Below are 72089 nucleotides of genomic sequence, written 5' to 3' on the forward strand. Positions count from 1 at the left end.
CAATAAACAGCAACAGTTTTGTCTAGTTGACAAAAAAAAGAGACTTATGGTCAGATTTTCTAAAATTTACTCAAAACATGTCTACAACATTATTATTTTCGTGAACTGGAGAGAGTATTCCAGTTGCAAGAATATTTTGGAATATTGTTGTTGGGTTTGCTCACCTTCGTAGGGCAACAATACATGCTTCTCTCAAACTTACCACTTTTTTAAGCATAAAAACGGGAGCAGAAGTGAAAAACATCACCAGGAGACTAGCCCATAGACTATCGGTTTTATCCGGCATTGTACATCATTAAACCGTTATTTCATTTGCAGGTCATGGAAAGCCTCGAGCATGCAATGAGACGCGGCGCTCCGATTCTCGTGGAGTACTTGGGAGGCGCTGTAAATAGTGACGCTCACCACATGACTGATCCTAGACCAGATGGCCTTGGTGTTTCATCGTGCATAATGAGAAGCCTCGAAAATGCAGGTGTGGCGCCGGAGGAGGTGACCACCAAATGTTTTTACCTCCTACCAGTCGCAGAATAAACCGGGGCGATTAATCTGGTCATTGCGTTTTTGTTCCTGAACTGGCCAGAGAGTTTTGGCACATGTATAATTATTTTTTCATTCGCATTGCAGGTCAATTACATAAACGCACACGCTACCTCGACCCTTGCTGGAGACCTGGCAGAAGTGAAAGCTTTGAAGCAAGTCTTCAAGGACCCATCCAAGATTAAGATGAATGCAACGAAGGTTAATTGCTCTTCCATGCAGATATGTGTCATTCTAAGCACACATTTTACGTACCTTTGCAACTTCACTGGAGAGATACTCTAGTGAGATGGCTTTTCTAGGGTCTTGATGCATGCAAAACCTGTGTTTCCAGTCCATGATTGGCCATAGCCTTGGCGCGGCAGGTTCCTTCGAAGCCATTGCGACCATCAAAGCGATCACCACCGGATGGGTGCACCCAACTATAAACCAGTTTGTAAGTATATATGAAACTCTAAAAAAGTATTACTAGTGACCATATATATAATGATGCCCGAAGCTCAGCTATATGAGAACATTTGGTTTACATGCACGTAACTGAAATTTTCTTACGATCTATCAATCGCAGAATCCAGAACCGACAGTTGATCAATTTGACACGGTGCCTAATGTGAAACAACAACACAAAGTAAATGTTGGTGAGTATTGTATGCAAATGAAAAATGAAAACGGAATAGTGGATACCCTACAAACTCCTCTCACTAATTCATATATACCCTTTAAAATGCAGGCATCTCCAATTCATTTGGATTTGGCGGACATAATTCAGTGGTGGTATTTGCACCGTTTAAGTCATGATGTGTTGTTTGCACGATCTTCTGATGGACCAATTGTCTTGGATAGAACGGTGAAGTACTTTCCTAGAGGTGAAAAGAAAGAAATTACTAAATGCAAGCAGTTCAGAGGGCCACGACATATTGCAATGAAGGAAAACTTGCATATGTTTGGTTCCATCCAAATGAATTTGTGCAAAAGTATTCTCGACTGCTGGAACTAACAGGGTGACCCATGTATTTGCGTGAATATTTATACATAATATTGTAATTTGTATTTACATATTTATTATATTACTAAGGTGTTAGTGAAGTACAATATTATGTAGACATTTAAATTATGGGAACCTGATAGGAAAGTCCTATCATACGGAAACTTAGTTCGTATCATTATCTCTGTCAATAATTCCTCCCACCCCAAGAGTGGCAATTCAGAGCTGTGAGTGGTAATTCGGAAACTCATCATGCTTTGTATCCGTTTGATGCTACATTTTGAGTCAATATAAATGTCATTTGCAAAAAAAAGAAAATAGAAAACATAAGCAAAAAAATCTGAATTGTTTTGGCATGCAAGATGCTCGAGTGCGCTAGGTGCGTGGAAATTTTCGTGGCGAAAGGACATTCAAGGAGCTAGTGGCACAAAAACAAAATTCGGCGCTGAAAGAAACTTTGGGAAATGGCACCTTTTGGAGGCCGGATTTTGTTAGTTTTCCACGAGCTCCTCCAATATCCTTCCACCACGAAAAAATGCGTGCACATAGTGCACTCGCGCGTCTTAAGTGCCAAAAAAATTGAGATTTTTGGAATATTTTTTTCCTTTTTTGATGCTCATTATGAGCATTACCGCCCCGCCCCCTCCCGGCTTCTCGTTTTTATTTTCCATAGCATGACTTTGGTAAAAGAATACATCGAGTTTAGGTTACTTCAAGTGGTAAAATACTTTCATGCATGACAATGATCCAGTAAAATTTGAATTAATATCTTACACTCATCATTGTCCCTTTAGTGGCTTCTCACTTCAGCGTGGCACCAATTGCAAAACTGAATACGGCGATTGCAACAGAGATCATACATGATACATATATATAGCCCTTGAAATTTTAACACACTTACTCCAAATCAAAGGACTGAAATATATGTGTTTCAATTTAAATGAACTCATTGATGAAGGGGAGGAGTGAACTCCATGTGATTTGTACCCTATGTGAATCAATGTAAAATTAAACCCAACCAAACCATTGAACATGGTATATTAGGGGACCGACTACTGGTCAGGTGACTGGATTTTAATTTCGGGCCAGTCATTTTTTTACGTGTGCACGTACGATGCAAGAGACAATTAAGAATTAACAGACAATCGATCAAGCAAGCTAATGGTAAATGGACGATCAATCTATCCTCAACGGCACTAGCTAGCATGTTGCACCAAAGCATGTAGCACCTCATGCATGCGGACAGTGATCGATACACGCACATGGTAGCAGAACATACACATGCGTGGACGTCCCCTACAGCGCAATCACTAGTGCATGACATGCTTTGTTTTCTGCTAACCTCTTCCATTGTATGCTACTTGAATTAAGAAATGATATCTCTACTCCTATAAAAATGCGAGTTGGTGATGATGGTGTGCCTGCCTTTAGGCTATATGTATCGTCCGATCTGAAATCTAAGGTTGAGATTGAGATTGAGACGTATTGTGCCCAACTGCCAAAACACGAATAGTCTGAGGTTTCTCCTTCTCTGAGGAAACAGATTATTCTAGAACAACCCCTCCAAATTTCCTCGTCATCGGCCCCTCCCCTCTCTTTCCCCGCAAGGGCTAGAGTTGAGTTGGGCCAGTGTCACAGTCTCTTGTATAGCTGTAGCTAGGGTCTCAATAAATCGTACGTATTTGGCATTGAGATTTCCCTTGGAATTGAGTTGTTTTTTTTGTTTGCCTACATATACTACAGACCCTCTAAATTTTTCCTTTGTCTAAATAATTTACAGACGGTTATATACACTACATACAATTTTTAGGTAGAAGATGAAGGGAGAGCTCAGGGACTAATATTGTTGGCACAGATGTTTTGAGCGAACAACTAAAAGAAGGGTCTAAAATATTGATTCTCCTTATGGTGGCATTGTATGTAGATTCTTGTAGCGGTTAATGGGGTGCGGACTGGAGGTGGATCATGTGCTAACCAAAAGCTGGTTGTGTTCGTCGCAATTGCCAAATGTGTGTGGGCGGATTTTTTATTTGCCGCATGCTTTCTGTCCTCTCAATATGGATTATGGAACAACAATGAGAAAGTTGGGTAGGGAGAACAACAAGTCTTCTGCAAGGTGAGGCTTGAACGAGGGGGTTGATCGGTCGGAAACCATAGGTTTGATTTTTCTCAATGTGTCAACAATATGGCATCACTTTGATTGATGTCAATTCTCACCTGATCTTTTGGGATTCCGTAGCGTAGCACGGGCATCATACTAGTGTAACTTAAAAGCTTCGCAAACCTACAGGACATTCAAGATTCAATATCATACATGTAATTGCAGTGGCGGAGCCAGGAAACTTGGATTAGGGGGGTCAAGTGGTGTCAAAATAGCTTGGGGAGGGTCAAACAATAGGACAATAGGTTTTTGTGCCTTGATGTATGGAGGACTAACTTCCAAAACCTTGGTAAGGTAGCAAGCTGATGACGCATGTAGCCAACTAGACACGCGTGGGCACGTACTGTTGGATGGATATGATGATACATGCATCTTCCTCCCTTCCATCCTCAAGTCTTACTTTCCTTGATGCCTTAGTTTACTTGATGCCCGATTCATTCCTTCCTATATTCAATCTCTCGAGCCATATTCTAGATCAGGTTTTACTTTACTTGCTTTTCCTATCTATTTTGTTTAGAAAGTGGAAAGAATTAGTGGCATTGGAATTACCCTTAAATAAAAAAGAAACTGAAATAAAAACTATAAAAACCAAAATAATGAAGTTTCTAAGTAAGAATGAATTAGTGCGTTGGTATTTCCCATTAAAAATAAAGGATTAAAAGAATCAAACAAATAATGACATTTTTCACACAATTTACACATATATTACGCCTTTTTATAATATGCAAGAATAGGCATATAATAGCGGAATTATCACAAACAAAAGTTTCCTAAAAAAGAATGGATTACTGGCATTGGTAGCACTCTTAAAGAAGAAAATAAATTAAAATTAAATCAAAATAAAAACAATGAATTATTTTTTATAGAATGAATGAGTGTCATTGGTATTATCCTTTAATAAGAAATAAAATGAAAAATAAAACAAATATTGATAAAAATTACCAAAAATACATAGAAATTGCATTTTTATAATACGCCAGAATAAGCATAAAATAGTGGATTTTTTGCAAACACAATTGTAAGAAGGAATGCAGTAGTGGCACTGATATTACCATGGAAAAGAAAGAAAATATATAAAAAAATGAAATCAAATGATGAAAAAACTATACACAATTTACATAGAAATATAATTATTTTTATACACTTTCTCAGAAGAGAAGATTCTCAAGATAGACTGAATTAGTGGCACTAGTGTTACCCTTAAAAAAGAAAACAAATGAAATAAAAATAAAACAAAACCAAAATGATATAATATAATCTTCTAAGAAAGAATTAATTAGTGGTATTTATTACCTTTTAAAAATACAGAAATTTAAAATTTAGAACCAAATAATGAAAAATTTGCACACAGTTTACACAAAATTGTGCTTTATAATATACATAATAAGCATGTAATAGTGGAACGTTCATAAAAAATAGAAAGTTTCCTAAGAAGCAATGAGTTTTTTTTAAGATCGAAGGAATGAATTTATGGCATTGGTATTACCATTAAATAAGAAATAAAATAAAGTAAAGTAAAACCAACATAATCAAGTTTTCTAAGGAAAAAAATAAATTAGTGGTTTTGGTATTACTAGTTAAGAAGAAGAAAAATGAAGTAAAAAACTAATAATAAAAAATGAAATTTTCTAATTTTCAGATTTGTAAAGAGTAGCATCATACTTTTCAATATTTAAGTATGGCATAATTATCATAACACTATTTAAGTATGGAAAAATTTTCAGATTTGTAAAGAGTAACATCATACTTTTCAATCAAAGAAGCGATTTCATAAGCACCCTTAAAAGCAACAAATTCTTCAATTTGTTGAACATCACAGTAATTATAAACACCATTAGCATATGAAGATACGATTCCATTATTACTAAACTCACATTGGTAGGGAAGGTGTTTCTTAGGGTTTTCAGAACAACAACATCATATATTTCACATAAATTCCAAGCATAGCATTGCAAACGATGAATTTGATCCAGTAAAAATTTCCCTTTTTGAGATAAGCGATGTCGCACATAACAAGCATGTTCATCTAAAGATTTGCCCTCAACTAAGCTAGTTGGGGTTTCAGCACGAGCACATAGGGATCGAAGATGATCCAAGTAAAAAGCTTCAGGAGTGTGATAGATTTTGAGTGGTTCTTCAACCATTAGTGTAGTAGGTACAACTCATTTTTTTTGGTATTTTGCGTTTCCTACCCATAACTAAAGATAGAAAACAAGAGCACAAAATAAAAACTACTTAGTGATAAAGCAAACAAGCACACACGAGAATATTCACCCCACGCTATAACTCCCCGACAACGGCGCCAGAAAAAGGTCTTGATAACCCACAAGTATAGGGGATCAATCCACAAGTATAGGGGATCAATTGTAGCCTCTTTCGATAGTAAGAGTGTCGAACAACGAGGAGCTAGAGGTGCAAAATATTCCCTTCAAGTTCTATCGACCACCGATACAATCTACACACGCTTGACGTTCGCTTTAACCTAGAACAAGTAATGAAACTAAGAAGTACTTTGTAGGTGTTGTTGGATAGGTTTGCAAGATAATAAAGAGTGGTAAATAAAAAGTAGGGGGATTTAGATGAACACAACTAAGTTAGTTTTAGTAGAGAGCTTGTTGTCAACAAGAAAGTTATTTGTCCGGCAATCGATAACTAGACCGGTAATCGTTATTGCAATTTTATTTGAGGGAGAGGCATAAGCTACATACTTTCTCTACTTGGATCCATATGCACTTATGATTGGAACTCTAGAAGCGTCCGCAACTACTAAAGATCATTAAGGTAAACCACCATAGCATTAAGTATCAAAGTCTTTACTCCCATATGCAAACCTACTTACTCGGGTATGTGCTTCTGTCACTACACACCCACCTCTGTCACTCACGCCACCCACCATAAGCAAATCATGAACGTATTGCGACACCCTACATCGGGGATCCCTCACGTTTGCGCGACACGGAGAGTACCATAGGACAACACCAATAATAAAACATGCAACTCAAACCAATCACGATCATCAGTTAACCCATAGGACAAAACAGATCTACTCAAACATCATAGGATAGCCATACATTATTGAGAAATAATATATAGCGTTGAGCACCATGTTTAAGTAGAGATACAGCGGGTAAAAGAGGGGTTATACTTCTGCATAAAGGGGGGAAGAGTTGGTGATGACGGCGGTGAAGTTGTTGGTGAAGATTGCGGTGACGATGATGGCCCCGGCGGCACTCCGGTGCCACCGGAAGCGAGGGGGAGAGAGCCCCCCTCCTTCTTCTTCCTTGACCTTCTCCCTAGATGGGAGAAGGGTTTCCTCTCTGGTCCATGGTCTCCATGGCGTGGGAGGGGCGAGAGCCCCTCCGAGATTGGATCTTTCTCTTTGTCTCTCTCTGTTTTTGCGTTCCCAAATCTGACCTTTCACCGTTTCTTATATTCCCGGAGATCCGTAAATCTGATTGGGCTGAATTTTGGACACGATCTCTATCCGGATATTAGCTTTCTTGCGGTGAAAGAAGCACACCAACCGCCTTACGGGGTGACCACAAGGGCCCAGGGCGCGCCCCCTGCCTTGTGGCCCCCTCGGGCATCGTCTCGCGTTGATTCTTCTTCCCAAAAATCACATATATTCCAAAAAAATCTCCGTTAGTTTTTATCCCGTTTGGACTCTATTTGATATGGATTTTCTGCAAAACAAAAAACATGCAACAAACATGAACTGACACTGGGCACTGGATCAATATGTTAGTCCCAAAAATTGTATAAAACGTTGCCAAAAGTATATGAAAGTTGTATAATATTGGCATGGAACAATCAAAAATTATAGATACGACGAAGACGTATCAGCATCCCCAAGCTTAATTCATGCTCGTCCTCGAGTAGGTAAATGATAAAAAAGATAATTTTGATGTGGAATGCTACCTAGCATAATCTTGATCATGTAGTCTAATCATGGCATGAATATTAAGACACGAGTGATTCAAAGCAATAGTCTATCATTTGACATTAAGACAATAATACTTCAAGCATACTAACAAAGCAATTATATCCTCTCAAAATAACATAAACAAAGAAAGCTCATCCCTACAAAATCATATAATTTGGCCATGCTTCATTTCTGTCACACAAAATGCTCCCATCATGCACAACCCCGATGACAAGCCGAGCAATTGGTTCATACTTTTTAATGCGCTTCAGCTTTTCAACCCTCACACAATACATGAGCGCAAGCCATTGACATAGCACTATAGGTGGAATAGAATATGATGGTGGAGGTTGTGTGGAGAAGACAAAAAGAAGAAAGTCTCACATCGACGTGGCTAATCAACGGGCTATGGAGATGCCCATCAATTGATGTCAATGTGGGGAGTAGGGATTGCCATGCAACGGATGCACTAAGAGCTATAAGCATATGAAAGCTCAAACTGAAACTAAGTGGGTGTGCATCCAACTTGCTTGCTCATGAAGACCTCGGGCATTTGAGGAAGCCCACCATCGGAATATACAAGCCAAGTTCTATAATGAAAATTCCCACTAGTATATGAAAGTGATAATTCAATGAGACTCTCTATATGAAGAACATGTTGCTACTTTGAAGCACAAGTGTGGTAAAAGGATAGTAACATTGTCCCTTCTCTCTTTTTCTCTCATTTTTTTGCTTTTTTTTGCTTTTTTGGTGGGCTTCTTTGGCCTCTTTTTTTATTTGGGTTTCTTTGGCATCTTTTATTTTGATAACCTCACATGGGACAATGTTCTAATAATAATGATCATCACACTTTTATTTACTTACAACTCAATATTACAACTCGATACTAGAACAAAGATATGACTCTATATGAATGCCTTCGGCGGTGTACTGGGATGTGCAATGATCTAGCGTAGCAATGACATCAAAAAACGGACAAGCCATGAAAACATCATGCTAGCTATCTTACGATCATGCAAAGCAATATGACAATAAATTCTCAAGTCGTGTATATGATGATGATGGAAGTTGCATGTCAATATATCTCGGAATGGCTATGGAAATGCCATGATAGGCAGGTATGGTGGCTGTTTTGAGGAAGATATAAGGAGGTTTATGTGTGATAGAGCATATCGTATCACGGGGTTTGGATGCACCGGCAAAGTTTGCACCAACTCTCGAGGTGAGAAAGGGCAATGCACGGTACCAAAGAGGCTAGCAATGATGGAAGGATGAGAGTGCGTATAATCCATGGACTCACATTAGTCATAAAGAACTCATATACTTATGTAACACCCCGGATGTAATTTACCTTATCTGTACTCCAACTCTTGCCGTTTCCGGCCTAAGTTATTTTATTTCCTCGTTGTCGGGTTTTTGTCTCCGTGTGTTTTGTCTTTGTCATGCATCTCATATCATGTCATCATGTGCATTGCATTCGCATACATGTTCGTCTCATGCATCCGAGCATTTTCCCCGTTGTCCGTTTTGCATTCCGGCGCTCCTATGTCACCCGGTGCCCCTTTCTACCTCTTTTCATGTGTGGGGGTTAAACATTTCCGGATTGGACCGAGACTTTCCATGCGGCCTTGGTTTACTACCGGTAGACCGCCTGTCAAGTTTCGTGCCATTTGGACTTCGTTTGGTACTCCAACGGTTAACCGAGGGACCGAAAAGGCCTCGTGTGTGTTGCAGCCCAACACCTTTCCAAAGTGGCCCAAAACCCACCTAAACCGCCTCCATCATCTAGATCGTTCGATGACGATCGCGTGGCCGCAAACCATGCTCAATTTGGAGCCTCCTAGCTCCTCCTACCTATAAAAGGTCACTCCCTCAAAAATTCCGGATCCCATCTACCCCTAAACCCTAGCCTCGCCCATCTCCGCCGCCGGACATGTCCGGTTCCCACCGGACGAGTCGCCGCCGTCGCCCGTAGCCAGTAGCGTGCCGCCACGTGGCGCACCGCCACCCGCACCCGCTCCGGCCCGGGGAGAGCCCCCGAGGGCCCGAAGCCGCCCGTCGCCTCCTACGCGACCCCGCCGCCGTCCTCCTCCCGTCCGGCCGCCCGAGGCGCCCGGCACCGCCGCCCACCATCTCCGACCGCCGCCACCGGAGCTCCGCCGCCCCACCGTCAAGCTCGCCGAAGCTCTGCCGCCCGCGCCCGCCATCGACCTCCGCCGACCGCGCCTCTCCTCCACGCTCGCGCCGCCGCCCGGCCAGCTCCGGCCACCTCCGCCCAGTCCGGCGACGCCCCGGCCTCTCCGTCCTCTGGCGAACCCCATCTCCGGCCATCCTCGTCACGCGTGCGTGCTACAGTGCTGCCCGGATCTCAGATCTAGAAAACCCTAATCTCGGGGTTACCTTTTCCCTTCTTCCTAGTATTTTTTTTGCATTCTTTGACATGCCATAACTCTGCATCCGTAGCTCCGGTTCATGCGTGTAGCATATCAAAATGTTCGACTCGACGAGTACATCATTTCATCTCATTGCATCATTTTCTTTTGAGCTCATCTTGCTGCCCGAAATGCTGTTGGAAGAGGGCTATGTGATGAATTTGTCAGATCTGTTTCAGCAAATGGTATTTTGTCATTTTTGCCATGATTAATGTGTGCATGCTATGATACTGAGCTCTACATGTGTTTTGTTATATGCCATGCCATCTTTACCGGGGTGTATGCCATGTATTTTTGTGATATTTGTGGTGACTAGCACAAGCTTGCAAAGTAGCGTAATCGGTAATGCTGATTTCAGGGACTTAGAATTTCACTAAGTCCTTGTCCTGATTTTGTTGTTATGCCATATGTTCATGTTGTTTCCTAGTGATTCGTGCCTCTTTTAAGGATGATCAGTAAGGATGTTTTGTTAACATTGTGGTGCTCTATCTATCCATGTCTTTGTTTGCATTTATGGAGCACCCTAACTTGAGTCAATCGAGCTCTACTTTTGCTATAAAATAATCCTGGCAGATTGTTGACATGTTTAGCGATTTTGCCAAGGATGTGCTATTTGATCCGTGCATGCTATGATGTTGTTCTTGCCATGTCTAGATCCTATGCCATGTCTTATTGATGGATGTATTCTTAGCTTGTCATGCAATGCTTTGTAGTGAGTGCATCGAGCTCGTAAACATGCCTACTTGCTAATCTGTTTTGCATGCTCCAGTTTTTCACTAAGTCTGAATCTGTTTATGTTTTTGCTATGTTCACATGCTTGGAATTGTATTTTCTGATCCCTTTTGGCTCAAGGTCACTAAGGGACTTTTGTTAAATGCTTTGAGTAGCTTCATTTCATGCCTTGATTTGCCATGTTAAGTTCCTGTAGCTTGTAGTTTTCATGCTCTAAAGTATGCTTCCTGATGTTAAATTCCAGACTTGTGTTAATTTCACTAAGTCTGAAACCTGCTATCATTTGCACTTTTTCCATGCTTGTTTGAACCTGTTAATGGATGAATTAGCCGTAGCTCAGTGTTCATTTTTTGTCAAGCATCATGAGTGGATCCCTGACATGTATTTTGTTGCTATGTTTGAGTGCTATAGCATATTTAACTTGATGCATTTAGTTGGTCACTTGCTGATTATCGCAGACCGGTGCCATATTTGTTTTTGCTTGCCATTTCCAAACCATGCATCCGATTCCGGTGATGTTTATATCGTTTTCAACCGAAATCACCTCACCTTTCCAGTGGCACTCTTGGATTTCCAAGTTGAGGCTAGGTTCAATCATTCCTTGTCAAATCATGCATATGCATCCCATATCGCATCCCGCATATCATACCATGTCTGCATCATGTTGTTTGAGCATTGCACGTGGTTGATTGTGTTCTGTTTGCTTGTTTTTCTTGTTTGGGTAGAGCCGAGAGACGAGTTCGTGAATGTGGAGCCCGTTGAGTTCGCTTACGAGGATCAAGCCAACTCTGAGAACTTTGCAAGCAAGATGACCATACCCTCGAAACCACTTATATCTTTGATTGCTAGATGCTCGCTCTTTTGCTATGCCTATGCTACGATACCTACCACTTGCTTATCATGTCCTAGCAAACCGTTGTTTGGCTATGTTACCGGTTTTCTCAGCCCCTCTTATAGCGTTGCTAGTTGCAGGTGAAGATTGGATATCGTTCCTTGTTGGAACATTGTTTATTGTTGGGATATCATCATATTATCTTGTTTATCTTAATGCACCTATATACTTGGTAAAGGGTGGAAGGCTCGGCCTTTTGCCTAGTGTTTTGTTCCACTCTCGCCGCCCTAGTTTCCGTCATATCGGTGTTATGTTCCCGGATTTTGCGTTCCTTACGCGGTTGGGTTATAATGGGAACCCCTTGACAGTTCGCCTCGAATAAAGCTCCTCCAGCAATGCCCAACCTTGGTTTTACCATTTGCCACCTAGCCTCTTTTTCCCTTGGGTTTCCGGAGCCCAAGGGTCATCTTTATTAAACCCCCCTGGGCCAGTGCTCCTCTGAGTGTTGGTCCGAACTGGGCAGCCTGCGGGGCCACCTCGGGGAAACTCGAGGGTTGATTTTACTCGTAGCTTGACCTATCTGAGTGTGCCCTGAGAACGAGATATGTGCAGCTCCTATCGGGATTTGTCAGCACATTCGGGCGGTGTTGCTGGACTTGTTTTACCATTGTCGAGATGTCTTGTAACCTGGATGCCGAGTCTGATCGGACCGTCTTGGGAGAAGGAATATCCTTCGTTGACCGTGAGAGCTTGTGATGGGTTAAGTTGGGACTCCCCTGCAGGGATTTGAACTTTCGAAAGCCGTGCCCGCGGTTATGGGCAGATGGGAATTTGTTAATGTCCGGTTGTAGATAACATGAAACTTAATTTAATTAAAATGCACCAACCGCATGTGTTACCGTGATGGTCTCTTCTCGGCGGAGTCCGGGAAGTGAACACGGTGTTGGAGTAATGCTTGACGTAGGTTGTTCTAGGATCACTTCTTGATCATAGTTGTTCGACCGTGCTTTTGTCTTCTCTTCTCGCTCTCATTTGCGTATGTTAGCCACCATATATGCTAGTTGCTTGTTGCAGCTCCACATCATACCTTGCCTTACCTATAAGCTTAAATAGTCTTGATCGCGAGGGTGTGAGATTGCTGAGTCCCCGTGACTCACAGTTTACTTCCAAACCAGATGCAGGGACCGATGATACCGTTCCAGACGATGCAATTGAGCTCAAGTGGGAGTTCGATGAAGACTCTCGCTGTTACTACGTTTCTTTCCCAGATGATCAGTAGTGGTGCCCAGTTGGGGCGATCGGGGACCTTGTCGCATGTGGGGGTTGATCTTTATTTTGGTACCGTAGTCGGACCATGAGTGTATTGGATGATTGTAATGCTATTCATGTATTTGTGTGATGTGGCGAGTGTAAGTCAACTATGTATCTTTTCCCCTTTTATTTATTTACATGGGTTGTTGTGAAGATTACCTTACTTGTGACATTGCTTTCAGTGCGGTTATGCCTCTAAGTCGTGCTTCGACACGTAGGAGATATAGCCGCATCGAGGGCGTTACAAGTTAGTATCAGAGCCTTCCCCGACCTTAGGAGCCCCCTACTTGATTGAATCGCTAGCGTTATTGAGTCTAAAAAAATGTTTTGAGTCATTTAGGAATTATATATCGTAGAGATAGGAATTCTTTTTACTCCTCGGTCCCTTCATTGCTCTGGTAAGGCATCCTGACGTAGAGTTTTGACTCCTCTTCTCAAATTTCACTAAAAAAAATTAGGATCACGCGGGTATCTTGGATTCATTCCGATGGTTTTGTGACAAGAACATTGTTCTTGGTGCCTCCTGACATTTAGGGGTTGTGGCAGTGTCCCGGGGAGTTGAGCTCCGAGGTGTTGTCGTCACAATTTTATCATTGAGATTCTGGAATACCTGAGTTTCGCCGACATCAAAAATCTCTTTTATGCAGTTGTTGGTGAGATAACCTCGACGCCACCCAGTACTGGGGCGGGAGTTCGGGAGTATTGCCATAACTCGTATAACGGATGCTTTTTGAAGGTTGAGGTAAATGATTTCCGAAGGTTTCTTCGTTATGTGTTGAATGATGGATACAGCTGGATGTAGGATTTGCTAGATTTGGGTGAGATATTATGCTTCCCCTGTATCCCCAACACCTCATTGCATAACCGGAAAGGTTCGGGAGTTTCATAGGTGGGAATTCTTGTAGCTCTAGTTCTTCTTCCGCGAATATTTGGTTTGGGATTGGGCAATCCTCACCAAGTATTTGTTCTTGTCCGTACCTTGTTGGTTTTATTCTTCTACCTCAATTCTAAGTGGCTTCTCAATTTATGGAATGTGACCATTTCAATTGGAATGCATTCATTCATTTTTTCGGATGTGAAGACTATTTGTTGCAATTTCAATCCGTTTGATTCAGTTTAAATAATTGTCTATCAAGATGCTAATGGATGTCACCTCTTCAGGATGGCTCCTCCAACACGCACGACTCCGAATCCTGATCCGCCACCACCACCTCCACCTCCGGAGGCATGGCAAGCTGTGATGGCCGCTACCAATGCAAACACGCAGCTGATCATGCAACTTCTTCAAGAGCGCAGCCAAGGGAATCATGGCCATGGCAACAATTAGAATCAATTTGCTACACTCAACCAGTTCCTCGCTAACCAGCCAAAGACCTTCAGCAATTGTGTTGAGGCAACAGACGCTGATGATTGGCTCGTGGATATATGCAAGCATTTCGAGTGCAGCAACGTCAGGCCTGAGGACTTTGTCAAGTTTGCCTCCTTCCAACTCAAAGACCAAGCTGCAGAATGGTTTCAGCAGTACAAAGATTCCAGAGGAGGCCGTGTGATTACCTGGGATGAATTCCGTCAAGACTTCAAAGCTCATCATATTCCTCAGAGTGTGGCTGAGAGCAAGCGTGAGGAATTATGCAACCTGAAGCAAGGCACTATGTATGTTTACCAGTACAACATCATGTTCCAAAAGCTCGCCCGTTTTGCTAAGCAAGACGTCCCTGACGAGAAGAGCATGATATACCAGTTCAGGGGTGGTCTCAGAGAAGAACTCCAGGTAGCTCTTGTCCTTTTTGATCCCAAGAAGTACGATGAGTTTTACAATATGGCAATGAAACAAGAGGCTGCTCAACTAAAGTGCGATGCTTCCAAGAAGCGAGTCAGAGATGCAACTCCTTCTTCCTCAACTCAAGTGGCTAAGCAGCAAAAGTATTGGCTTCCTCCTCCTCCGTTTCGTCAGCCTTATCAGCAGAAGAGCAAAGGTGGCAGTGGATCTTCCCCCCCACCCAACCCTGGCTTTCAGAACAAGACTTCGTCTCAAGCTCCAAGATCAAGTGCTCCGTATCACCATCTGCTCTCGGAGGTCACATGCAACAAGTGCCAATAGAGGGGTTACTATGCCAACAAATGCTTCAATCAGAGGCGTCTCCCTCCTCCTCCTGTGAGATCGGCAAGTACCGCAGTGGTCAAGCATAACCCCAAGCACGCCAAGGTCAACTTGATGAATGCAGCTCAGGCAGAGGACTCGTCAGATGTCATCATGGGTAACCTTCCTGTTAACGATGTTCCTGCAAAAGTATTTTTTGATACTGGTGCATCACATTGTTTCATGTCAAAGCCATTTTTTGCCAAGAATGAATTCGTTTCTTATCATTTGGGCAAACAAATGGATATCGTTTCTCCAGGCAAATGTTTGAGTGCCAGTTTGGAGGTTCCAGATGTGACTATCACGTTGGGCGACTATAAGTCTCTTTCTTCTCCAATGGTCCTTGGTAACTCAGATATCGATCTTATTCTTGGAATGGACTGGCTTTCTAAGAACAAGGCTCAGCTTGATTGTGCAGCCAGGCAGATTCAATTGACTCATTCGTCTGAGGATGTAATTGTCTTTGCCGCTCGTGATGATACCATCCGTCTGTTTTCTCTCAATGAGAAGGGTGAACTGGATGCCATCTCTCAAATTCCAGTCGTTTGCAAATATCAAGACGTCTTTCCAGAAGAGCTTCCAGGAATGCCTCCGCACCGGCCAGTTGAATTTGTCATCGATCTTGAGCCTGGCACGGAACCTGTTTGCAAACGTCCTTACAAGCTTGGACCTGAAGAGTTGAAGGAGCTGAAGAAGCAACTCGATATTCAAGAGCGAATGGGTCTCATCCGACCTAGTTCTTCTCCGTGGGGTTGTGGAGTTCTTTTTGTGAAGAAGAAGTATGGAACGGACCGACTTTGTGTCGACTACCGTCCATTGAACAAGAAGACTATAAAGAACAAGTACCCACTTCCCAACATCAACGAGCTGTTTGAACAACTCAAAGGTGCTCAAGTATTCTCCAAGCTTGATCTCCATATGGGCTATCACAATATTCGAATTCGTGAGCAAGATATCCCTAAGACGGCATTCAGAACAAGCTATGGTTCATATGAATACACTGTCATGTCTTTTGGCCTCGTCAACGCTCCTTCGACTTTCTCTCGCATGATGAATTTCATCTTCAACCCCTACACAAATGACTTTGTCTTGGTCTACCTTGATGACATTTTGGTGTTTTCCAAGAACAAGGAGGATCATGCCAAGCACTTGCGTTTGGTGCTGGATAAGCTCATAGAACATCAGTTCTATGCCAAGTTTTCTAAGTGCGAGTTTTGGCTCGATGAGGTTCTCTACCTTGGACATATCATTTCTTCCAAGGGCATAGCGGTGAATCCTGAGAAGGTGTCTGCAATTGTGAATTGGGAACCACCTCAGAACGTGAAGCAACTCCGCAGCTTCCTTGGTCTCGCAAGCTACTGTCGAAGGTTCGTTGAGAACTTTTCAAAGATCGCGAAGCCTCTTTCCAACCTTCTCCAGAAGCACGTGAAGTACGTTTGGTCTCCTAAATGTGACATCGCTTTCAACACCTTGAAAGAGAAATTAGTCACTGCTCCAGTTCTGACTCCTCCTGATGAATCCAAACCGTTCGAGGTCTTCTGTGATGCCTCTCTTCAAGGTCTTGGTGCAGTGTTGATGGAAGAGAAGAAAGTTGTGGCTAATACTTCTCGCCAGTTGAATCCCCATGAAAAGAACTACCCCACTCATGACCTCGAGTTGGCGGCAGTTGTGCATGCTCTTTTGACTTGGAGACATCTTTTATTGGGAAGGAAAGTGGATATATTCACTGACCACAAGAGTCTCAAGTACATCTTCACTCAACCTAATCTCAACCTCAGGCATACTCATTGGGTCGAAATGATTCAAGAGTATAATCCGAGCATCGAATATACTCCAGGCAAGGCCAATGTAATTGCTGACGCATTGAGCAGGAAGGCTTACTGCAACAGTTTGATTCTCAAGCCTTACCAACCCGAGCTTTGTGAAGCTTTCCGCAAACTCAATCTGCAAGTTGTTCCTCAAGGTTTCCTCGCCAACCTTCAAGTCTCTCCTACTTTGGAAGATCAGATTCGCGAGGCTCAACTTCTTGATGCTATGGTGAAGAAGGTGAAGATTGGGATTGCCAAGAGTCAACCCAAGTACAGGTGCTATCGCCTTGATGACAAGGATACTCTATTCTTCGAGGATCACATTGTTGTGCCTAAAGGCGACCTTCGTAAAGTCATTATGAACGAGGCTCACAATTCACTCCTCTCTATCCACCCTGGGAGTACAAAGATGTACCATGACCTCAAGCGGTCGTTTTGGTGGACTCGAATGAAGCGCGAGATTGCTCAGTTCGTGAATGAATGTGATGTATGCAGAAGAGTGAAGGCGGAACACTAACGACCAGCTGGTCTCCTCCAACCTCTTGTCATTCCAGAACGGAAGTTTGACCACATTGAGATGGAATTCATGACGGGATTTCCAAAGTCCAAGCGTGGCAATGATGCTATATTCGTTGTCATCGACAAACTCACTAAAGTGGCTCATTTCCTTCCTATCAAAGAGTCTATCACATCAGCTCAATTGGCAGAGCTTTATACCTCTCGGATTGTCTCTCTGCACGACATTCCACAGTTGATATCTTCAGATCGTGGCAGCATTTTCACCTCGAAGTTTTTGGATTCTTTTCAGAAGGCCATGGGCACCAACATCCGTTTCAGCACAGCTTTTCATCCTCAAACTAGCGGCCAAATCGAGCGTGTCAATCAGATTCTTGAAGATATGCTCAGGTCTTGCGTTATATCTTTCGGTATGAAGTGGGAAGATTGTCTTCCATATGCCGAGTTTTCCTACAACAACAGCTTCCAAGCGAGTTCGGGCAAGGCCCCATTTGAAATTCTCTATGGCAGGAAGTGCCGTACTCCTCTTAACTGGTCAGAGACGGGTGGACGTCAACTTCTTGGAAATGACTTGATCACAGAGGCAGAAGAGATGTGCAAAGTCATTTGTGATAACCTCCAAGCACTATGATAGTAAGCATCGTGATTTGGCTTTCGAGATCGGAGACCATGTTTACCTCCGCGTCTCTCCAATGAACGGTACTCGTCGCTTCGGTATCAAAGGGAAGCTTGCCCCTAGATACGTGGGTCCTTTCAAGATCGTCAGCAAGAGAGGCGATCTCGCCTATCAACTCGAGCTTCCCTCCAACTTTGCAAATGTGCACGACGTGTTTCATGTCTCTCAGCTCCGCAAGTGCTTCAAGACCCCTGACCGCACCGTCAACTTTGAAGACATTGATCTCCAAGAAGACCTTTCTTATCGTGAGCACCCAGTTGCTATTCTTGAAGAAACTGAGCGCAAGACGCGCAACAAGTCAATCAAATTCCTCAAAGTCAAGTGGTCACACCATTCCGACCATGAAGCCACCTGGGAACGCGAGGATCACCTCCGTTCTGAGTACCCAGAGTTTTTCCAGTCCTAGATCTTGGGACGAGATCCTTTCGTAGTGGTGGAGTGTTGTAACACCTCGGATGTAATTTACCTTATCTATACTCCAACTCTTGCCGTTTCCGGCCTAAGTTATTTTATTTCCTCGTTGTCGGGTTTTTGTCTCCGTGTGTTTTGTCTTTGTCATGCATCTCATATCATGTCATCATGTGCATTGCATTCGCATACGTGTTCGTCTCATGCATCCGAGCATTTTCCCCGTTGTCCGTTTTGCATTCCGGCGCTCCTATGTCACCCGGTGCCCCTTTCTACCTCTTTTCGTGTGTGTGGGTTAAACATTTCCGGATTGGACCGAGACTTGCCATGCGGCCTTGGTTTACTACCAGTAGACCGCATGTCAAGTTTCGTGCCATTTGGACTTCGTTTGATACTCCAACGGTTAACCGAGGGACCGAAAAGGCCTCGTGTGTGTTGCAGCCCAACACCTCTCCAAAGTGACCCAAAACCCACCTAAACCTCCTCCATCATTTAGATCGTTCGATCATGATCGCGTGGACGAAAACTGTGCTTAATTTGGAGCCTCCTAGCTCCTCCTACCTATAAAAAGGTCACTCCCTCAAAAATTCCGGATCCCATCTACCCCTAAACCCTAGCCTCGCCCATCTCCGCCGCCGGACACGTCCGGTTCCCGCCGGACGAGTCGCCGCCGCCCGCAGCCAGTGGCGTGCCGCCACATGGCGCGCCACCCGCGCCCGCTCCGGCCCGCTCGGCCTGGGGAGAGCCCCCAAGGGCCCGAAGCCGCGCGTCGCCTCCTACGCGACCCCGCCACCGTCCTCCTCCCGTCCGGCCGCCCGAGGCGCCCGGCGCCGCCGCCCGCCACCGGAGCTCCGCCGCCCCACCGTCAAGCTCGCCGAAGCTCCGCCGCCCACGCCCGCCATCGACCTCCGCCGACCGCGCCTCTCCTCCGCGCTCGCCCGCCGCCCGGCCAGCTCCGGCCACCTCCGCCCAGTCCGGCGACGCCCCGGCCTCTCCGTCCTCTGGCGAACCCCATCTCCGGCCATCCTTGTCGTGCGTGCGTGCTACAGTGCTGCCCGGATCTCAGATCTGGAAAACCCTAATCTCGGGGTTACCTTTTCCCTTCTCCCTAGTATTTTTTTTGCATTCTTTGGCATGCCATAACTCTGCATCCGTAGCTCCGATTCATGCGTGTAGCATATCAAAATGTTCGTCTCGACGAGTACGTCATTTCATCTCATTGCATCATTTTCTTTTGAGCTCATCTTGCTGCCCGAAATGCTGTTGGAAGATGGCTATGTGATGAATTTGTCAGATCTGTTTCAGCAAATGGTATTTTGTTATTTTTGCCATGATTAATGTGTGCATGCTATGATAGTAAGCTCTACATGTGTTTTGTTACATGCCATGTCATCTTTACAGGGGTGTATGCCATGTATTTTTTTGATATTTGTGGTGACTAGCACAAGCTTGCAAAGTAGCGTAATCGGTAATGCTGATTTCAGGGACTTAGAATTTCACGAAGTTCTTGTCCTGATTTTGTTGTTATGCCGTATGTTCATGTTGTTTTCTAGTGATCCGTGCCTCTTTTAAGGATGATAAGTAAGGATGTTTTGTTAACATTGTGGTGCTCTATCCATCCATGTATTTGTTTGCATTTATGGAGCACCCTAACTTGAGTCAATCGAGCTCTACTTTTGCTATAAAATAATCCTGGCAGATTGTTGACATGTTTAGCGATTTTGCCGAGGATGTTGCTATTTGATCCGTGCATGCTATGATGTTGTTCTTGCCATGTCTAGATCCTATGCCATGTCTTCTTGATGGATGTATGCTTAGCTTGTCATGCAATGCTTTGTAGTGAGTGCATCGAGCTCGTAAACATGCCTACTTGCTAATCTGTTTTGCATGCTCCAGTTTTTCACTAAGTCTGAATCTGTTTATGTTTTTGCTATGTTCACATGCTTGCAATTGTATTTTCTGATCCCTTTTTGCTCAAGGTCACTATGGGACTTTTGTTAAGTGCTTTGAGTAGCTTAATTTCATGCCTTGATTTGCCATGTTAAGTTTCTGTAGCTTGTAGTTTTCATGCTCTAAAGTATGCTTCCTGATGTTAAATTCCAGACTTGTGTTAATTTCACTAAGTCTGAAACCTGCTATCATTTGCACTTTTGCCATGCTTGTTTGAACCTGTTAATGGATGAATTAGCCGTAGCTCAGTGTTCATTTTTTGTCAAGCATCATGAGTGGATCCCTGACATGTATTTTGTTGCTATGTTTGAGTGTTGTAGCATATTTAACTTGATGCATTTAGTTGGTCACTTGCTGATTATCGCATACCAGTGCCATATTTGTTTTTGCTTGCCATTTCCAAACCGTGCATCCGATTCCGGTGATGTTTATATCGTTTTCAACCAAAATCACCTCACCTTTCCAGTGGCACTCTTGGATTTCCAAGTTGAGGCCAGTGTCATTCATTCCTTGTCAAATCATGCATATCCATCCCATATCGCATCTCGCATATCATACCATGTCTGCATCATGTTGTTTGAGCATTGCACGTGGTTGATTGTGTTCCGTTTGCTTGTTGTTCTTGTTTGGGTAGAGCCGAGATACGAGTTCATGAACGATGAGCCCATTGAGTTCGCTTACGAGGATCAAGCCAACTCTGAGAACTTTGCAGGCAAGATGACCATACCCTCGAAATCACTTCTATCTTTGATTGCTAGATGCTCGCTCTTTTGCTATGCCTATACTACGGTACCTACCACTTGCTTATCATGCCTCCCATATTGCCATGTCAAGCCTCTAACCCACCATGTCCTAGCAAACCGTTGTTTGGCTATGTTACCGCTTTGCTTAGCCCCTCTTATAGCGTTGCTAGTTGCAGGTGAAGATTGGAGTGAAGGAAATATGCCCTAGAGGCAATAATAAAGTTATTATTTATTTCCTTATAATCATGATAAATGTTTATTATTCATGCTAGAATTGTATTAACCGGAAACATAATACATGTGTGAATACATACACAAACAGAGTGTCACTAGTATGCCTCTACTTGACTAGCTCGTTAATCAAAGATGGTTATGTTTCCTAACCATGGATAAAGAGTTGTTATTTGATTAATGAGGTCACATCATTAGTTGAATGATCTGATTGACATGACCCATTCCATTAGCTGAGCACCCGATCGTTTAGTATGTTGCTATAGCTTTCTTCATGACTTATACATGTTCCTATGACTATGAGATTATGCAACTCCCGTTTACCGGAGGAACACTTTGGGTGCTACCAAACGTCACAACATAACTGGGTGATTATAAAGGAGCATTATAGGTGTCTCCAAAGGTAGATGTTGGGTTGGCGTATTTCGAGATTAGGATTTGTCACTCCGATTGTCGGAGAGGTATCTCTGGGCCCTCTCGGTAATACACATCACATAAGCCTTGCAAGCATTACAACTAATATGATTAGTTGTGAGATGATGTATTACGGAATGAGTAAAGAGACTTGCCGGTAACGAGATTGAAATAGGTATTGGATACCGACGATCGAATCTCGGGCAAGTAACATACCGATGACAAAGGGAACAACGTATGTTGTTATGCGGTCTGACCGATAAAGATCTTCGTAGAATATGTAGGAGCCAATATGGGCATCCAGGTCCCGCTATTGGTTATTGACCGGAGACATGTCTCGGTCATGTCTACATTGTTCTCGAACCCGTAGGGTCCGCACGCTTAAGGTTACGATGACAGTTACATTATGAGTTTATGCATTTTGATGTACCGAAGGTTGTTTGGAGTCCCGGATGTGATCACGGACATGACGAGGAGTCTCGAAATGGTCGAGACGTAAAGATTGATATATTGGAAGCCTATGTTTGGACATCGGAAGTGTTCCGGGTGAAATCGGGATTTTACCGGGTTACCGGGAGGTTACCGGAACCCCCCGGGAGCCATATGGGCCTTCATGGGCCTTAGTGGAAAGGAGAAAGGGGCAGCCCAAGGGGGCTGCGCACCTCCCCCCTCCCCTAGTCCTATTAGGACTAGGAGAGGTGGCCGGCCACCCCTCTCCCTCTTTCCCCCTTGGGAATCCTAGTTGGAATAGGATTGGGGAGGGAGTCCTACTCCCGGAAGGAGTAGGACTCCTCCTGCGCCCTCTCCCTGGCCGGCGCCCCCCTCCCCCTTGGCTCCTTTATATACTGAGGCAGAGGCACCCCAGAAACACACAAGTTGATCCACGTGATCTATTCCTTAGCCGTGTGCGGTGCCCCCTGCCACCATATTCCTCGATAATACTGTAGCGGAGTTTAGGCGAAGCCCTGCTGTTGTAGTTCATCAAGATCGTCACCACGCCGTCGTGCTGACGGAACTCTTCCCCGACACTTTGCTGGATCGGAGTCCGGGGATCGTCATCGAGCTGAACGTGTGCTCGAACTCGGAGGTGTCGTAGTTTCGGTACTTGATCGGTTGGATCGTGAAGACGTACGACTACTTCCTCTACGTCGTGTCATCGCTTCCGCAGTCGGTCTGCATTGGGTACGTAGACAACACTCTCCCCCTCGTTGCTATGCATCACATGATCTTGCGTGTGCGTAGGAAATTTTTTTGAAATTACTACGAAACCCAACATGGAGATCGTTCCTTATTGGAACATTGTTTATTGTTGGGATATCACCATATTATCTTGTTTATCTTAATGCACCTATATACTTGGTAAAGGGTGGAAGGCTCGGCCTTTTGCCTAGTGTTTTGTTCCACTCTTGCCGCCCTAGTTTCCGTCATATCGGTGTTATGTTCCCAGATTTTGCGTTCCTTACGCGATTGGGTTATAATGGGAACCCCTTGACAGTTCGCCTCAAATAAAGCTCCTCCAGCAATGCCCAACCTTGGTTTTACCATTTGCCACATAGCCTCTTTTTCTCTTGGGTTTCCGGAGCCCAAGGGTCATCTTTATTAAACCCCCCTGGGCCAGTGCTCCTCTGAGTGTTGGTCCGAACTAGGCAGCCTGCGGGGCCACCTTGGGGAAACTCGAGGGTTGATTTTACTCGTAGCTTGACCTAACTGAGTATGCCCTGAGAACGAGATATGTGCAGCTCCTATCGGGATTTGTCAGCACATTCGGGCGGTGTTGCTAAACTTGTTTTACCATTGTCGAGATGTCTTGTAACCTGGATGTCGAGTCTGATCGGACCGTCTTGGGAGAAGGAATATCCTCTGTTGACCGTGAGAGCTTGTGATGGGATAAGTTGGGACTCCCCTGCAGGGATTTGAACTTTCGAAAGTCGTGCCCGCGGTTATGGGCAGATGGGAATTTGTTAATGTCCGGTTGTAGATAACATGAAACTTAATTTAATTAAAATGCACCAACCGCGTGTGTTACCGTGATGGTCTCTTCTCGGCGGAGTCCGGGAAGTGAACACGGTGTTGGAGTAATGCTTGACGTAGGTTGTTCTAGGATCACTTCTTGATCATAGTTTTTCGACCGTGCTTTTGCCTTCTCTTCTCGCTCTCATTTGCGTATGTTAGCCACCATATATGCTAGTCGCTTGCTGCAGCTCCACATCATACCTTGCCTTACCTATAAGCTTAAATAGTCTTGATCGCGAGGGTGTGAGATTGCTGAGTCCCCGTGACTCACAGTTTACTTCCAAACCAGATGCAGGGGCCGATGATACCGTTCCAGACGATGCGCTTGAGCTCAAGTGGGAGTTTGATGAAGACTCTCACCGTTACTACGTTTCTTTCCCAGATGATCAGTAGTGGTGCCCAGTTGGGGCGATCGGGGACCTTGTCGCATGTGGGGGTTGATCTTTATTTTGGTACCATAGTCAGACCATGAGTGTATTGGATGATTGTAATGCTATTCATGTATTTGTGTGATGTGGCGAGTGTAAGCCAACTATGTATCGTTTCCCCTTTTATTTATTTACATGGGTTGTTGTGAAGATTACCTTACTTGCGACATTGCTTTCAATGTGGTTATGCCTCTAAGTCGTGCTTCGACACGTAGGAGATATAGCCGCATCGAGGGCGTTACAACTTATTGCAAAAGTTTATTATCCCTCGAAGTAAAGTACTACTACGCATGCCCCTAGGGGGTAGATTGGTAGAAAAAGACCATCGCTCGTCCCCGGCCGCCACTCATAAGGAAAGCAATCAAAGAACACCCCATGTTTCAATTTGTCACACAACGTTTACCATACGTGCATGCTACGGGACTTGCAAACCTCAACACAAGTATTTATCAATTTCACAATTACTCAACTAGCACGACTCTAATATCACCACCTTTATATCGCAAAACTATCGCAAGGAATCAAACATATCATATTCAGTGATCTACAAGTTTTATGTAGGATTTTATGACTAACCATGTGAATGACCAATTCCTGTCATCTCTCTAAATAGATATAAGTGAAGCAAGAGAGTTTAATTCTTTATACAAAATATAGGACCATGCTCTAACAAATATAAGTGAAGCAAAAGAGCATTCTACAAATGGCGGTCTTCTATGTGAAGAGAAACAGACAATCCAAACTTCAAATGATATAAGTGAAGCACATGAAGCATTCTATGAATCAATACTCAAAAGATATAAGTGAAGTGCAAAGAGCATTCTATAAATCAACCATGGAATATCACATACCAGCATGGTGCATCAAATAAAAGTGAAAACTAAATGCAAAAGACGCTTCAAGATTTGCACATATCGCATGAACGAAACGAATCTGAAAACATACTGATACATGTTGAAGAAAGATGGGATGCCTTCCGAGGCATCCCCAAGCTTAAACGCTTGAGTCTCCTTGAATATTTACTTGGGGCGCCTTGGGCATCCCCAAGCTTGAGCTCTTGCCTCTCCTCCTTCTCCTCATATCGAGACCTCCTCGATCTTCGAACACTTCATCCACACAAAACTCAACAGAAAAGCTCGGTAAGATCCGTTAGTATAATAAAGCAAATCACTACTCTAATACTGTTGCAAACCAATTAATATTTTGTTTTTGCACTGTAGCTACTGTAATATAACTTTTCCATGCCTTAATCCACTGATAGAAATCGATAGTTTCATCAAAACAAGCAAACTATGCATCAAAAACAGAATCTGTCTTAAACATGATAGTCTGTAGTAATCTGAACATTCACTATACCTATGTTACTCCAAAAATTCTGAAAAAAATAGGAAAAATAAAAAAATTGTATAGAAAGACAGTGCAAAAAGTTTCAGAACCGTTTGACTTTCCAGTAAAAAATGTAAAATCACGCACTACAGACAAAGTTTATGTTCTGCACCGCACAAACCAACAAGCAATGTAAACATCCTAAAGGCAAATCTTGGCACATTATTTTTATAATACAATGGAATTGTACAAGGGGATAATTAGTTTTGTTGAAAAGTTTCTGTAATCAAGGGTCACAAAGTTCCCATGGGCATGAACAAAGTTCAAGGCTAGCTCCCATTTTAACAATGCTCGTCTTTCTCACTTTCGCTTTTCTTTTTAAAAAAGTTTTAGGTTCTCATCTTTATTATTTTTTGTTTTTAAACTTTATAAAAGCACACAACAGAAATAAATGACTCTAAAACTTCCGGGTTGTCTCCCTGGCAGCACTTTTAAACTAGGCATATAGTGCTCAAGTAATGGATTCACCCGGATCCCAAGGTATATCAAAGCCAATTTGAATTAACAATGATTTGTGATTTAGCAGTGAGCACAAAGTAACATATATCATGCAACAACGAAGTATAACTCTCTTTATATGCATCGGCATGTCATAAAAGAACAATTCACGCACATAAAGTAAAGGCCAATGCATAGTATAAATAGTTTTTGCAATTTTATCGTGTTGTAAACATAGAGAGGTGGAGATGTAGTTCCTATCTCATAATAATTGCAAGTAGGAGCAGCAAGCACATGCATATTACATTCATCAAAATCATCATGTGCAACAGTAAAATGCAACCCGTCAACATAATCCTTAATCAGAGCAAACTTCTCCGATATAGTGTAGTTTGGAGAATTCAAAAGGATAATAGGACTATTATGTGTGGGTGCAATAGCAACAATTTCGTGTTTAACATAAGAAACTATAGCAAGTTCATCTCCATAAGCATCATTCATATTGGCATCATGGCCACAAGCATAGCAAGCATCAAGTTCATCAAAAAGGGGTATTTCAAAAGAATCAACGGGATCATAACAATCATCATAGCAATCATCCTTCAGTAAGAACGAAGGGACATTAAATAATGTATGAGTTGGAGAGTTACTCTCATTAGAAGGTGGGCACGGTAGCTAATCCACTCTTCCTCCTTTTATTCTTCGCTCTTCTCATCATCTTTTTCATCCAATGAGCTCACAGTTTCATCAATTTCTTCTTCCATAGACTCCTGCAAAATATTAGTCTCTTCTTGGACAACGGAGAAGTCCTCAATATATGGTTTAACATAGACATTAGAAGCATAATTATCATAAAAATATTTAAGTATGGAAAAAATTTCAGATTTGTAAAGAGTAGCATCATACTTTTCAATCAAAGAAGCAATTTCATAAGCACCCTTAAAACAAAAAAATTCTTCAATTTGTTGAACATCATAGTAATTATAAACACCCTTAGCATATGAAGATACGATTCCATTATCACTAAACTCACATTGGTAGGGAAGGTGTTTCTTAGGGTTTTCAGAACAACAACATCATATATTTCACATAAATTCCAAGCATAGCATTGCAAACGATGAATTTGATTCAATAAAAGTTTCCCTTTTTGAGATAAGCAGTGTCGCACATAACAAGCATGTTCATCTAAAGATTTGCCCTCAACTAAGCTAGTTGAGGTTTCAGCATGAGCACATAGGGATCGAAGATGATCCAAGTAAAAGCTTCAGGAGTGTGATAGATTTTGAGTGGTTCTTCAACCATTGGTGTAGTAGGTACAACTCATTTTTTTGGTATTTTGCGTTTCCTACCCATAACTAAAGATAGAAAACAAGAGCACAAAATAAAAACTACTTAGTGATAAAGCAAACAAGCACACACGAGAATATTCACCCCACGCTATAACTCCCCGGCAACGGCGCCAGAAAAAGGTCTTGATAACCCACAAGTATAGGGGATCAATTGTAGCCTCTTTCGATAAGTAAGAGTGTCGAACCCAACGAGGAGCTAAATGTAGAACAAATATTCCCTCAAGTTCTATCGACCACCGATACAACTCTACGCACGCTTGACGTTCGCTTTACCTAGAACAAGTATGAAACTAGAAGTACTTTGTAGGTGTTGTTGGATAGGTTTGCAAGATAATAAAGAGTGCGTAAATAAAAAGTAGGGGCTGTTTAGATGAAGACACAACTAAATTAGTTTTAGTAGAGAGTTTGTTGTCACACAAGAAAGTTATTTGTCCCTAGGCAATCGATAACTAGACCGGTAATCGTTATTGCAATTTTATTTGAGGGAGAGGCATAAGCTAACATACTTTCTCTACTTGGATCATATGCACTTATGATTGGAACTCTAGCAAGCGTCCGCAACTACTAAAGATCATTAAGGTAAAACCCAACCATAACATTAAAGTATCAAGTCCTCTTTACTCCCATATGCAAACAACCTACTTACTCGGGTATGTGCTTCTGTCACTCACGCCACCCACCATAAGCAAATCATGAACGTATTGCAACACCCTACATCGGGGATCCCTCACGTTTGCGCGACACGGAGAGTACCATAGGACAACACCAATAATAAAACATGCAACTCAAACCAATCACGATCATCAGTTAACCCATAGGACAAAATGGATCTACTCAAACATCATAGGATAGCCATACATTATTGAGAAATAATATATAGCGTTGAGCACCATGTTTAAGTAGAGATGCAGCGGGTAAAAGAGGGGTTACACTTCTGCATAAAGGGGGGAAGAGTTGGTGATGACGGCGGTGAAGTTGTTGGTGAAGATTGCGGTGACGATGATGGCCCCGGCGGCACTCCGGTGCCACCGGAAGCGAGGGGGAGAGAGCCCCCCTCCTTCTTCTTCTTCCTTGACCTTCTCCCTAGATGGGAGAAGGGTTTCCTCTCTGGTCCATGGTCTCCATGGCGTGGGAGGGGGGAGAGCCCCTCCGAGATTGGATCTATCTCTCTATCTCTCTCTGTTTTTGCGTTCCCAGATCTGACCTTTCACCATTTCTTATATTCCCGGAGATCCGTAACTCTGATTGGGATGAATTTTGGACACGATCTCTATCCGAATATTAGCTTTATTGCAGCGAAAGAAGGGCACCAACCGCCCTACGAGGTGGCCACGAGGGCCCAGGGCGCGCTTGAGCCCCTAGGGCGCGCCCCCTGCCTCGTGGCCCCCTCGGGCATCGTCTCGCGTTGATTCTTCTTCCTAAAAATCACATATATTCCAAAAAAAATCTCCGTCAGTTTTTTATCCCGTTTGGACTCCGTTTGATATGGATTTTCTGCGAAACAAAAAAATATGCAACAAACAGGAACTGACACTGGGCACTGGATCAATATGTTAGTCCCAAAAATAGTATAAAAAGTTGCCAAAAGTATATGAAAGTTGTATAATATTGGCATGGAACAATAAAAAATTATAGATACGACGAAGACGTATCAATATTACCCTTAAAGAGGAAATAAAATACAATAATAAGCAAAACAAAATAGAAATAATGAAGTTTTGTAAGGAACAGCGAATTAGTGGCATTGATATTAACTTTAAGAAGAAAGAAAAGGCGAACTTATATTTAAAAAAACTTGCACATGACTTCGCAAAATTGCACTTTTCTGCAATTTTGGCATTTATGTTATTGTGTTTGTGTGTATACATTTGTAGTATGCAAAGAATGATTATAAAATATTGTAATTTTTGCATATATTTATAGTGTTTGTGTGTATACACTTATTCACCCACCTGACATTCAGATATATCCACACACAAAAAAAGAACCGACTAATAAAGAAAAATGATAAACAAAAGCAAAAACAGAAAAGAACAAAATGAGAGAAGGGACGGCTTGGTCACAAAGTAATGGGCTCCAGCCTGTTAACAAATTGACTGATCAAAATCTGTGGCGAGTCAAAAAAACTCAGCCCAATACAACTCACAAAACAAACTAAAAAAAAAAAGGAGCATGAACCAGAAAGCAGAAATCAACGGCTAAAAACACAGACTCACCCAAAAATTAATTCCCAGGCGACTTACATATTGTTAAAGTGATATATCTTTATTTTTATCTAATAATATAGCGCCCACTGCTTTTGGTCGTACGTCGTCGGTATTTTTGCAGAAACGTCCCTTTGTTTTTTGATATTCAACCCATAGTCCTATTTTAAGTGCCAAAACGAAATGTTTTTAGGATTTCACACAAAACCCCTACACTTTCAGGTAATCAAGTGACAAATTGAATCATTTTTTGCATTTTTCAGAAACTACCATGTCTTGTATGCTAATTAACCCGCAGTCTACGTTGAACAAATGTTTTTTTTAATATCCATATTTTTTAAACCATAACTCCAATTTTAACATGTTATATATGAAATTTGATTAGAAAAAAGTGTAGAATCCGAATATGATATTTTTTTTTACCTCTTAACCATTTTAGGAATGCTATTTAGAGTGCAACCTTAATCAATACCGCGCAAAAAAATTGGAGACGAAATAAATGTAGCAAGAGAAAAACCTCATCTTATGCTACGAGAGAGACGGTTTACAATTGACCACATTCAAGGGCATTGTGATTCTATAAGCACTATGATCATTGTATGTGAGAATGCGACGAGGGACAAATGGCAACAAGATGGGTGTCATGTTAAAATAAAGAACATGAATCTGTTGGTTTCTTGATTCATGATTATTTGCGTTACGGGCATTTTGTATCTTTTTCTCCCGTTGCAATGCATTGGCTCTTTTGCTAGTTAAATCCAAATACCTAAGAATCTTGACGTTAGTGGTTAACTGTATGAGTTTTTGTAATCACGGGGAGACAGTGAGGGTCGTTCCCTCACTAGTGGAACACACCAAAGCTAACCATGCCCACGTCCAAATCACGTGGTAATTAATTGGCTAATTGGGAGCTCGCCTAACCAATTACATTAGGGATATAGTACTTTTGTGTGTGAACCATTAGGGATATAGTTAGTAATAGCTGGAGCAGCGGTCAGGTTCAACAACCACGGCCAAAGTATGTTCAACTCGTTTCCGCTAACGACACCCCGTTTGATCTTTTTGTTGCACATATGTCAACACTTCTAGATGACAATGATCGGCCATTAGGATTTCTTTGAGGTTAACTAATTAAGAGTCGTCCATATACTGTTTTCAAGTCATCGCAGCCACCTTGTATTGCAACCAGATCCTTTGTCGAGAACGTGGAGGACAGCATGTTTCACAAAGCACAAGCATTTCCTGTATTCGAAAAAGAAAAAAGAAAAAAAACCACCAAAAAACCCTAGGCAGAAGCAACACTCCAGTAGACATCTTGGATCGTTCAGCATCCTGCCACCACTCACTTTAGTACCGGTTCGTGGCACGAACCGGTGCTAAAGGTTCGCCACGAACTGGTACTAATGAGAGCGGCCGGCTAGCCGTTGGAATCAGCACTAATGCACACATTAGTGCCGACTCAAAACCAAACCGGCACTAATGTGCTTCACATTTGACCATTTTTCTACTAGTGATACGGTCATCTAGTTGCTGAAATAAAAACAAATGATAGAAGACAGGGAGTTTATTTTTCAGAAAATTTGCCCTGAGCAAAATAGGGTAGCAATCGGTTGGTTATTTATAGTCGCACCGTGTGTTACTTAATTGTATGGCACATCGTTGTCCTTTTTGTATTGAGTCGTTTGTGCCACTTGACTGTAAGTCTATCAAATGGCACTTCGGCCTCCTTTGCTTTGGAGGAATTTCATAGTAAAGCCCCCTTCGAAGCATATGTGTAGAAAACAAAGGAACAAAAACCTTTATAGGAAAAGAATCGAGGTGCTAGTACAAACCTATGGGACAGAGAAACAAGGGAAGTAGAAAATCAAGATGTTTGCTCCACAGGAAAGGGAAAATGGAACATGCAATCGTTTGGGAACCATCAATTGCAGTACATGAGGCCATTTCCAATGCTTCACCTTGTATAGGTGCTAAGCATGCCATATAGACCAAAAATCTGATATGACAATACAACTAAGAGGAGAGAGATTAGTTTGATGACCCCAGTAAAAATCAATGCCAAGCGCGCGAACCTAGACAAAATATGTAAATAAAGCAAGCTCACCAATACATGAAAGAGTTTAGTAGCTAAGTAATTAAATGAAGGAAGCTTAGCTACAACAAATTAAGCACATATACATTAAGGACTATAGTTGCTAAACTATTTAATGCGTTTAGCCCCTCATCTAAGCAACTATGCATTGAATGCATTGAAAGAGGTCTCACTGAAGCATCGCATGTTGTGGGCCTCTACTAGTAGCTTTTCTTGTGTCTCGGCTCACGACTCCGCCAAAAAAAAAGCTCCAGGCAGATGTTTTATTTCTTGCGATATCAGAGGCTATAGAAACTTTCCCCCGGGATTATAGCAGTTCGTTCCTGTGAATCGAACGCTACTTTCATAAAACTTTCCCTTGTTTCTTCTTCCTGTACTTTTCCTCCACAATTCCTTCAAACCAAACGTAGCTTAATTCTATAGAATAGGATTTTTATACGAATATTTTCTTTAGATTCTTCTAGTTCATAGGAATGGATTCTTATTCCTAAGTGAGATTAGTTTCTATCCTCCACATTTCAAAAAAAACATTATCCTAGATTTAATGGATTTTTTTATGGTGTGAACCAAAGGACTTCTCTTTTTCTATGTATGTGGATCGGCTTGGGCTTCCGGCTTTTGATGTTGGGCTTAGGTGAGTGGTCTGGGTAGTGGCCCAGCTAGCACCCCTTCATCATTTTGATGTTAGGCTTAGATGAGTGGTCTGGGTAGTGGCCCAGCTAACACGCCTTCATCATTTGAATAGGAGTAGCGGCAAATGTTGCCAAGATGGCGGATTCAGGCATATTGTTGTAATACTTTGTAAGGTCCTCGAGAATAATCAATAAAGTGGCCGCATGCATCTCCAGATGCAGAGGCCGGGGGTCATCCTCCTTTTCTAAAAAAAAATCCATAGGATTTAAGATACATGTCATTTCATTTTCAACAAATTTCCTATTCCTATGATAATCATATCCTATGGACTAAATGAGGCCTTCGAATAGAAGATCTCCCTCTTGTTCTCGACTTTCGACGTTGGATCAAATCAAAATCCCACCGTCGGATGCCACTCACTTGCCAGCTTCCATCTGGACCGTTGCTTATCTTAATCCAGGACTGTCCCGTTTCTCCTTAACGATAGATGCAGAGCATTTAGGCCCTGACAGTGTGCCTAGTAGTGCCTAGTGAACTTTCGAAAGAGAAAAAGACAGTGTCACTACTACTGCCTAGTGGATAGCCCATCTATCTTGAAGGAAATTCTCCGACACCGAGCTTGGGTGTCGGGAAAATCCCCGCCCTATAAATATCACTACCAGACACGACTACACGAGCACCCAGCCGTCTCCGGTGTGCAGCCACCGGCCGATAGAACAGTGCCGGCAGAAGCTGAGAAACAGAGCACCATGAGGAGGGCCGTGCTGATGTTGGTTCTGGTGTTGGTGCAATGCCTCGCGCTGGGCTGCGGCACGGCAGCGGCGGCCAGGGCGCGGCAGGGCGACCTCCTGCGCCGGCTGCGCTGGTCGTCGTCGCTGGCGGCCGTGGAGGAGCCGACCAGGGCGACGGCCAGCAGAAGACCCAAGCCGGTGCCGGTGCCGGCGGCTGAGGTCGGGCGCAAGGAGGCCGACCGCGTGGATGCGCTCCCCGGGCAGCCGCGCGGCGTGGACTTTGCGCAGTACGCCGGGTACGTGACGGTGGACCCGGCGGCCGGGCGCGCGCTGTTCTACTACCTCGCCGAGGCCGTCGGCGGCAACGGCAACGACGACGGGTCGTCGTCCAAGGGCAAGCCCCTCCTCCTGTGGCTCAACGGGGGCCCCGGGTGCTCGTCGCTGGGGTACGGCGCCATGGAGGAGCTCGGCCCGTTCCGCGTCATGAGCGACGGCAAGACCCTCTACCGCAACCCCTACTCCTGGAACCACGGTACGCAGTCACCACGCTCTCGAGTTCACCGTGGCATGAGATGATACATTGGCGAGTGATCGGGTCATGATGCAGCGGCGAACGTGCTGTTCCTGGAGAGCCCGGCGGGGGTGGGGTACTCGTACTCGAACACGACGGCGGACTACGGCCGGGGCGGGGACAACCGGACGGCGGAGGACGCGTACCAGTTCCTGGCCAACTGGCTGGAGCGCTTCCCGGAGTACAAGGGCCGAGACTTCTACATCGCCGGCGAGAGCTACGCCGGCCACTTCGCGCCGCAGCTCGCCCACGCCGTCCTCCGCCACGCCTCCCCGGCCATCAACCTCAAAGGGGTCATGGTACTCGTCGTCAAGCTCTAGCTTACACATTAATGAATCATCGTCATCAGTTGTGTGTGCATGCATGCTAAGCGATGCGATGCGTGCCGTGTCTTAAGATTGGGAACGCGGTGATCAACGAGGGGACGGACAAGAAGGGCACGTTCGACTTCTACTGGACGCACGCGCTCATCTCCGACGAGACGGCCACCGGCGTCAACCAGAACTGCAACTTCACCAACGGCGCCCAGTCGAATGATCTCTGCGACCAAGCCAACGACGACGTCGTCGAGAACCTCCGGGACATCGACAACTACAACATCTACGCGCCGAACTGCCAGACGGAAGGGCTCGTCACGCCGCCTATCACCCCCTCGGTATGTCGCCGTCGTCGTCACAGCTCACCATATTGTGACGATGGACTAAGAAATGATACTCTACCATGCATGCACGAAATATCCCGTGTATATATCTACTCCCTCCGTTCCTAGTATAAGTCTTTCTAAAGATTTCAATACAGGCTACATACGGATGTATATAGACACATTTTAGAGTGTAGATTCATTCATTTTGCTTTATATGTAGTTCATATTATAGAATCTCTAAAAAAACTTATATTTAAAAACGGAAGAAGTACTATTCACCACTACTTCGTGATTCGTGTCATGTTTTAGCCAGTGATGAAAATTGATTTATTTCATAGTATTACGTCATGTTTCATGGGCACGTTTCTCTCGTTCCAGCGTGTATCATATTGTTTCGTGGTGTATCAACAAATAAGAGTACACTTATTCCAGAGTGGATTTGTCGATACAGTATACACAACTGCACTTTGAAACAAGAAAAACCTAAGAAAACATCATGTAATACTTTGAAATAAGATATATATATATATATATATATATATATATATATATATATCAGGAAACAAGGCACAGATCTTAAAGCAGTTGTTAACAGTGAATACACGCGTGGGATATCTCATGCGTAGTACATTAACCACTCTCACAACATGTTGCCCTTGATGCCTAGACTGGGTATGAGCTTGACATCATGGTCGATGTGGTTGCTTGCCATTGTTTGAGTGGATTTACGTCGATTCCCACAACAAAATGTGTACAATAAAATAAAGGAGAAAATAAGTTTGTTTTTCTTGAGGTACTGAGTAGTGAAGTTGACTTGGGTTGTACTTTACGTGCCTCCAGATTGAGAGCTTTGATACGTGCACAAGTAATTATGTGGAGGCCTACCTCAACAAGCCAGATGTTCAAAAGGCGCTCCACGCAAACGTCACCCGCCTCAACCACCCCTGGTTAGCCTGCAGGTATCATCCACCGCTTACCCATTCTATGGTGTTATTTTAGAAGCGCCGTGTATTTAGCATATTGAGGTGAACAAAAGAGAAAGCTAAAAACAAAGTTTGTCTTCTCAGCAACAATATCTCTCATCAAATATTTAAGGATATCTAGTTAGTAAAGAAAAAACTAGAAAATAATCCATTGTACTCCCTTCGTTTTTATTTAGTCCTTATTTTAGCTTTAGTCAAAGTCAAGCTTTGTAAACTTTGACAAAGTTTATAAACAAAAATATTAACATATACAATAACAAATCAATATCATTAGATTCATTATTGAATATACTTTCACATCATATAGATTTGTTATGATAAATATTTATATTTTTTCTATAAACTTGGTCAAACTTTACGAAGTTTGACTTCAATATACTAAGTAAATAAAAACGGAGAGTACATTATATTTTACTGTCACCTCTAAATTGCATGGCAGGTTTAAGACAAGACCATCTTAGCAATCACTATACATGTCCTCATTTGTGCTAATGTTAGTCTCAGGTGTCCAAATTAGCTCAGTTCTACACTTTCTACTCATAGAAAAGCAGACAATATGGTTCGTCAAAATGAAGGCTAAACAAATCAAATTCCATTGACAACAAATCAAACGGTTTATGAAAGAATGAAAGGTCGATGTTCCACTCAAAGAACACTATTTTTCTTGCCCATTTTCAGCGAGGTCTTGACACGCTGGGTCGACAGCACCACAACTGTTTTGCCCATTATCAGGGAGCTGATGAAAAACAACATCAGAGTCTGGGTGTACAGGTACGCGTGCATCATACTAGATCGTAGCACTCTACAGATACTCATGCATGAAACTAAAATCAACGATCTTCGCAGCGGAGACACCGACGGGAACGTGCCGGTCACGGCCACCAGGTACTCCATCAACCAGCTCCAGCTCCCCGTGGCTGCGAAATGGAGGCGGTGGTTCAGCAGCACCAAGGTGCAACCTGAAATCCCCCGCCTTAATGGAACTGAAACCCTAACTGTTGAGCCCGACAAAAAATCTGCAGAATTTGTAAATGACATGTTCTTCGATCTTGTGAACGAACTCAGGGTGCTGGAGAGGTGGGCGGATACGTGGTGCAGTACAAGGGCGGCCTCAGCTTGGTGACGGTGAGAGGAGCTGGCCACGAGGTCCCCAGCTACCAGCCGCGGCGAGCGCTTCAGCTTGTCCAGGCCTTCCTCGCCGGCACAACGCTCCCTGACTGCAAAAAATGCTAAGAGGGAGTCAGGGAGATGGCAGATGGTAGTAGTACAGCAGCACCACCACCTTGAGTGCTTCACTGGTTATTACAGTAGATTTTACAGTACAAAATAGTGCTACTCCTACAAGAAATAAGTAGATTTTACAGTACAAAATAGTGCTACTCCTACAAGAAATAAGCAAAACCCTGGGATCAGGCATGATGACGTACCTTACTTTGTACACTATCTATGGTTACCGACGATTTAGTTCTTTTGCGGGGTGAAAGGGAGTTTTATTTCAAAATGATAGGGTTACAATCTCGAGACAGCTGCTCCTCACAACATGAAGGACTCGAGTTTGACCATACTGCAGTACAACACTCGGTACGGCTAGTGTGCCAAAAGATGTGCTACCCTATTCTGCTCTCGACCAATTTTACAAGGAACAAACTCCCTAGCAACCATGTGAGCTTTAATCTCTGCGTCAAGATGACCATAGGCTAATCTGGAAAGTGTGACGTCTCCAATTGGACGATCACCGGCATGTCTGAATGTTGAATGGCCAAAGCCATATCATGCATGATTGCATGAATTTCCGCTTCAAGGGCGTCATTACAATGAAAAATATATCTATATGCCGCAAAGATCGTAGTCCCATCCCTGTTCCGCAGTACCATTCCAGCAGAAGCACGCCCATCATGGCTTGAAAAAGAACCATCAACAGATAGGGCTACCCAGCTCTGATGATGGCCGAGGCCATGGAACAGGGGTTGGTGTACATTTTCTGCTCACAACACATCCATCCTCCGAGATTGGCATCTTTCCTTTTATTATCTCTTCCATACTAAATTTCCTTGCCAAATGAAGCGACTTGTAATAGCTGTCCAAGTAATCAACAGTAGCTTGAACCGGGGTCTCACCCTTTCCATGAGTAATATCATTACGTAGCTGCCATATGCGCCAAATGGTCTTTAGTTATAACAGCAAGTAATAAGCCAAGTGTTTCTCAAGAAGCAAGATCAATTTCATGATTGCTACATCAAGCACGCTACTATATTCGCACAAGATCCCATCAGCTGCCTCGCGTCACGCCAGATGATGAATCACCCAAGGGCAGCTTGTTCGTAGAGTCGACGGTAATGATGACTTGTTCTTCTCCAGTGGATTCTTCCATGCTGGGCTGCAAGGCTTCAGCAGAGAAGCTACCACCCGGCTGGTTCCTCTGCCCATTGGCCTCCGTGAACAGCTACTTCGAAGATGATAACTCTAGCTGCTTGTGCTTCCACCTGAAAGCTGTTTGCTGCGGAGCAACTGTCCATGTTGTTCATTTCTGTAGGTAAACAGGAAAACATCAATGTCAACATCAATCAGTAGATATAACTTAAAAACGTACGAGTAGGCCTATAGATTTCCATTTTTCATGATTCACTTCTTGATGGATGATGTGCAGAACCTGAAGACTGCAGACCAAGTAACTCCAGGTCCATGCTTGATGGCAGCAGCACTCCTGGAGGTACGATGTTATTTTGGTTCTCCGCCTTCAAAGTTCCTTCTAGTATGATGCCGATGTAATTATGCTCGAGTATGATGTCTTCGCCCTTGGTGTACAAGTTCATAGTAGATCCTGTGCTGACGAGAAGCCGCGTCTCTTGCATTGTCATTCTCTCGAACACACGTGGGATCAAGAGCTTAGCAATGACTGCAGCACTTTCCTGCAATTTCCATGTGCCAGTGATTAAGGAGTGGCGGATTAGATTCTTTCAAAATGCCCCCCCCCCCCCCCCCAAGAAAAAGAGATATAGATAGATATACAGGAAACATTGTCACATCTTAAGTAACCAATTTGGGTGAACAGATGCATGAGTAGTTTCATAACAAAATGGGGACCGTGCTATAAACGAATTCTCGGCCACAAGAATGTTACAGAAAATACCTAAATCATTTGAGACAAGATGACACGACAAGGCATCTAGGGGCCATTTCCCTTAACTGTAATAATCAAGGGAAACCAGAAAAATCAAAGTACTATGTTGTACTCCCTCCGTCCCATAATATAAGAGTGGGATGGAGTAGTATCTAGTGTTTTTGTTTTTGGTTTGAGGGCAGAAACAGAAGAAATGCAACCTCGACATTTCTGTTTTTCTTGTGAACATGTTGAGGGGAAAATTAGCTCGGTTTCTCTTTTTAGAAATTTTGAACTCTTAAATTTGAGATTGGGTACAAACAAGAAATAATTCTACTCAAACTTGGTTCAAAAAGAAAAGAGGAAACGCCACTCATCTGCAAGGTTCTGGTTCTTCGACTGGTAGCCAGCAGTTTCGCTACGTGGTGAACTGGTGATATTAAGTAAAATCCAGAAAACATCTGCTTCTATGCCCTCGTAGAGTTCAGAAGAAAAAAAAAACTAATTGCGCAGTTGCAGTAGATGTACAATAATCACTGAATTTAGTAAGCACACAAGCAAACAGTAAATTTAAAGCACACCTGCCACAGAAAAGCCTCAACAGAAGGATCTGACCGACGCAATTGATCTATCTTTTCAGCTTCAATGAAGAAACAGCGGACGAGAGAATCTGTAATCATGTCACAGAGACAAGACTTTCCTGTTAGCACCTCGTATAGACCCAAAGTGCTTCCATGTGAGAAAATTGGGTGCAAAGAATGCCTGCTGCTTAGCCTCTGACTTCTCCACTGTCGAAAAAAGGGGGTAACTCAGGGGGCGGTGAAATGGCTACCGAGAGCACATGCTCCCAGTGTGAACAGTTAATTCGTCAAAAATGTTGAAGGTATATACTCCAACAAAATACAGTACTGTTTAGAGCAGTCTTAAGCAGAAACATACCTTTACTGCTCCAATCGAAACAATCCATATACCAGTTGCTCTTAAGCCTTCCATATAAAGGGCTGCCCCATGCCCTTTTACTTTTTCTTTTGTATTGCTTAACAAAGGAGCACGCACAGCAGCAGGCAGCATGCTGACTAATGGATGGGCGCCTAAAAGATCGCTAACTCTTGGCATTTTCACTAATTGTGGATTCCTCTTAAGCTTCTTCAGATCTGTCTGACAAGTGATTAACTTACATGAATTGTGAACTGAAACCACTTTGGCAATTAATTTTCGAAGCAAAAGACAAGTCAAACACTCCACTACCTGCCAAGCATCATCCAGATGTGCCATTTCTTTTTCTTCCAGTAACCCAGTCTTCCATAGGTTTTGAACATTCTCACTCAAGTGTGTCAATACAGCATATGTTACTTGTCGACTCTTTAGCACACAAAGAAGCTGAAAATGTGGAAACACCTTCAGAATCTAGGCAACAATGAACTCTCAGGTTCACCAATGGAGACTGCCTTGTTTATTCATATAGTGAGTTTTTTCATCACTACTGCAGAATTGTTGTATGACAATGAAATGAAGTATTCCAAAGTAATATAAAACTAGGGCCTGTCTCGAATGTAGAGAGTTCTGCAACAATTTCACATGAATTTTGCAGGAAACAAAATCTGAAAAACAAAACTAACAAAATCAATTCCAAACTCCGAAGCTAACCATTTCAACCACTCACCCTAGCGATGCCATACAAGCACATGGAAATTCTCTACAGATCAAACTAGAGTCCCAATTCAGTTGAGATGGTGCTTTCTCGAGTTTTGCAAAAGATAACTGGTTGTTGAGTGAACTGTCGAGCTATTGTGCTGGAGGCTGAAGGCTCCGTAATAGTCATTAAGTCAACAGATAAATGCACATTGTAAGCACAAACCTGAGGGAATGTACAGCGAACTTCTTCCAAGAACTTCCTAGCTTCCTCTCCCCCAGCATTACTTTCATCAATAACAATTTTTGCAATCTCACTATCACCTGACGAAAGAAGTATACGGAACACTGGTAAGTAACTAGGGTTATATGTGCAAGTTGAACTCCACATATCTTAAAAAATAGGGTCAGAGGAGAAAATAGAAGGATTTAAAACTGTTGAGGACGATGACTTTAGACAGGCCTTACATAGTTCAACCTTAATAAGCTAAATGGTTTGAGCCATGCGTCCATCTGCACCATACTACTTTCCACGTATCTTAAAAAATAGGGTCTGTAGCTGATTGATTCTACAGAAAGATAGACTGGCTCCGACAAGTAACAAAAATACTACTTTCTGTTCTGCTTATGGACTATAACGACGGACACCTACGCATAACATCTGGCATGTGCGCCACGTAGTGTGACTAATATTCATTTACTCACACCCATCCATGGATTGGATACTAAGTTCTGGAATTGGTAGCAAAGAAATGGTAAATAACAAGCACATAAAAGCATTCTAAAAGTTTTCCAAGATTTTACCAAGAAAATCTTGTAGTTGTCTCCTTGCAATTCTATGAGCACGAAGAAATGCAGCACAGATGTAACATCCTGACTCCAATCTTTGTACTGTGAAGTATGTGATAAAACTTTGTGGTAACATGCTTGCAGAAAGGAACCTATAGTAACTTGGGAAATGGACATTGGACTGCAAACTGTTCCAATCGCATAATGGTCGGCTAGAAACAAGATCCATAGCTTCATCAACTGATTGCATCAAAATATTGGCTGTAGCTTGAGTTATCCGTCCCTCGTCAAGCATTGCCCAGTAACTGGCTTGCACACCTGAAAACAATATTTACAAAAAGGAGAAATAATCTTTGTTAACTGATCGCATTTAATATGAAACTAAACATCTCCATAAAATACAGAGACAAGATAGAATTATGGACGTATCAAGCCAACTATTTAAGGGCAAAAAAGAAAAGCAAACAAAAGGCTGCCTACCATTCAAAAGACGCATTCGGCCATCCCTTAAATTCATGGTATGTATGTGATCATGATTGTCATCATGTGGATGTGCATGTTCATCTTCCAAGTTACTCAAGCCTGTGATGTATTTCTTAACTGTAACCCAGTCAGCAGGACCAAGCTCCTCATCATCTTTGAGATCACCAAAAGCTTCTAATGTCTTGTTTAGAATTTCATGTCTAGCATAATTCAACATGCGAAGCTGCAGCAGTAATCAGAATACAACTTTTATGCCAAACCATAAAGTACTGATATTTCTGGAAGCAACAAGGTATCAGTCACACAAAACCTACTCCTCGGAGTTGCTGGATGAAGAAGTTTAACTAAAAATAGTAGTAAGCAAGGCTCAGAACACCTTTGGGACTTACAAATAGGTTCAACTGAAAGAGAAATTAATCATTTTTATGCCATGGTTATATAAGATGCTAATCCACCAACCCTGAACTCATAGGCACAGAAATAAAATATGTGTAACAATCACACCATATAATCTTCCTATTTACTAATTAATCTAAGGGAAATGAAAGAGGAGATAGAGTTCAAAAGATTTCATAATAGCACACAGAAAAGTAAATTCTTCAACTCCAAGGTTAAAAAACCCACAGATGAAACCTGTAATTTGTAAAGCTAACCTTTGTTACTGACAGGTTGTCCATACCAAGTGCGTGCAACAAAAATTGTGTGGTAGAACCATTCAATATCAGTGTCAGAAACACGATGCCACCAGTGAAGAACACAAACTGCAAAAACATGGATAAAATAAGCCTTGCTCAAAATTAAATTTTCTGATTTTGTATTTTGTCAGGAAAAACTAACCTACCATTGTTCCGACTTCTGGTTTCAGAAAAGGTTGAGCTGTATCACTAGCATGCTGGTAGAAAGTAACCCAGTAACACCTCAAATTATTATCATAGACTAATTTTTTGAAGAACAAAAGTAGACTAATATAGTGATAATAAGAGACAAATGAGATGGTCAAGTGGTACATGAATATAACTTACTTTAACAGACAGTGCTAATGATAGGGAAACAGCACCTCGCAGCCCAGACCAAACAATGATTATGGCTTCTTTGAAGTCCAAACCATACCCAAAGTAGCGCAACAAAAGATATAGAGCACCGACAACTGCAGCCCGTGCCATTTGTACATAGAAATAGAGCAGAAGAAGAAACCCCCATGAAGTGCCTGAAAGAGCAAGAGATAAACGGAATTTATACACCATATGAGTAGGTTTACTGAATTCCCCGATGATTGTACAACATGCTACATATTGGAGGAAAAAAAGGGGGGTGGGAGGAGGGGGGGGGGGGGGGGGGGGGGGGGGGGGGGGGGGGGGGGGGGGGGGGGGGGGGGGCAGGATAGGCCCCAACCCCCAACCTAGAGACTAGGAGCAGTAGTTAGACATGTATGCATATTTCTGGTTCAACAGCATGAAGATGGATTAGAACAAGAAGTATCGTACACAGAAGTTGTTTTAAGCACTCGCAAATACGATCAAACTGCAATCTACTGACTAACATGATTCACTTTTTTAAAGGTCAAGAAAAGAAAAATGCAATGACAGCAAACACCAATTGTGCTGCCCCGAAGATAGGTGATTAAAACAACATATCTCAGCAGAACTATTGGCTAACTGAGATGCCAAGTGTTTATCCACATAATCAGTTGGCTGCAGTTGCGGCATTCATAATTGAGCTGATGATTCCCAGTAAATTGATAAGCATGACAAAGAAGTGTGTTATAAGAGGATTTAGTTCAGTAACTATGTCAACAACTCGTTACCATGATGTATAATAAAGCACTCACTGAACCAACACAGGCATGAAATGATGCTGCATGATGAAAACTACGAACAGCATGCTTTTATAATAAACCAAAGAAAGGTTCAGTTGGCAATGAACAAGGAGAATTTAAAATGAAGTACTGTTTTGCAGTTTTCATGAAAACAAACTGTAGACAAAGATAAATGAAGATATTACCGTGCCTCTCAAAATGGACATTATGTCTTAGCACACCATCTGCAATAATAACCCCACTGAGGGTAATACACACATGTAAGAAACATCGTAATGGTGTCAATATAAAGTGAACTATCAAACTAAATAAATGCAAGCACAGTCTGGTTTGGGCGTTTAGCTATGAAAAATAGAAGATCTGAAAAAAATCAAAAAATATGAAAGTTGGACAATATTGATACCTCAGTATGAAAATAATTGTGTTCGCAATGTAAGCAACTATTTCCCTGAATACAAATAAAACAGCAGTAAGATACAAATAGGCAATCTCAGAAAATATGAGAACATACATAAATTTTGAGTGTGTCATAGCGTCTGCTCAGGGTGTCGTGAGCGCGCAAGAGAAAGCGTACTTACATAAGATGACCTGTTCGTACACAAGGCCTAAGGGATCTTCTACAAGACCGTACCCAATACCCATTGTACTAGGGAAGGACTTACCCTGAAGGATCCAGCGTTTAAGCCGACTAAGAATGGTGCCATCTATGAGACCAACCCGGAGAGGATCAAGCCCTGACAAAAAGACGCATATATAGGAGGACAACTCAATTCAAACTCAAGCAACACAACCCTGTTCTTTTGAGGAGCCAAGCATGGAAATCGCCATCCGCCGAGGATAGACCCCATCCACTACACCTTCTTTGTTAAAATCCTCGAGATAATAGAGAAAAGTGGGACACTAGAGTATTGTCAAGTGTTATATAGTGCTGTGTATAGGCCTGTGTACTTTCTCCCTTATATAGGGGTTCATTTGCATATGTACCTTGTACTTCTCTGGCTGTTTGGCCCATAGCTATACAAGGGTTCAGTTCGTAACAAGTATTACCCATACAGGAGCCTGAACCTTGGGTAAGTCTGTGTCAACTGAGTCATCTATGGGGTGCCGGCGTGCATTGCTCGACACCCAAAGCGTATGAATATTACGATCGCAGGATCGAGAGCTCAGGGATGGAATATGACAAAACATTCCTACCACGTGCACATACTAGTTTGATAGTATAGTAAAATTTGGTGTAATCATTACTCTCACTTTGTTGCCAGTTACAAACTCTAAAATTCTACTAAGGCTACTTCAGGAATCAGGGCAATGATGACAATGATAATACATGGTCATTTAGAAGACAAAATATTAAATCGGGTGCGTTTGTGTTTTTGCGAGGGAAAAAATAGAAGTGGACAAGTAACTATATACTGGGCATGAACAAACTTGGCAACTGGTATCCTAATGCAAGGACATAAATTTATCAAAATCTCCTGAAAGTATAGGTTATGCTGACAGAAAAAAAGCATGACCAGGATTATGGAACTGACAGAATACATGAGGAACAGTGAACAAGTTAGCCTATGTGACCAGGAATACCATGATCACTGTTGAGAATCTTGATCTTGCTGATAATATAAAAATAATATGAAAGGACATATGTTGCTAGAACAATACCAGAAATCATGCAAACTTCGGCGATTGTCGCCCTTAAAAGTAGTTTTTGCAAAAGCTGCATAGAACCTGCCAGACATGGCAAAGTTAACACTGGAGGAACGAGATTAAAGGATATGCCAATCAGATGTGAAGACAAGTTTTACTAACATTCCCAAAGCTGTGACGGTCAAAATACCAGAGTACTTCAGTGCATCTTGCACCTGACATGAACAATATTAGCTAAAGAAAATAACCACCAAAATACTAAATAACTGGTGGCTTCTATATCAGAACTCATAGATGATTTTTTTTTTCCGGAGAAAACATGACAAAGAACCAGTAGAACCAAAAATCCGAACTGATGGAGAAGGTTGGGCAATCTTAAACATGGACAGAAAGAGGGCAAGCAAAATTTTAGTTTAAATTGGAAAGGCCGAGGCTTGAACCCAAGACCACTTGGTTCTGAATTCATATTAAGTTTAATGCACCCAACCAATAGAACCAAAAGTCCGAACTGATGAAGAAGGTTGGGCAATTCACATATACTTCAACATTGTACATGCATATCTGGAACTTGCATTAGATTACCAGTAAAACAACATCAAGACTCATGAGCAATTTGCAAAATGAGCTAGCACAAAAGATAATTCTAGGGCTGGTACTAAGACTCACAACTCATTCAGTTTGTTGTGAACTATTTCAAAAAACTGAACAAATTATAGCCTTACAAAAAGAGTATGAGAGCTTGAATATCTTCTTTGTCATTGGGATGAAAACAGTTCACTCTCTTCAGATTCTAGATATCTAAATCAGGTAGCTACTTTGCCATATGCATATCAAGAAGTTACCTCAGATTACTAGTAAAATAGCATCAAAATCAATATTGCAAAAGGAGAAACATGATTCTAGGACTGATGCTAAGACTCCTTCCATTTGCTCTGAACTATTTCAATAAACTGAACCAATTGTACCCTTCAAAAGAAAAGGCAGGAGTACGAGAGCTTGAATATGTTCATTATCTTACAGTATAGAAAGCAATATAGCTGACAGCAAGAGTTAGCGTCATCTCCAAGATTGTATCGTTGAAAGTAAAGCCAAGCCATAGTAATGATATGATTGCAAATGCAAGGCCCAGAGCAACACTGGTCAAAGAAGATGCCAGTTAGTATTAGAAGCATGGTAGCCATATTTGGCAATTTGATTGAAAAAAAAAAACATTCTACGTACGCTCCAAGTGAAACTTCCGATAAGAACATCAATATAGACCCTGTATTGAAGCTTCTTCCAAGCACCATTTGTAAGAATAACTGATAGACAACAACAGAAACCCTGTAGAAAGTGTATGTCCATTTAGTGGGAATTGCGGTTCAAACACAAAAGTATTATATTGGTGCACAATGAAATTTTACGACATCGAAAAGTTATTTTCATTTATTTAAGCTTTCCCTACCCCACACTTTAGTTGATACAGAAGTATCTGCAGATACAGAGATCAGATGTCAGGCCATAGTTAAGTTAAGTAAATCCTGTTTTAACCTTCATAATCCCTTAGATTGGAAAAGGAAAACAGCCTTGGATTTAGTATTGTCATGCGTGAAGTCTTCCCTCATTCAGATTAACTTGTACACTATATTCTCCAGAGCCTTTGCCATAAACATGTGTGTCAGGTCTCAGGAACAACTGTACTGCTACAACTAATACTTTGAATTTTAGTTTTAAGTACAAGTACTAATGAGCATTTTTCCAACCAGAGAGTGGACCAGTCGAACATTCGAAGAAGAAAAAACTTGTAACATATCTATTTGAGTCACAGGTTGTATCTTTCTTCTCATAATCGGAGTTCCTCCAACAAAATTGGCATGAAAACAGAAAAGCATGTTTAGATTGAAAAAAGGCATACCCATCGTTCATCAAGGATTCTCCCTCAATAATCGTACTGAGCTTTTTACTTGTTCCAAGCTCTTTTAGAACTGCAACCACGGCCACAGGATCAGTGGCACTAAGCAGACCACCAAGCAACAATGATGTTTCCCAGTTCTAATCATATGGAGAAGTAAGCTACAGATAATGGACTAGCTAGTATCAAAGTATTAAAGTCAGTGGTATATGTCCATTTTAAACTTAGGTACACACCTTGAGAGCAGTGCCAAGCAAAAATGTTGACATTAGCACACCAGGGCCAGCAAGTAAGAGCATCTGCGCCATGCATTTCTACAAAATAAACATTTTAATATTTTAGTACACACAGAACAAAGACATATGCACCCGCAGTGCTAATATCACAACAGAAAACTGGCAGGGGAGTAGATCAACATAAGCACCAATACTAGAGAAACCAAATATGTGTGCTAACAGAGAACAATAGGAACTTCATGGTAAAAAAAACAGAGAACAATAGGAACTAAAGGTGGTTTGCATTGAGACCATGGTTGTATCAAACATGAGCTTATGTGACTAACTGGATGGAAAAATATTATGGATAATCAATGATATTAACTGAGCAGAGAATTAGTATGGCCTGTGAAGTTTTCTTGATGTCGGTTTGGTCATTTCCTCTGTTCTAAAGAGCTGCCTTTTGTACGAAGACTCGATGCTGCTCTCGCTCTGGGAGGGATCGAAAGAAATAAACTGCCATGTGTTCAACCACAGAGGAACTCATGTTATCTGTGCTCACGTCATCCGGAGTAAAACTTCAGTTTGGACCAAGGTATGAGCAGCAGGCCTGGGATGCCTATCCTCCGGCCCTGATGATGTATATGGTGTTCCTTAGTTTTATTCTCTAATCGCCATCTAGTTTCCTTTCTTTTTTACTAGTACTAGTAAATGCGTACGTGCAACGCACGTTAATATGTAGGCAATATATTAATTACACGTGGATATTAGGTATGCTATTATTTGTGTGTTAATCCTGTGATTAGTGCAATATTTGGTATGATATTAATTGCACGTTAAACACGTTTAACGCTTGCCATTGGAGCAGTCTAGATCATTGGATTGACTTAGTTCGATGGTTGAGATCAGTTGGATCTGCCCCTTTGGGTCTTTTTATATTGGTATAGATATAGATTTACTGCTTGGCAAGAAATAGTAATCATAACTGAATAAAGATCAATCAGCTTTAAATTAAGCCACTCAGATTTCAGCATAGATAGGCAGACTTGGAAAGATACCTTTATCTGGTGTGCTTCCATCGAGAAGGCGCTCTCAAACAAAAGGGCCGGAAGGAAAGCAGCCAGGAGAAGATCAGGATTTATGTTAGCCCCTGCAATTTTTGAAGCACAATCAGCAAGCGGTTAATTCAGAAGTTGAATAAACTAATTCTCAAGTACTGTGTTGTTCCAGTCTTCAAAATAATACGTCCATGGTGAACTCACTCACAGATACGCATGCCAGCTCCAAGTTTGCCTAGACCGTCTTTCGTCCGGTACTCTGGATGTTGAACAGTATTTACAAACTGTCAGACTGAGTCCGTCGTGCAGCAAAGGAATGGAACCACTCCGACTTTCGCAGGGGGGGGGGGGGGGGGATAAACAACATACCTAGTGACCCTAGGGCGACACCGAGGACAAGGAGGGCGATGGTGTAGGGAACGCGCGTGCCGCGGAAGAGGTGGCGGCAGGCGGCGCCCAGCACGAGGGACACGCCGGCGAAGAGCACGGCGTCGTCGGGCTCGACGGCGGTCGCCATCAGAAGGGAGGAACCAGACTCGAGATACTGTCGGTACTGCTTCCTGAAGAAGTGGCGTATTCCTGGGAGCACAATTGCTCTGTATGACTGCAAATTGGATAAAAGATAAAATGAACTTATTAAATGTGTAGGCGTGAGGTTAATTTAGAAATACTGGATTGGCAGCAATTCAAGTATAAAATCGCCTCCAAAAAACACATGTGACAATGGTACCAACTTTCTGAGCAATCGGCATCATATAATATTACAAATACTTATAGATACATCCATTTATCCATTTCTAGGACAAGTATTTTCGGACGGAGGGCACAAAAAGGTAAATATTTACAGAAGTTCGTGAAAAAATCATCCTTACACAACCCAACCCCTGCATAATTCAATATGTAGACGGCTGAAGAAAGCTAGGACTGTTATAGTTTCTCCGGATTTGACCATCTATCTTCAAGTAGTAGTCCGAGAAATAGAAAGAGTGTCGCAATTCCGCATAACAAATTGGACAACTAGGTCACATCGGTATACACAAAATAACAAAAATATCCCAAGTGAACAATGATATGCACTGAAGGGCTACTCAAATATGTCCCAGTTAAGACTTCCTCAGAGATTCCAAACTTCGAAGCATGTCATAAATTTCAAATTATACCATTTTGTAATTATCTAACAAGATGGCATTTCAAAACATTGGTGTATAAATAATCTGATATGCTTGTTTCTTGTACATGGATGGATCTAATCTGATATGCCACTGCTTCAAGTATGATGGTGGGCTCTCCGTGGAAGTGCTAGGGTTACCATAGTCGGCATGATCACTCTGAGCGGCAGAGAGCATGAAACATAAAGGCGAGTCGAGCGGATCGGCTAAGGACCCGGCCGAAGAACTACTTGATTGGCTACATCTGCATGAAGAAGGTGTTGAGGAGTTCGTATGGGAAGATGAGATCACAGACCCGTCGAGAAAGCCAAGTGGATGGCAATTGCTAAGGTACATACTACGCGAGGGTTTAGCCCTAGCACGCTGTTCGCGGATATGAGATCGGCGTGGAACCCGACAAAGGAAGTGATCTGGAGACGTGTTCAGGAGAATTTATTCAGTCCAGTTTGATGCCTAGGCAATGATCATGGGACCATGGTTCTTCAGAAATCAGGCGTTCCTTATGGAAGAACTAGATCATTGATGGCGCGCGTTGCCGCGCCCGTCTATATAGAATTTCTTAATCTTAAATATAGAAAGACATGAATCATGAACTTTAATTAAATTTGCATCTAGTAATCTATTTGTTAGCAATAGTAGAGACGTGAACTTCAGTTGGCTTGCAAAAAGGTATTGGGTTAGTGTGGCAGGACATGGTGTTTCTTCGGTCTAATGGGCTTCAATCGGTGCGAGAACACGTGATGGTGTAGATGGTTAAACTAAGCAAAGGAAAGTGTGCTCGATCATATTTGGGACTGTAGATCCATACACAGCGTATACTGATGTTTCTAGAAAAGGATAAGATAAAACTGCACTTTGTTTTCTTTGGTAAAAAGGGAGAACACATACTACAATGCAACGTTTTGATATTTTGCAATGGGAACTTCTAGAAATTTTTAGTGTGGGGAGAAAATACATGATGCACTAAATATATTTATCTGATATGTTGCTAACTAATCGATCTTATCTTAAATAAAGTTGCACACCATTATTTTTTCTGTGTGTTGGCCAGACATAACATGCACATTTTTAGTATTTTGCTTTCATGAATCAAAGAATTAAGAGAATGCACACATGGACATCCAAGAAGAAATCTGATTTGTGCATTTCATCGAACAAAGGACCGACCAAATCTGAAGCTAATAAAGGGGGCAAAGATAGTAGTATGAAGGAAAGGCACATACGATTGAAGATTTGTAGTGTCCTTTGAGCTACAGCAGTGATTCAGTGGTACACATGCACGGGAGTGAGAGGGCGCCCGTGACGCTGAGGATTAGCCAGATATTGCTTCTCACCACGCAAGCACCGGCCACCATGGCACCTGCCCTGTACCGCGTCCGCTCGAGTTGCAGAACAGCCAAAGCACTCCATGCCCCCGTTCATCCTAGAAACTGTGAGATGAGTGAAAAACAGTCCTACCTTCAGATTCTTTAATCATTCTGATATGTATAATGAATATGCGATGCAAATTTGAAAAAAGGGTAAAATAAAAATCATACATTAGGGTGCCCAAACCAATTTCATCTCCAACTTAAAATGAGCAATCAACATGCCCACTCACCGATTCCACACAGATCAAACTTCTAGAGTTCCTTTTCCATGGCCGGACCGCCATGGGGATGGACTGATTACACAGCAAGCAGACACGAACAAGTGACCTGATGACTTGAGTTCGCTTGTTTGTCCGGTGGTCTTGTAGCAAGCAGGTACGAACAACAGCTGTGATGTCCTGAAACTCTGAAGCTAGGTGTTATATAGAAGATTGTAAGCCCCAAGAATGTTACAGTATTGACAGACAGCGGCACTTTTGCGTTATCTGACTAATGTAGCGGCACGGATAATGTTTCTAACTGACTGCAACATGGCCAAAATGAGTGGTTGTCATTTTCATAAGAGAAAATATGGGCTTGTCCTGTTAGTGTAAGACCTACAGTTTGTATTGGCTAATAACCTGATTTGGAAAACAAATGTGTTAGGCAAAGAAGCGTATGCAGGAGCATATTCTTCAGAGCAGCAGTTCGGTAACAGCCAAAGCACTCCGTGCTCCCGCTCGTCCCAGAAACTGCGAGATACTGAAAAACAGTCCTACATTCAGATTCTTATAATTATTTTGATATATATATAACGAATATGTGGTGCAAATTTGACAAAAGGGTAAAAAAATAAAAATCATAGATTAGGGTGCCCAAACCAATTTCATCTCAAACTCGGGATGACCGATCAGCATGCCCAAATAAAGGTGTACATGCAAAATCCTTGCCTAAGCGCCCACTCACCAACCCACGCAGATCAGACTTCTAGGGCTCCATACGAATCAAAGAGAGGGGGCGTGGTGAGTGCTTACGGAATGCACGAGGAGTACCTCTCCCTTGCGAGGGCAGCGCCGCGAGCGACCTGGGCGGAGGCGTGCGGCGACGGGGGCGGAGGCGTGCGGCGACTGGGGCGGCGGCGGGCGTGTCCAGTCCGGGTTCGAGCCGTCCACTGGACCTCCTCCTTGCATCGATACCGCACCTCTCGTCGATCCAAATCCAATAGAGGGAAAATCCTATTGCCCGCTCACTGCGGCAAACTGCCGGCGCTTCGCACAGGGGCGAGCGACCGAGCGATGCTTTGGGCCGGCCCACTTAGGTACATAGCTTACGAACTGCCAACTTCGGTTTTCTGAACCTTCTAGAAGGTTCTATGAACCGGTTTTTTTCCTTTTATTGGCTTTCCACTTTTGTGTTTCTTTATCTTTTCTCTTTTGTTTCTGTTTCTTTTTCATTTTTCGTTTTTTGTTTCCTTTTCTTTTTCAAGTTTGTTTTCCTTTTTCAGAACATGTTTGCAGTTTTATTCATTTATGAACCTTCTAGAAGGATTTTTTATTCATTTTTCTTTTCTTCTCTTTTTTCAGAAAATATCGAAAAAAATAAATTTTCCTCGTGTTTCCAAAAAATGTTCAGTTTTTGAAAAAATGTTCTCAAAATTCAAAAATTGTTCTCGTTACACAAAAAAGTTTAAAACTTTCGAAACTCAGAAAATGTACCAGATTTCAATTTTTCCTCACATATTCAAAAAATGTTCGCGCTTCCAAAAATATTGGGGATTTTTCAAAATTGTTCTGCGTTTCAAAATTTGTTCTCAAGACTCAAAAAATGTTCGTGCTTTAAAAAATTGTTCACGCTTCCAAATTTGTTCTGGATTTTTCAAAAGTGTTCTCTGTTTCAAAATTTGTTCTCAAGATTCAAAAAAACGTTTATGCTTTAAAAAGTAGTTCACACTTCCAAATTTGTTCTCAAGATTTAAAAATCATTCGTGCTTTAAAAAATTGTTCACAAATTCCAAAAATGTTCATGTTTTTGAAAAATGTTTGGGAAATACAAAATTTGTTCGTTTTCATAAAATTTGTTCACATATTCAAAAAAAATCATGTTTCAAAATTTGTTCACAAAATAAAAAAAATTCCCGCATGTTTAATTTTTTCACTAATTAAAAATTTTTGTTCCTATTTCCGAAAATTGTTCACATATTCCAAAAAGTACTGCAGTTTTTTTTAAAATAATCATGATTTCGAAATTCATACCCAAATTCAAAAAATGCTCGATTTTTGTAAAAATAGTTTAATTTTGAAAAATATTCAGTTTTCCAATTTTGTTATTGTTTTCAAAATATGCTTTGCGTTTATGAAAAGTAGTTCATAATTTACATATATTCACGTATTCAATTTTTTGTTCCTGTTTGTTTTTAAAAAATTTGAGTCCCCTAATAATGTTTGTGTGTTCAAAAAGTGTTTCTTTTTAAAAAATTACGCTTCAAATTTTAAAATAAGTTCTAATGTGCAACGGGTTATAGTTCATATACTGCGGGTTGCCACTGTACTCACTAAATATTAGATAGTATAGTGTCTACTAACATGCTTCCCTGCCCGGAGGACTCGAGTTGGATCCCTCGCCCACAAGTTTTAATTTTATGGAATTGGGTGAATTGGTTTTTATTTTTTGCCGCCGCGACAGTTTATTTAATCTTCTGCTGCTATTCTTTCAAAGTAGCTAGCCTGGTGCAGTGCCTAGAGCATCGCGCACAACTATAGAAGGTCGTGGGTTTGAATCCTATTGGTGCAGCATGCTCTTTTTTTGCAAATTTGTCATTCTTGAAGGACAGCGAATGGGCCGGCCCAGTTGCACGACCCCCTGTTTGGCTGCAAAAAGCGGCATATAAGAGGTCCCCCAATAGAGCTCCTCACGTTGGGGGGACTGGATGAACTCTTCCGAACCGCACCACTGGACCCCCTTCACCGAAGCGCATGGGCCAGAATGAGCTGGGTGACGGCCCAGTGAACCAGAGGCCTCCATTTTGGCCTCTGGAGCAGCAGGCCGTAGGACAGTTGGCCCACTGTTAATCAAACGCGGGACAGATGGTTTAACACAGAGATCTGATGGACAAAAATGTTGAGATCGCGAAAACGAATGGCCGAACACCCAAATCGTTGTGAGGGCAAGGATTAGGTGCATATTGTCCTTAAATACGATGGCTTCATTAACCTTAGAACGGTGGTTCTTGATAAGACGGCGGTCTAGGCACATGTGCCCAAATTGCCAGACAGCTTTTGAAGTGAGCCAATCATCAGAGGTACGTGTAACCCATGGGAGAAATCTTGGAAGTCCATATCAAATTACCGATAGGATTTGTTGGTGAGTTTGTGCACATCAAATTACACACAAGGAGGGCGATGGTGTAGGGGACACGCATGCCACGAAAGAGTTGGCGGCAAGCGGCACCCAGCACGAGGGACACGCCGGCGAAGAGCACGGCATCGTCGGGCTCGACGGTGGTCGCCATCGGAAGGGAGGAACCAGACTTGAGATATTGTCGGTACTGCTTCCTGAAGAAGTGGCGTATTCCTGAGAGCACAATTGCTCTGTGTGACTGCAAATTGAACAAAAGATAAAATGAACTTTTTAAATGTGTAGGCGTGAGGTTAATTTAGAAATACTGGATTGGCAGCAATTCAAGTACAAAATCGCCTCCAAAAAACACATGTGACGATGCTACCAACTTTCTGAGCAATCGGCATCATATAATATTACAAATACACAAAAGGCAAATATTTATAGAACTTCATGAAAAAATCATCCTTACACATGTTGAGGAACGCGGTAATTTCAAAAAAATTCTTACACACACGCAAGATCATGGTGATGCATAGCAACGAGAGGGGAGAGTGTCATCCACGTACCCTCGTAGACCGTAAGCGGAAGCGTTATGAGAACGCGGTTGATGTAGTCGTACGTCTTCATGATCCGACCGATCCAAGTACCGAACGTACGACACCTTCGAGTGCAGCACACGTTCAGTTCAGTGACGTCCCACGAACTCCGATCCAACAGAGCTTCGAGGGAGAGTTCCGTCAGCACGACGGTAATGATGATGCTACCAACGCAGGGCTTCGCCTAAGCACCGCTACGATATGACCGAGGTGGATTATGATGGAGGGGGGCACCGCACACGGCTAAAAAATTAACCGATCAACTTGTGTGTTATAGGGTGCCCCCCTCCCCACATATATAAAGGAGGGAGGGGAGGCCAGCCGGCCTCTCTAGGCGCGCCAAGGGGAGAGGAATCCTCCTCCTAGTAGAAGTAGAATTCCTACTTTCCTAGTCCTACTAGGAGGGGGAGGAAGGAGAAGGGGAGGAGAAGGAAAGAGGGGGAGCAGCCCCTCCCCTAGTCCAATTCGGACTAGGCCCATGGGGGGCGCGCGGCCAGGCCTCGTGGCTTCTCCTCTTTTTCCCTTAAAGCCCACTAAGGCCCGTATATACTCTCGTATTCCCGTAACTCCCCGGGTACTCCGAAAAATACCGGGATCACTCGAAACCTTTCCGATGTCTGAATATAGTCTTTTAATATATCGACTTTTACGGCTCGATCATTTCGAGACTCCTCGTCATGTCCGTGATCTCATCCGGGACTCCGAACAACCTTCGGTACATCAAATCATATAAACTCATAATACCAATCGTCACCGAACGTTAAGCGTGCGGACCCTACGGGTTCGAGAACTATGTAGACATGACTGAGACATGTCTCCGGTCAATAACCAATAGCGGAACCTGGATGCTCATATTGGCTCTTACATATTCTACGAAGATCTTTATCGGTCAAACCGCATAACAACATACGTTGTTCCCTTTGTCATCGATATGTTACTTGCCCGAGATTCGATCGTCGGTATCTCAATACCTAGTTCAATCTCGTTACCGGCAAGTCTTTTTACTCGTTCTGTAATGCATCATCCCACAACTAACTCATTAGTCACAACGCTTGCAAGGCTTATAGTGATGTGCATTACCGAGAGGGCCCAGAGATACCTCTCCGTTACTCGGAGTGACAAATCCTAATCTCGATCTATGCCAACTCAACAAACACCATTGGAGACACCTATAGAGCACCTTTATAATCACCCAGTTACTTTGTGACGTTTGGTAGCACACAAAGTGTTCCTCCGGTATTCGGGAGTTGCATAATCTCATAGTCATAGGAACATGTATAAGTTATGAAGAAAGCAATAGCAACAAACTAAACGATCATCGTGCTAAGCTAACGGATGGGTCAAGTCAATCCATCATCCTCTAATGATGTGATCCCGTTCATCAAATGACAACTCTTGTCCATGGCTAGGAAACTTAACCATCTTTGATTAACGAGCTAGTCAAGTAGAGGCATACTAGTGACACTTAGTGTGTCTATGTGTTCACACATATACTAAGTTTCTGGTTAATACAATTCTAGCATGAATAATAAACATTTATCATGATATAAGGAAATAAATAATAACTTTATTATTGCCTCTAGGGCATATTTCCTTCAGTCTCCCACTTGCACCAAAGTTAATAATCTAGTTCACATCGTCATGTGATTTAACATCAATAGTTCACATCTTTATGTGATCAGTTCATATCTCCATGTGACTAACACCCAAAGGGTTTACTAGAATCAATAATCTAGTTCACATCGCTATGTGATTAACACCCAAAGAGTGATCATGTTTTGCTCGTGAGAGAAATTTAGTCAACGGGTCTGCCACATTCAGAGTCATATGTATTTTGCAAATTTTCTATGTCTACAATGCTTTGCTCGGAGCTACTCTAGCTAATTGCTCCCACTTTCAATATGTATCTAGATCGAGACTTAGAGTCTTCTAGATCGGTGTCAAAAGCTTGCATCAACGTAACTCTTTACGACGAACTCTTTTATCACCTCCATAACCGATAAACATTTCGTTAGTCCTCTAAGGATAATTTTGACCGCCGTCTAGTGATCTACTCCTAGATCACTGATACGTCCATTTTGCATCATGCTTTTATATCGATATTTATTGCATTATGGGTTGTTATTACACATTATGTCACAATACTTATTGTTGAGGCATATCTCTCTCGAGGTAGTTTTGGTGATTGATGACAACATGTTTGCGGACTAATCATGTGCTTTGAGTAGTTCACAGATTCATCCTTGGCACGAGACGTTTTCTTCCCTTCGGAGTGTCATTCAAGATGGTGTAGCTCTTTCATTTCTCTCTCGGTGGACTAGTTGCGTAGAGGGCACCATACTATCAAGAGGGGGTCTGGTGGGGTATTGCATGGGGGGAATCAACACATACACATCAGCTTCTCACCCTCCGAGCTCTTCCACTTCATTGGAGAGATCTCTTCTCTTTTCTGTGTCCTGTCTGGGTTCCAGCGGTAGTACCGCTGAGGAGTCACAAGCGGCAGTACCGCTCCATAGTGGTAGTACCACCTGTGACTCCACAGCAGTACTATCGCTGGGCTGCCTGGCACCACCGCCTCTCCCTCAGCCTCGATGGAGAGATCTTCTCTCTCTCTCCTGTGTCCCAGCGGTAGTACCGCCGAAGGGTCACAAGTGGCAGTACCGCTCCGCAGTGGTAGTACCGCCCGTGACCCCGCAGCTGTACTACCGCTGGGTTGTCTGGCTCCTACCGCCTCGACTCGAGGGCTCTTTTTATCGTGTCGGGTTTTGCGGCGCTAGTTGCGGTTGTAGTGGCGGTAGTACTGTTTCAGGAGCGGTAGTACCGCCCTTACCACCGCGGTAGTACCGCACTGGGTCCAGACCCCTGCTGGTCTTCTCTGCGCGGCAGTACCGCTGGCTGGAGCGGCAGTACCGCTGGCTCAGCGGTAGTACCGCCCCCTTTTAGCGGTACTACCGCCCTATGCGGGGCTGGTTGGTGGGGCAACGGTTGGATTGTTGCCCCCACTATAAAAGGGGCCCCCTTCTTCTCCTTTGACTTAACTCTTCCCCCTCAAGCTCCATTAATGCTCAGGCTCCATTAAATGCTCCAAGCTCCATTTTCGCCCGATCTATCTCTCTAGCCAATCAAACTTGTTGATTTGCTCGGGAGTGGTTGAGAAGGCCCCGATCTACACTTCCACCAAGGGATTTTTGATTCCCCCACTCATCCCTAGCGGATCTTGTTACTCTTGGGTGTTTGAGCACCCTAGACGGTTGAGGTCACCACGGAGCCACAGTCCATTGTGGTGAAGCTTCATGGTTTTGTTGGGAGCCTCCGATTAAGTTGTGGAGATTGCCCCAACCTTGTTTGTAAAGGTTCGGTTGCCGCCTTCAAGGGCACCAATAGTGGAATCACGGCATCTTGCATTGTGTGAGGGCGTGAGGAGAATACGGTGGCCCTAGTGGCTTCTTGGGGAGCATTGTGCCTCCACACCGCTCTAACGGAGACGTACTTCCCTTCAAAAGGAAGGAACTTCGGTAACACATCCTCGTCTTCACTGGATCCACTCTTGGTTATCTCTTACCTTTACTTGTGCAAGCTCTTTAGTGTTACTTCTCTTGCTTGCTTGTATGCTCGTGGTTATTGCATCATATAGGTTGCTCACCTAGTTGCACATCTAGACAACCTACTTTGATGCAAAGTTTAATTTGGTAAAGAAAAGTTAAAAATTGGTAGTTGCCTATTCACCCCCCCTCTAGTCAACCATATCGATCCTTTCACTTATCCTATTCTCTCTTATTTTACAAGGTTTACATGAAGAGGGGGAATGCCGGCAGTTAGAATTCTGGGCTGGAAAAGGAGAAAATATTAGAGACCTATTCTGCACATCTCCAAAAGTCCTGAAACTCCATGGAGCACTTTTCAGAATATATAAAAAATATTGGGCGCAAGAAGTACCAGAGGGGGGCCACCCACCAACCACGAGGGTGGGGGCGCGCCCTACCCCCTGGGCGCGCCCCCTGCCTCGTGGGCCCCCTGGTGGCCCTCCGATGCCCATCTTTGGCTATATGGAGTCTTTCGTCCGAGAAAAAAAATCATAAGCAAGCTCACGGGACAAAACTCCACCGCCACGAGGCGGAACCTTGGCGGAACCAATCTAGGGCTCCGGCAGAGCTGTTCTGCCAGGGAAACCTCCCTCTGGGAGGGGGAAATCATCACCAACGACCCTCTCATCGGGAGGGGGTCAATCTCCATCAACATCTTCACCAGCACCATCTCATCTCAAACCCTAGTTCATCTCTTGTATCCAATCTTTGTATCCAAACCTCAGATTGGTACCTGTGGGTTGCTAGTAGTGTTGATTACCCCTTGTAGTTGATGCTAGTTGGTTTACTTGGTGGAAGATCATATGTTCAGATCCATTATGCATAGTAATACCCCTCTGGTTATGAACATGAATATTCTTTGTGAGTAGTTACGTTTGTTCCTGAGGACATGGGAGAAGTCTTTCTATTAGTAGTCATGTGAATTTGGTATTCGTTCGATATTTTGGTGGGATGTATGTTGTCATCCCTCTAGTGGTGTCATGTGAACATCGACTACATGACACTTCACCATTGCTTGGGCCTAGAGGGAGGCATTGGGAAGTAATAAGTAGATGATGAGTTGCTAGAGTGACAGAAGCTTAAACCCTAGTTTATGCGTTGCTTCGTAAGGGGCTGATTTGGATCCATATGTTTCATGCTATGGTTAGGTTTACCTTAATACTTCTGTTGTAGTTGCAGATGCTTGCAATGGGGGTTAATCATAAGTGGGATGCTTGTCCAAGTAAGGACAGTACCCAAGCACCAGTCCACCCACATATCAAATTATCAAAGTACCGAACGCGAATCATATGAACGTGATGAAAACTAGCTTGACGGTAATTCCCATGTGTCCTCGGGAGCGCTTTCCTTCATATAAGAGTTTGTCCAGGCTTGTCCTTTGCTACAAAAAGGATTGGGCCATCTTGCTGCACCTTATTTACTTTTATTACTTGCTACTCGTTACAAATTACCTTATCACAAAACTATCTGTTACCGATAATTTCAGTGCTTGCGGAGAATACCTTACTGAAAACTGCTTATCATTTCCTTCTGCTCCTCGTTGGGTTCGACACTCTTACTTATCGAAAAGCTACGATAGATCCCCAACACTTGTGGGTCATCAAGACTCTTTTCTAGCACCGTTGCCGGGGAGTGAAGCGCCTTTGGTAGGTGGAATTTGGTAAGGAAAAATTTATGTAGTGTGCTAAAATTTACTGTCACTTGTTACTATGGAACATAATCCTTTGAGGGGCTTGTTCGGGGTATCTTCACCCCGACCAGTAGAAGAAAGAGCTGCTCCTCAACCTACTGAACCTACTGAAAATGTTTACTTTGAAATTCCTTCGGGTATGATAGAGAAACTGCTAGCTAATCCTTTTGCAGGAGATGGAACATTGCATCCCGATTTACACTTAATCTATGTGGATGAAGTTTGTGGATTATTTAAGCTTGCAGGTATGCCCGAGGATGTTATCAAGAAGAAGGTCTTCCCTTTATCTTTGAAGGGAGATGCATTGACATGGTATAGGCTATGTGATGATATGGGATCATGGGACTACAAGCGATTGAAATTGGAATTTCATCAGAAGTTTTATCCTATGCATCTTGTTCATCATGATTGTAATTATATATATAATTTTTGGCCTCGCGAAGGAGAAAGCATCGCTCAATCTTGGGGGAGGCTTAAGTCAATGTTATATTCATGCACCAATCATGAGCTCTCAAGAGAAATGATTATTCAAAAAATTTATGCTCGGCTTTCTCTCAGTAATCGCTCCATGCTCGATACTTCTTGTACTGGATCTTTTATGATGAAGACTATTGAATTCAAATGGGATTTATTGGAAAGAATTAAACGCAACTCTGAAGATTGGGACCTCGACGAAGGTAAGGAGTCAGGTATAACACCTAAGTTTGATTGTGTTAAATCTTTTATGGATACCGATGCTTTCCGTGAATTTAGCACTAAATATGGACTTGACTCTGAGATAGTAGCTTCTTTTTGTGAATCCTTTGCTAGTCATGTTGATCTCCCTAAGAAGGAGTGGTTTAAATATAATCCTCCCATTGAAGTAAAAGCAGTTGCACCTATTAAAGTTGAAGAAAATACTATCACTTATAATGACCCTGTTGTTCCTACTGCTTATGTTGAGAAACCACCGTTCCCTGTTAGAATAAAGGATCATGCTAAAGTTTCAACTATAGTCAACAAAAGTAATATTAGGACACACAAACCCCCTGAGCAAGTTAAAGTTGAACCTAATATTGCTATGGTTAAAGATCTCTTGGCCGATAATATTGATGGGCATGTTATTTACTTCTGTGATGAGACTGCTAGAGTTGCTAGACCTGATACTAAAAATAAACATAGACCTGTTGTAGGCATGCCTGTTATTTCTGTTAAAATAGGAGATCATTGCTATAATGGCTTATGTGATATGGGTGCTAGTGCAAGTGCAATACCTCATTCCTTATACAAAGAAATTATGCATGATATTGCACCTGCTGAGATAGAAGATATCGATGTTACCATTAAGCTTGCCAATAGAGATACTATTTCACCAATTGGGATTGTTAGAGATGTTGAAGTCTTGTGTGGGAAGGTTAAATATCCTGCTGACTTGTTCTTGGTTCCCCACAAGATAGCTTTTGTCCCATTATATTTGGTAGACCCTTCTTGAATACTGTTAATGCTAAGATAGACTGCAATAAGGGTTTCTGTTGGTTTAGGGGATGTGTCTCATGAGTTTAATTTTGCTAAGTTTCGTAGACAACCCCGTGTTGAGGAATTGCCTAGTAAAGATGAAATTATTGGTCTTGCTTCTATTGTCGTGCCTCCTACTGATCCTTTAGAACAATATTTGCTAGACCATGAAAATGATATGTTCATGAATGAAAGAAGGGAAATAGATGAAGTATTCTTTAAACAGGGACCTATTCTGAAACACAACTTGCTTGTTGAAATCCTAGGGGATCCTCCTCCACCCAAGGGTGATCCCGTGTTTGAGCTTAAACCATTACCTCATACTCTTAAATATGCTTATCTTGATGAAAAGAAGATATATCTTGTTATTATTAGTGCTAACCTTTCAGAGAAGGAGGAAGAAAAATTATTGAAAACTCTGAAGAAGCACCGCACTGCTATTGGATATACTCTTGATGATCTTAAAGGCATTAGTCCCACTCTATGTCAACACAAAATAAATTTGGAGAAAGACGCCAAACCAGTTATTGATCACCAATGACGGCTAAATCCTAAGATGAAAGAAGTGGTAAGAAAGGAAATATTAAAGCTCCTTGAGGCAGGTATAATTTATCTCGTTGATGATAGTCAGTCGGTAAGTCCTGTCCATTGTGTCCCTAAGAAGGGAGGTATTACTGTCGTTCCTAATGATAAAGATGAATTGATTCCACAAAGAATTATTACAGGTTATAGGATGGTAATTGATTTTCGCAAATTAAATAAACCTACTAAAAATATCATTACCCTTTGCCTTTCATTGATCAAATGCTAGAAAGATTATCCAAACATACACATTTTTTCTTTCTAGATGGGTACTCTGGCTTCTCTCAAATACCTGCTTCAGCTGATAATCAAGCAAAGACCACTTTTACTTGCCCTTTCGGTACTTTTGCTTATAGACGTATGCCTTTTGGTTTATGTAATGCACCTGCTACATTTCAAAGATGCATGATGGCTATATTCTCTGACTTTTGTGAAAAGATTTGTGAGGTTTTCATGGACGATTTCTCCGTTTATGGATCCTCTTTTGATGATTGCTTGAGCAACCTTGATCGAGTTTTGCAGAGATGTGAAGAAACTAATCTTGTCTTGAACTGGGAGAAGTGCCACTTTATGGTTAATGAAGGTATTGTCTTGGGGCATAAAATTTCTGAAAGAGGTATTGAAGTTAATAAAGCTAAAGTTGATGCTATTGAAAAGATGTCGTGTCCCAAGGACATCAAAGGTATAAGAAGTTTCCTTGGTCATGCTGTTTTTTATAGGAGGTTCATTAAGGACTTCTCAAAAATTTCTCGGCCTCTAACTAACCTATTACAAAAAGATATTCCTTTTATCTTTGATGATGATTGTGTAAAAGCATTTGAAATACTTAAGAAAGCTTTGATTTCTGCACCTATTGTTCAGCCACCTGATTGGAATTTACCCTTTGAAATTATGTGTGATGCTAGTGATTATGCTGTAGGGGCTGTTCTAGGACAAAGAGTTGATAATAAGCTGAATGTTATCCAATATGCTAGTAAAACTCTAGATAGTCCCCAGAGAAATTATGCTACTACTGAAAAAGAATTTTTAGCAGTTGTATTTGCTTGTGATAAGTTCAGACCTTATATTGTTGATTCTAAAGTAACTATTCACACTAATCATGCCGCTATTAAATATCTTATGGAAAAGAAAGATGCTAATCCTAGACTTATTAGATGGGTTCTCCTACTACAAGAATTTGATTTGCATATTATTGATAGAAAGGGAGCTGAGAACCCCGTTGGAGACAACTTGTCTAGGTTAGAGAATGTTCTTGATGACCCACTACCTATTGATGATAGCTTTCTTGATGAACAATTAAATGTCATAAATGCTTCTTGCACTGCTCCATGGTATGCTGATTATGCTAATTACATTGTTGCTAAATTTATACCACCTAGTTTCACATACCAGCAAAAGAAAAAGTTTTCCTATGATTGAGACATTACTTTTGGGATGACCCACATCTTTATAAAGAAGGAGTAGATGGTATTATTAGACGTTGTGTACCTGAGCATGAACAGGAATAGATCCTACGCAAGTGTCACTCCGAGGCTTATGGAGGGCACCACGCTGGAGATAGAGCTGCGCATAAGGTATTGCAATCCGATTTTTATTGGCCTACTCTCTTCAAGGATGCCTGTAAGTTTGTCTTGTCCTGTGATGAATGTTAAAGAATCGGTAATATTAGTAGACATCAAGAAATGCCTATGAATTATTCACTTGTTATTGAACCATTTGATGTTTGGGGCTTTGATTATATGGGACCTTTTCCTTCCTCTAATGGGTATACACATATTTTAGTTGCTGTTGATTACGTTACTAAGTGGGTAGAAGCTATTCCAACTAGTAGTGCTGATCATAACACCTCCATTAAGATGCTTAAAGAAGTTATTTTTCCGAGGTTTGGAGTCCCTAGATATTTAATGACTGATGGTGGTTCACATTTTGTTCATGGTGCCTTTCGTAAAATGCTTGCTAAGTATGATGTTAATCATAGAATTGCATCTCCTTATCACCCGCAGTCTAGTGGTCAAGTAGAATTGAGTAACAGAGAGCTCAAATTAATTTTGCAAAAGACTGTTAATAGATCTAGAAAGAATTGGTCCAAGAAACTTGATGATGCATTATGGGCCTATAGAACTGCATATAAAAACCCTATGGTTATGTCTCCGTATAAAATGGTTTATGGAAAAGCATGTCACTTACCTCTCGAACTAGAACATAAGGCATATTGGGGCATTAAAGAGCTCAATTATGATTTCAAACTTGCCGGTGAGAAGAGGTTATTTGACATTAGCTCACTTGATGAATGGAGAACCCAAGCCTATGAAAATGCCAAATTGTTTAAAGAAAAAGTTAAAAGATGGCATGACAAAAGGATACAAAAGCGTGAGTTTAATATAGGTGATTATGTGTTGCTATACAACTCACATTTAAGATTTTTTGCAGGCAAACTTCTCTCTAAATGGGAAGGTCCTTACGTCATCGAGGAGGTCGATGGTTCCGGTGCTATAAAAATCAACAACTTCGAAGGCACAAATCCGAAGGTGGTGAACGGTCAAAGAATCAAACATTATATCTCAGGTAATCCCATAAATGTTGAAACTAATATTATTGAAACCGTAACCCCGGAGGAATACATAAGGGACACTTTCCGGAATGTTTCAGACTCCGAAAAGGAATAGGTACGTGGTACGGTAAGTAAACCGACTCCAAAACAGTTCTAATGGCAATTTTTCTCCGTTTTGGAATATTTAAGAAAATAGGAAAATAAGAAGCAGACCGGAAAGGACACGATGGTGGAGGGCGCGCCCCCTGCCTCATGGGCACCTCGTGCGCTCTCCGGACTCCGTTTTCTTGCACGATACTTCTTTTAGTCGGTAAAAAATCATTATATAATCTCCCGAAGGGTTTGACCTCCATATCACGCAATTATCCTCTGTTCTTGTTTCGAGCTGTTTCTGCCGCAGATTAGTGCAAGATGTCTTCTCAAGAGTCAGTTGGGGAGAGTCGGGTGTCTCATCTGACACCAGGTCCAGGGGCAAACAACGATGCCTGATACGTCTCCAATGTATCTATAATTTTTTATTGCTCCATGCTATATTATCTACTGTTTTGGACTATATTGGGCTTTATTTTCCACTTTTATATTATTTTTGGGACTAACCTATTAACCGGAGGCCCAGCCCAGAATTGATGTTTTTTTTGCCTATTTTAGTGTTTCGAAGAAACGGAATATCAAACGGAGTCCAAACGGAATGAAACCTTCAGGAACGTGATTTTCTCACCGAACGTGATCCAGGAGACTTGGACCCTACGCCAAGGCATCAGAGAGGCGGTCACGAGGGTGGGGGGCGCCCCCCCTAGGGCGCGCCCCCTGCCTCGTGGGCCCCTCAGAGCTCCACCGATGTACTTCTTCCTCCTATATATACCTACGTACCCCCAAACGATCAGAAGAGGAGCCAAAAACCTAATTCCACCGCCGCAACTTTCTGTATCCACGAGATCCCATCTTGGGGCCGTCATCACGGAGGGCTTCTACATCATCATAGCCCCTCCGATGAAGTGTGAGTAGTTTACCTCAGACCTTCGGGTCCATAGTTAGTAGCTAGATGGCTTCTTCTCTCTTTTTGGATCTCAATACAAAGTTCTCCCCCTCTCTTGTGGAGATCTATTCGATGTAATCTTCTTTTTGCGGTGTGTTTGTTGAGACCGATGAATTGTGGGTTTATGATCAAGTCTATCTATGAATAATATTTGAATCTTCTTTGAATTCTTTTATGTATGATTGGTTATCTTTGCAAGTCTCTTCGAATTATCCGTTTGGTTTGGCCAACTAGATTGGTAGTTCTTGCCATGGGAGAAGTGGTTAGCTTTGGGTTCGATCTTGTGGTGTCCTTTCCCAGTGATAGAAGGGGCAGCAAGGCACGTATTGCATCGTTGCCATCGAGGATAACAAGATGGATTTTATTTCATATTGCATGAATTTATCTCTCTACATCATGTCATCTTGCTTAAGGCGTTACTCTGTTTTTAACTTAATACTCTAGATGGATGCTGGATAGCGGTCGATGAGTGGAGTAATAGTAGTAGATGCAGAATCGTTTCGGTCTACTTGTCACGGACGTGATGCCTATATACATGATCATGCCTAGATATTCTCATAACTATGCTCAATTCTGTCAATTGCTCAACAGTAATTTGTTCACCCACCATAGAATACTTATGCTCTTGAGAGAAGCCACTAGTGAAACCTATGGCCCCCGGGTCTATTCTCATTATATTAATCTCCATCACTTTAATCTTGCTTTGCTATTTACTTTGCCTTTTACTTTTTACTTTGCATCTTTATACCAAAAATACCAAAAATATTATATCTATTAGATCTCACTCTCGTAAGTGACCGTGAAGGGATTGACAACCCCTAATCGCGTTGGTTGCGAGTAGCTATCGTTTTGTGCAGGTACGAGGGACTTGAGCGTGGCCTCCTACTAGATTTATACCTTGGTTCTCAAAAACTGAGGGAAATACTTACGCTACTCTGCTGCATCATCCCTTCCTCTTCGGGGAAATCCAACGCAAGCTCAAGAGGTAGCAATGCCTATCACTTTGGGCCCTCAACGGAGGAAGAGATGGAAGCTGACTTGAAAAGGATAGATGCCATGGAGGAGGACCAAGAAGTTACTTCTCATTTCCGAGGATTCACGATGGGGGAACTACAGAGCTCAACTATTCCAAACTCGGTCATCCCTGCTACCTCTTGAGCATTTGCATTGGTTTTCCCTTGAAGAGGAAAGGGTGGTGCAGCAAAGTAGCATAAGTATTTCCCTCAGTTTTTGAGAACCAAGGTATCAATCCAGTAGGAGGCTACGCGCGAGTCCCTCGCACCTACACAAAACAAATAAATCCTCGCAACCAACACGATAAGGGGTTTTCAATCCCTACACGGTCACTTACGAGAGTGAGATCTGATAGATATGATAAGATAATATTTTTGGTATTTTTATGATAAATATGCAAAGTTAAATAAAAGCTATGAAAATAACTAAGTATTGGAAGATTAATATGATGAAGATAGCCCCGGGGGCCATAGGTTTCACTAGTGGCTTCTCTCAAGAGCATAGGTATTTTACGGTGGGTGAACAAATTACTGTTGAGCAATTGACAGAATTGAGCATAGTTATGAGAATATCTAGGTATGATCATGTATATAGGCATCACGTCCAAGACAAGTAGACCGACTCCTGCCTGCATCTACTACTATTACTCCACACATCGACCGCTATCCAGCATGCATCTAGAGTATTAAGTTCATAAGAACAGAGTAACGCCTTAAGCAAGATGACATGATGTAGAGGGATAAATTCATGCAATATGATAAAAAAACCATCTTGTTATCCTTGATGGAAACAATACAATACGTGCCTTGCTGCCCCTACTGTCACTGGGAAAGGACACCACAAGATTGAACCCAAAGCTAAGCACTTCTCCCATTGCAAGAAAGATCAATCTAGTAGGCCAAACCAAACTGATAATTCGAAGAGACTTGCAAAGATAACCAATCATACATAAAAGAATTCAGAGAAGATTCAAATATTGTTCATAGATAAACTTGATCATAAACCCACAATTCATCGGTCTCAACAAACACACTGCAAAAGAAGATTACATCGAATAGATCTCCACAAGAGAGGGGGAGAACTTTGTATTGAGATCCAAAAAGAGAGAAGAAGCCATCTAGCTAATAACTATGGACCCGTAGGTCTGAGGTAAACTACCCACACTTCATCGGAGAGGCTATGGTGTTGATGTAGAAGCCCTCCGTGATCGATGCCCCCTCCGGTGGAGCTCTGGAACAGGCCCCAACATGGGATCTCGTGGATATAGAAAGTTACGGTGGTGGAGTCAGGGTCTTGGCTCCGTATCTAATCGTCTGGGGGGTACGTAGGTATATATAGGAGGAAGAAGTACATCGGTGGAGCAACAGGGGGCCCATGAGGGTGGAGGGCGCGCCTGGGGGGGGTAGGGGTGCCCTCTACCTCGTGGCCTCCCTGTTGGTTGCTTGACATAGGGTCCAAGTCTCGTTGATCATGTTCGGTGAGAAAACCATGTTACCAAAGGTTTCATTCCGTTTGGACTCCGTTTGATATTCCTTTTCTTTGAAACCCTAAAATAGGCAAAAAAAACAACAATTCTGGGTTGGGCCTCCGGTTAGTAGGTTAGTTCCAAAAATAATATAGAAGTGTATAATAAAGCCCAATAATGTCCAAAACAGTAGATAATATAGCATGGAGCAATCAAAAATTATAGATACGTTGGAGACGTATCAATCCCTTCCAATGTTAGATTTCTTTCTTATGAAAATATGAAAGAGTGTTATTTGTTCTCCCGCACCTATGCAACATCCTTGGGTGAAAGGAGCTTTAGCCGTCACGGGCAAGCTCCATAAGGAATTAATGGTCCTCAAGCAGCAAGTCAATAAGCTCGAAGAAGAGAATCGTATCTTGAGGGGCATCATCGCCAAGAATATCACATCACCACCCCTGAAGAAGGAGACATAAACACATGGGTATGGGCACTCCCCTTCGCAACTGCCAAGCTTGGGGGAGTGCCCCGATATCGTATCACCATCACTTTTACCTTTACCGTTTTTCTTAGTTTGATCCTTTTGATAATATCTTGATCTAGTAGAGTAAAGTTTTAATATGATCTAGTTGTGAGTTTTGCTTTATGATCTTCCTATGTAATCGAGTCTGTGAGCTATATATAATAAAGATTAGTGTTTAGTCAAGGGCTTGATTATTTTGCTATGATCTTGAGGGAATAAAATAAAAGAGAAGAAATAAAAAGAAATAAAGAGATCATATGGATCTTATGGAGAGTAATGAGCTCACATATAAGGAGTATGATGAATAAAAGTTGTTGAGAGTTGACAAACACAGTTTTGGTCATCGTTGCAATTAATAGGAAGTAATAAAGAAATAGAGGTTCACATATAAATATACTATCTCGGACATCCTTTATGATTGTGAGCACTCATTAAAGTATGACATGCTAAAGAGTTGACGTTGGACAAGGAAGACAACGTAATGGGTTATGTTTTCTTTCATCTGCGATAAGTTATATTGTCATGGATCATCCAACATGTTGAGCTTGCCTTTCCCTCTCATGCTAGCCAAGTTCTTTGCACCAAGTAGAAATACTACTTGTGCTTCCAAATATCCTTAAACACAATTTTTCCATGAGAGTCCACCATATTTACCTATGGATTGAGTAAGATCCTTCAAGTAAGTTGTCATCGGTGCATGCAATAAAAATTGCCTTCTAAATATGTATGGCTTATTAATATGGAGAAAATAAGCTTTATACGATCTTGTGATATGGAAGAAATAAAAGCGACGGACTGCATAATAAAGGTCCATATCACAAGTGGCAATATAAAGTGACGTTCTTTTGCATTAAGATTTCGTGCATCCAACCATAAAAGCGCATGACAACCTCTGCTTCCCTCTACGAAGGGCCTATATTTTATTTTTGTCTTATACTTCATGCAAAGAGTCATGGTGATATTCACCTTTCCTTTTTACATTTTATCCTTTGGCAAGCACAATGTTTTGGAAAGATCCTGATAAATATAGCTAATTGGATGTGAGTTTTCATGAACTATTATTGTTGACATTACCTTTGAGGTAAAACATTGGGAGGCAAAACTATAAGCCCCTATCTTTCTCTGTGTCAGATTAAAACTTCATAACCAAAAATATTGCGTGAGTGTTAGCAATTGTGAAAGACTAAATGATAGTTGAGTATGTGGACTTGCTGAAAAGCTCTTATATTGACTCTTTCCTATGTTATGATAAATTGCAATTTCCTCAATGACTGAGATTAGAGTTTGCTAGTTTTCAATGAAGTTTATGATTCATACTTGAAATTGTGATTGAATTGTTACTTTAGCATAAGAGATCATATGACAATATATATATATATATATATTGCTGCTCTAAGAATAATCATGATGCCCTCATGTCCGTCTTTTATTTTTATCGACACCTCTATCTCTAAACATGTGGACATATTTTTCGATTTCGGCTTTCGCTTGAGGACAAGCGAGGTCTAAGCTTGGGGGAGTTGATACGTCCATTTTGCATCATGCTTTTATATCGATATTTATTGCATTATGGGCTGTTATTACACATTACGTCACAATACTTATGCCTATTCTCTCTTATTTTACAAGGTTTACATGAAGAGGGGGAATGTCGGTAGCTGGAATTCTAGGCTAGAAAATGAGCAAATATTAGAGACCTATTCTGCACATCTCCAGAAGTCCTGAAACTCCATGGGAGCACTTTTCAGAATATATAAAAAAATATTGGGCGCAAGAAGTACCAGAGGGGGGCCACCCACCAGCCACGAGGGTGGGGGGCGCACTACAAAAAAAGACACATCCGTGACATTTTGGGCCGAACGAATTTTTTTTGTGTCATACATATGACACTTCTATGACGATAATTGTGACAAAACCCGGTATCATCATAGATGTGGTGGACTCCTACTTCTATGACAAAAAATCATGACAGAAAATGGGCTTTTCATCCTGGGCGGGCCGGAGACGCAGCTGCATGACATTCTTTGGGCCGTCCATGATGGAAAAAACCGTGGTAGAAGCAAGGGCGAGGAAAATTTTGGGTACACGATAGCTTCTCACCCTCCAAGCTCTTCCACTTCTCTTTTCTATGTCCTGTCTGGGTTCCAGCGGTAGTACCGCACGACCCAGCGGTAGTACCATTGAGGAGTCACAAGCGGCAGTACCGCTCCAAAGCGGTAGCACCACGCGTGACTCCACAACAGTACTACCGCTGGCCTGCCTGGCACCACCGCCTCGTCCTCAGCCTCGATGGAGAGATCTTCTCTCTCTCTTCTGTGTCCCAGCGGTAGTACCGCACTACCAGCGGTAGTACCGCCGAAGGGTCACAAGCGGCAGTACCGCTCCGCAGCGGTAGTACCGCCCGTGACCCGCTGCTGTAATAACCGCTGGGCTGTCTGGCCTACCGCCTCGACTCAAGGCTCTTTTTTTCGTGTCGGGTTTTGCGCACTAGTTGCGGTTGTAGAGGCGGTAGTACCGTTTCAGGAGCGGTAGTACCGCCCTACCACCGCGGTAGTACCGCGCTGGGTCCAGATCCCTGCTGGTCTCTCTGCGCGGCAGTACCGCTGGCTGGAGCGAGTACCGGCCGGCTCAGCGGTAGTACCGCCCCTTTAGCGGTACTACCGCCCTGTGCGGGGCTGGTTGGTGGGGCAACGGTTGGATTGTTGCCCCCACTATAAAAGGGGGTCCCCTTCTTCTCCTTTGACTTACCTCTTCCCCCTCAAGCTCCATTAATGCTCAAGCTCCATTAAATGCTCCAAGCTCCATTTTCGCCCGATCTATCTCTCTAGCCAATCAAACTTGTTGATTTGCTCGGGAGTGGTTGAGAAGGCCCCGATCTACACTTCCACCAAGGGATTTTCGATTCCCCCACTCATCCCTAGCGGATCTTGTTACTCTTGGGTGTTTGAGCACCCTAGACGGTTGAGGTCACCACGGAGCCATAGTCCATTGTGGTGAAGCTTCATGGTTTTGTTGGGAGCCTCCGATTAAGTTGTGGAGATTGCCCCAACCTTGTTTGTAAAGGTTCGGTTGCCGCCTTCAAGGGCACCAATAGTGGAATCACGGCATCTTCGCATTGTGTGAGGGCGTGAGGAGAATACGGTGGCCCTAGTGGCTTCTTGGGGAGCATTGTGCCTCCACACCGCTCTAACGGAGACGTACTTCCCCTTCAAAAGGAAGGAACTTCGGTAACACATCCTCGTCTTCACTGGATCCACTCTTGGTTATCTCTTACCTTTACTTGTGCAAGCTCTTTAGTGTTACTTCTCTTGCTTGCTTGTATGCTCGTGGTTATTGCATCATATAGGTTGCTCACCTAGTTGCACATCTAGACAACCTACTTTGATGCAAAGTTTAATTTGGTAAAGAAAAGTTAAAAATTGGTAGTTGCCTATTCACCCCCCCTCTAGTCAACCATATCGATCCTTTCAGTCTCTTTATTAAGGACTTTACCGTCCAAAGAGTATGGTTGATACCGTAGACAGTGTGGAGGAACACTCCGGTGTGAATCCGACCTCGTCTACGGGCGATGGGGGAACCTCGGTCTCTCGTGAGGAGTTCAATGTGGCCTTGGAGACATTGAAAACCTCCATGACGACCGAGGTTGAAAGCATGTTTACTAAATTTCTTGAGGGGCTTAAACTATCCACCGCACCGTTGAAAGTGGGTGACCCCACCGACAAGGTGACGGATGCTATCCCCGACAAGGGGGAAGCTAGTGGTGAAAAGGCTCCTTCTTCTAGTGGTAAAAATGGCAC

At 42.4% G+C, this 72089-nt stretch overlaps 2 protein-coding genes and 1 pseudogene across 5 annotated transcripts in view; 2 read left to right on the forward strand and 1 right to left on the reverse strand.

Moving 5' to 3' along the window:
- Positions 1–1338, forward strand: part of LOC125541089 (3-oxoacyl-[acyl-carrier-protein] synthase I, chloroplastic-like) — a 6140-nt gene extending 4802 nt beyond the window's left edge. Inside the window, exons 2-6 of the mRNA XM_048704575.1 lie at positions 319–492; positions 628–741; positions 875–976; positions 1109–1178; positions 1271–1338. Coding sequence (XP_048560532.1) covers positions 319–492; positions 628–741; positions 875–976; positions 1109–1178; positions 1271–1338 — 528 coding nt within the window. The remainder of the gene's footprint in view (positions 1–318; positions 493–627; positions 742–874; positions 977–1108; positions 1179–1270) is intronic.
- A 31722-nt stretch (positions 1339–33060) lies between these two features.
- Positions 33061–36624, forward strand: LOC125535896 (serine carboxypeptidase II-3-like). 4 transcript variants are annotated; one of them, XM_048698964.1, is made up of 7 exons: positions 33062–33607; positions 33683–33945; positions 34044–34301; positions 35130–35248; positions 35951–36043; positions 36119–36224; positions 36338–36621. In XM_048698964.1, exons 1-7 carry the CDS (start codon positions 33094–33096, stop codon positions 36503–36505), a joined length of 1521 nt encoding a protein of 506 aa, XP_048554921.1. In that variant the 5' UTR covers positions 33062–33093; the 3' UTR covers positions 36506–36621. The 4 variants fall into 4 exon arrangements, with proteins under 4 accessions (XP_048554919.1, XP_048554918.1, XP_048554921.1 ...); XM_048698962.1 differs by having other exon boundaries at positions 33061–33607; positions 35951–36224; positions 36338–36624; XM_048698963.1 differs by having other exon boundaries at positions 36119–36514.
- A 748-nt stretch (positions 36625–37372) lies between these two features.
- LOC125535895 lies at positions 37373–51631 on the reverse strand (annotated as a pseudogene).
- Between the last annotated feature and the right edge of the window lie 20458 nt (positions 51632–72089).

This window comes from Triticum urartu, chromosome 2, assembly GCF_003073215.2.
Source record: "Triticum urartu cultivar G1812 chromosome 2, Tu2.1, whole genome shotgun sequence".
Lineage (NCBI taxonomy): Eukaryota > Viridiplantae > Streptophyta > Magnoliopsida > Poales > Poaceae > Triticum > Triticum urartu.

Excerpts from the sequence above, each read along its gene's own strand:
- LOC125535896 (XM_048698961.1), top strand. The coding sequence starts at position 33,094 with ATGAGGAGGGCCGTGCTGATGTTGGTTCTGGTGTTGGTGCAATGCCTC. Across the intron at positions 33,946-34,043 it reads TCAACCTCAAAGGGGTCATG|ATTGGGAACGCGGTGATCAA; the intron begins GTACTCGTCGTC and ends CCGTGTCTTAAG. Across the intron at positions 35,249-35,950 it reads CACCCCTGGTTAGCCTGCAG|CGAGGTCTTGACACGCTGGG; the intron begins GTATCATCCACC and ends GCCCATTTTCAG.